Here is a 50696-nt window from a genome sequence, read left to right as displayed (position 1 = left end):
TATAAATGTTGGAGGAAAGTGGTGCAACAAAAAACACAAACATGCATGCACAGACAAAAGTGCTCAGTGCCAACCACTGTAGCTCAGTGTGGTGGAGAACATGATGCACTTTGTAAAACAGTATGTGAATGTAAGGTGGTTTATCTGCAATGAAAGGAGGAAAAGACATTATTTCTTGGTTTCTGACCATAACTGTAAACCCCAAGGCTTGTCAACACCCACAAAAGGATATCCTATTTGTTGCATCTTTACTATTCATTGTTGTGGGCGGTGTGTCTGGGAAAATGTATGTTCTTTTATTCTTAATTCTTCCAGGAAGTAAATAGTAAATTCCCAATTGAATATCTTTGGGGGAGGAAGGAAGGGCACATGATTTTTGAGAAGATAGGGAATCAGTCAAGCGAGTCAGTTATTCCACCCAGGGTGTATTTGATCTTAAATGTCTGTAATGTGTGTTGTCTGCTGACGTGAGAAGAAAAGACCACAATCAAATCTTAACACGTCAACCCTTCATTTGAAATCTGATCAACATGGAAACTCTATCTACGCCACTGCGGCAGGTGAGTGGGAATGTTTGCCTATTGTTCAGTGCATCGCCACACAAAAACTCACCAAAATAGATTTTTGAAAACTCTTACGTCATTTGTCTGCCTTGTTTTCGGGTAAAACGAGGACATGGCGGCACAGTCTTCTCAGAAGTGACTCATAACAGCAGCCTTTGCAATTATCATTAAACAGAGACATTTTTATTGCAAGTGTTTTCCTCATCGAAAAGCTTTCTGTTTGTCTTTCTGAAAGACAAACAGAAAGTTGTCTATTTACAGAAAATGTTGAAGTGAGGTACACTGATAATTTCTCCTTGCCTTTTCCCCAATTATTACCTTGTCAAATACGTAACTAGTATCACCCAGACTGAAAGACCATTGTATTGTCTGTGACATTTTATTGTGGGCTTTTTATTAAAGAGACAGCACTTTGTGTAACACTACATAACTGGACCCACTAACACTATCTTAATATTAATAAAATGTTAATCAAATTAACTTCCATGTAATCCATGTCGCACAACATTTTGTTTCATTTTCAACTTGGATGCATCATAAAAGTACTTTTTTTTTATATCTTATAGTTCTCAAAAATCTCATTAATGATTTATGATTAAATATATCCACATTGAGCAGAATTAAATAATAAAATCTTGAGTTTGACCTTTAAAATACATTACAAAATGTGATCTCCTCTGGCAAAATTTAAGTTAGAGTATAGTGTCAGCTAATTTAAAATAGTAAAATCAGGAAGTGGCTAATCAGGTTTTGATTAGTGAGACAAGAATTGAAATCATTAAGTTACAAAAAAGTGAGCTTTAAAAAACAACAACAAAGAAATATAAAAGAAGAAAATCAGCAATAAAGATAAATCACTCAAAACAGCTGTAGATGCTGAAAAAGCTCAAGTGCAATAGAATGTACAGTATATTAATTGCATTTAAGATGCCATATAAATCCAGAAATGTGTATATAAATGATGTATTATTCATATAAAACCACACACACAACAAAGAGTTTTCATTCCCACATACAGTAGCCCGACTTTGGTTTCATCTGGTCATTGAAGATTATCGCTGAAAGACTGTGACTCATCTCTTGCAAACACTGGTCTCACTGCTTCAATCTATTATTCCTATGAATATGTCCTTAGGGTCTTCCATATCTGGATATAGATTATTATTATTATCATTATTATTAAACTTAATGGAACAAAATTCAAAGATGACAATAATTATGACTGGACTGTAAAGAAAACAGCACTGCTCTATTATATAGGAAATAGCCTCCCCACACCATGTTCCATCATATATGTTATTACTTTAATTTTCCATATATTTTGTGTTGGATTGATATTTATTTGGCTCAAACATACAGTTCAAAGTTTCACATCACACTAGATTATAATAATGATATAATGAATAAAAGCCCACTTCACAGTAAAAAATCTTAAGCACGTTATTGGTGTGTGATCCTGATACCATCAATATTTCAACCAATAAGGAAAGCAATTGGTCATATTTGTTTTTAACTGTGTTTACAAGTTCAAATGTAAACATATTTACCTGAGAATGTCACAGTCATTGTTTTAAGTAAGTGATGAATGAATTGATGTCCACAAACATTTAAAAATTAGTTTTATTAGAATTAAAAGACACAAACAGATATGAGCTAATATGTGAAATATAATATTTCATTAAAAAAATATGATTATACACAGACAATTTATGTGTACGATGTTAAATTTAATATCAACAACATAATAAAACATTGTGTGGATATTTAATATACAGCATGCGTAAGAATGAAATCTGAAAGTATTTAGTAGAAAAAGTTAAAAAGTTTTTCTTGCCAGCTAACAAAATCACATTCTTCATCTAAAAATATTTTCTTCTTTGAACAACTGATAATCACAACAATAAAAAAAACATATTGTAGATTAAGCAAGTGTGACTTATTTTCCATGCACCACCTCCCAGCTTTTAAAACCGTTTTGAGTTTCGGTGTTTTGAACAGGTGATGTATATAATGTATATTTCTGTTGGGTTGTCATTGTGCATGTGCACATTTCTTTATTGCAGCTGTGAGAGGAGAGCTCTGCAGTCTCCGGCTCTGTCCAGATGCTCCACCTCACCAATCAGCACTTCAACCTGCTCCGGGGGAAGCACCGTCCCTGCGTTGTTCCTGAATTTTCTCCTCAGGCTCTCATTGGTCAGCGGGTCGCGCCAGTGACCGTAGAAGGTGTCGCAGCGTCCCTTCACAATGTGCCCCCCATCAAGCGTCACCTGGATCTCGCCGTACATGAGGTTGAAATTAGCAGGGTTGTCATGGGGATGCTCCACACGCACACGGCTCAGCAGAGCGAGCAGGTCGGGCCGGCTCATGGCGGCGCGAGTGAAGGACTCCACGGTCACTTCACCATCCAGGAGGGCACTGCAGGCATTAAACTGGAAGGAGTGGCGTGCCTCGTGCTCAGACTGAGGGAAAGGCCTGTTGATGTACTTTGATTTGGGCACTTTGAGCAGGATGTCCTTGACGTCACCTGGGGAGACTTTTCCCGGACCGACTCCCACCAGAAGCTTACGTACTGAGGCTGCAGCGTCTGCCACCCAGTGCATCCCCAGATGGGCAGGGAAGCGCTTAAAGGCCATGTCTTGCTTCTCCAGCAGGAACATATGGCCGTCATCACTGGGGGATTGTAAAAGCTGCGGCAAGTAGTCCTCATAAAAAGCGCTGAAGCCTGCCACCCCTGTGACAGCATCCAAAACCAGATGACTTGCTTGCAGGCCTCGGGAGGCCAGCAGAGCGGCCTCGAGCCCCAGACGTGAAGCGTTGCCGATGTGGAGGGGTTTTGACTGAGTGGCAGCATTAGCCATTGGGGCTCCGGCGAGGGAAGCAGCGATAGCCAAGGCGTGACTGCACTGGGAGGGATCCAGGGACAGGAGGCGAGCACAAGCAGCTGCACTTCCCAGAGTCCCGACCACACTGGGAGGATGAAACCTGATGAGAAAGTCACAGAGAAAAACACATTGATTCAATCTATATTCCTGTATAAGTGTATTGTTATATTCGGATCATTTGTCCACAGAGGCAACAAGGTTATTTGAATTTTTGTTCATATCAGTATTTGATAAACAATAAAATAAAGTGCTGGGCAATTCAGTTCAGTGTAAACACGAGCCAAATGGAGTCCTCTGTGATAGCTTCCACTACATGGCTAATTGTGCTACTGCTACCCACAGAGCATCTGCTATCGATGAGCCTGATAACCCGCCTTTCACGGCTCACTGACAATATATAGATTGCACGCTACACCTTGAGCAGCCGCCTTGTAAACCGCAGTGCAAGAGACCAGCAGAGTGAAATGCAGATCTTTCTTATACTCATGAGGCTCCTTGTGTTCTGGGCAGAATACTGATGCAAAAGGATTTACAATCCATGATATAATCGACCTGATACAAAACATCATGTCCAGCTTGACTTTGTGCTTTGAAGCAGTCACCTCTTGGGGATGTTGTGGGCCTTATTAGAGAAGCTCATTAGCTGGCCTTGAATTTCGATGCCGATGTTGAAGGCCAACAAGAAGTCCAGGCCGCTGAGTTTCCTGTGAGGTGACATCATGTCTGTGAGCGCCAGCACAGCAGGAAGCACAGCTCCAGAGGGATGAGTGGCAGGATGCCACGTATCATCAAAGTCCATCGAGTGAGTCTGCAAAAACACATTTTCTTGGTCACATCATTGTACGTCTCAGCACAGCAGGTGTGTTTGAAATTGAAAGAACTTCCGTGGCGAGTAACAAGTTAACATTGCACGTCGCTTTGCTTCCTGACACAGTAGCAAAGGCGTCATTTATGTGTCTGTGTGTATATGGTGCCATTTCGCTCTGCTCCCACACGCTTGCTGCAACCTGTGGCCAGTGTCATTTAATTGAAAAGAATTCTTCCGATTATCGTAATGAGCTTCAACCGTCGGCGGCAGATACAGGGAGCAGGAGAAATGAGCCCGATGGCTTCTTTGGGAAAAGACGCCAAGCAATTTATGCACATCTAATGATGGAGATTTCTGGGCATAATTCATTTTGAGCTATTTATTTGTTTTTAACCAAGACTACAGCAGCGAATAGCTTTGTGGGTATGCCTCGTGGTAACGACTTTACGGATTGGTGCTCCTGAAATTGCCTGGTGAGCAGGAGACGACACATCTGCTCCACCTATTGATACTCACAGCCACACCGTTGACAAAGGCTGCCAGTGTTGGCGAGAGCCTTGTGCCCTTGCGACCGTAGACGCAGCTGATATCATCAGGGGCGTACATGTGCTGAGGAGAAACAATGGAGGCTGGTCAGCACAGGTATGAACAGTTTCACCCTGAAATAGCTCTGGCAAATCCATCCACAGATGATGACGTTTGGATAGTTTTCTTTGAAAGTCAAATGCGAAAATAAAAGGTCACCAAACATGTGACTTTTCTATCTACAGACTATTCTGTGGATTCTTTCCCCCTTCGTCTCATCTGTCCACACACAGAATTTGCTCTCAGGACCTCAGTTTACTCGGTGTAAGGTCAAACATTCGTCCACTTCTATCAGATAAGATGTTAATAAAAGTTATTTTTATCCCTGTACACCCTCACGTCGTCTCACCTGGCAGTGCTGCAAAGCCAGCTCAAAGACACCTGTTGTACTTCCAATTAGACCAACGCCAATGCTATCCAGCACCATCCTTTTACTGCGATGGAGCGTGACAGGAGACAAATGCTGAGGCTTCATTTCACTGATGAACCGCCCAAAGCTGGCCGTGACCGTGTCCTCGGGACACTTCAGGACTGCGGGAGAAACAGAGTGAAGAGTGAGGAGAAACAAAGTCCGGGGTAATTAAAGATGAAAAGATCACATGTGTGAATCAATAAAAGTCCTCCCAACAACTGAACCGAGAGGAAAGTTCAGTTTAAGAAATGGTTAAAGTTTACCTTCCACTGCAGACTGATGCAGTCCTCGGGAAGTCCACACTGGCCTCATGGCTTTCTGAAGGACAAACAATACATCATTTCTTTCAAACAACTCATGTGTATTGCATCTTTTTTAAAAGCCTGATCTCGTGTTATCATATATTATTACTTGCCTGTTGAGCCACTGTGAGTTTCTAGTTTATCATATTCAGAGTGAACATTTAGTTTTTCTCTATTGAACATAACTCAGCCTGTTTGCCTTTTTTATAATGAGCAGTTGTGCTGGTGAGATGAGCACCATTGAATCATCCTTTAACATCCTCACTCAGAAAAGACATGTACATGTTATTAAATGGATAAAGAACTTATAACTTTTGAGTTTAATTCAATGAGGCAGATTTATGTCCTGTTAGCCAGTCGTGGATACAGACATCAGAAAACTTGAAATTAGTTTATTTTTTATTTAAAACTTTTTTTTACCTGTAATATGGAGATCATGGCTTCAGTCTGATGTTTCTGTTTCTCCTTCTTTCTCTCTGATGCAAAAGGTTTACTCTCAGCTTTTTGGAAAGTTAAAGGCTGCCCTTCCTTATATAGTCCATTACTTCCAGTGCAAACAAATCCTGGCCTGGGCGGACCAAAAAGGGCAACAATATCCATAAGCAAATTGTAAGAAAAAAAAGGAATTTCCATTTGTGGTCATCACCATCATTGTCATTACCTGCACCACCATTCTCAAGCGGTGAGGAGGAAGGAGCAGCACTTTGTTGTTCAAGGCTCAGGGAAATGACCTCACCTCTCAGGTTGCAAAGTGTAGAATTGAGTTGGGAATTTTTTTTTTTTTTATCAACTCCTCCTACACATCAGCAAAGCTTATTTATAAGAAAGGTTATTCCTTTTCCAGCACAACTCAGCGCTTCGTCGGTCTAAGACTCTTCATCAGGTACGACTTTGTTTAATCTACTGTATTTTATTCCTGACTAGCACTTTACTCATTTTATTAGTTTGTGAGACATACCTAATTGGTTGGGAGGGAAATGTTTTACTTCACTAACTCTTCTTTGCTATAATTAATCTTTTCTGCATACACTTTGTATACTGTATTAAAAACCAAATTAGCTGAGCAATTAACTGAGAAAATAGGAAAGGTTCAGCTTTTAAAATAGTATCTTGAGAAATATATTACCATAAATTACACTCACAACAGTTTGAATAGTATTGTATAGTATAGTATAGTACAGAATACAATAGTTTGAATGGTGTTGGGTCACATTGTGTGAAGTAGCTAGCTCTATCATCTCACATCTCAAAGTTTATGTAGATGTGTTGATTCCTCTCGGGAACAGCAAATAAAGTACGTAGGTGGGTTAGTTCCAATGTCCACAATCCAATGTCATGGTCGTTCCCTCATAATTTGTCCAATAGGTTCAATGAGAATGTAACCCTTTCATAGTGTGTCTTTTCATGCCTGCTATAGATTCCTGCCTTTACAATACAAATATGGTTAAATGGAGGGATGTCATATCGAATTAAAATATAATAAGTCTGTCTTTTGTTTTGTTGTTGCACATCTTTAGATTGACAACAAAATCCATTCCATGGCTGCATCAGAAGGATTTCCTGCCAGTTTCTATGGGGAACCTGGGGTATTGGGCTTGCTGTCCAATGGGATCAGTGCATTCCTTATCCTTCTGCAGAATTTCAACACAGCTCACACTGGAACAAAACCGGCAGGAGTGGAGAACATTCTTGCAGGTAACGCTGCTTGAAACATTGCTACAATGATATGATAACAGAAAAATCTGCAGAATTGGTTGAGTAATTTCTATGTTATTTTGCAGGTGTTCACCTCATCCTGATTGGTGGTGTATGCCAGTTAGTAGCTGGACTGCTTTCCTTCAGAAAATACGATCACCTGAGTGGCACTGCCTTTATTGGCTATGCTGCTCTTTGGGGTAGTTATGGTGCCACCAGAATCTATTTCGGGGCCCTACCTGAAAATCAAACAACATCCAGCAATATGTCTCAGGAGGATTCCATCGAAGTTACAGAGAACCATTTATTCTCTTCAGTGATTGCTGGTCTAGTCCCCTATATTATGCTGTCCTTTCTCTTAGCATTTTGCTCTGCCACGGTCAACTACATCATGCCTTTTGTTTTTGGGGCCATCACAGCCACCTTAGTTTTTGAAGCTGTGGCACTAAGAGCAGGTTCCTGGGCTCTTGTGGTCTCTGGTGTTCTCGAGCTTCTGATCTTAATCTGTGCCATCTATGGATCAGCTGCATTGCTCATCAAAGGTCTGACTCAGCGTCTCCTCCTCAAAGGGTTTGGGACCCCTCTTTTTAATGTCCTCCTACTTGGGACGGCCAATTCTTCAAGTGCCCAAAGCGTTGGCCAAGAGAAGAAAAAAAACACCAAATATGCCGAGCCCATGGCTTTAGGCTTCTTTTGCGACTCAGTTGCTCCCTTCATCTTTGCTTTTTACAGCTTCGGTTTTATACAATCCTTTGGTCTCGGAGCTGTGTGGATCTCAATTATCTCAGCGGCCCAGCTGTTCTCCAGCTACTACGCCCATCTACGTCAAGATTGCTACCACACCACAAAGTTTGGATTTCATGCAACGTATTGGCTGACCAAGGCCTGGGATGAGTTTGTGTTGTCTGCCATGTTTGTGAAGGACAGTAAAGTTATCTCTGGAAGAGAGGTGATGGTTGGCAACTGGTTCTTTGTGGTGGCAGGTGTGGTGGTCTGCATGGGAAGCCTCAGTATGGATGCTCTGGAGCTCGTCCACAACCTCCTCTTTGTTCTGCTCACAGTCTCAACGATCCCACAGATCCCTCTACAAGGCATCTTCTTTGGTGTGGCTTGCTCCCTGTTTACTGTAGCTTCAATTTACGGCACCTTCTCCCGTCTCATCAATACTATCGCGGAAAAATCCCTAATCCCCGTTGGACCACAGCCTGTCTCCTCAGGCCAACTGATGAAAGCTTTGAAATGCAGAAAGGCAAAACGGGCAGGCGAAGAGGAGATGCACCAAACTGACCAACCGTCAGATGCTCTGTTCTACCTGGTCAATGGGATTGCATCTTTATCAGCTCTTCATTCAAAATCATCCAGTGCAAATTTTGCCCTCCTTCACATGACAGTGCCTTGGGTCCTTATCTCGGGGGCAATTATACAAGCCTTCGTCAGCAGGCTGCAAGTCGCCGCTGGTGGCCGTTTTGGATCAGTCATCTCATCTGTCTATGTGGTCGTATGGGCAGTTTGGGCCTGGTTCAGATTTGCAGGTATGCCAATATAGACGAGTGCTTAAACAAAACATCTTTTTTCTTGGATTTACCCAAAGATTTGACCACAAGTTTTTTTTTTTTTTTTTTTTTTTAGGTAACCTGCTCCACCTCTCAGAGGAGAATACATCTGGTTTTGCAGCAGGAGCCATTGCTCTCCTAATTATCAATGCTTTCCTCATGCTGATTGGTAACATTAAGTTCATTTCTCTATAACCACATATCTTAAAACGTCATCTGCAATAATTATTATTTGTTTTTGCTCCAGCTGCCCATAGGAATCTGGTTTTGCTGTTTCTGACAGCTACTATGGAAGTTGTTCTGGTCTGCTTCCTGCTCTCCACCTTGCAGCGGCTGCCATACGAACTAGAGAGTAATTATATTAAAGCCATACCAACTTATAATAGAACCAAGCAAAATATTTGCATGAATTGTTCATCTTGTTAAAACAGGATTCTATTTTAATTCCTTTTCAGTGGCCATGCTTACACTGGTTTCAATCATTTGCATTTATGGAGTGCTAGCATCACTTGTCAACTGCACCTTTTCACAAAGATTACTACCTGTGGGCCCTCCCTTGATAAAGGTAACCATCCTTTTTCCATTTCAGCTGCAGTATATCTTGTACATTTGACTAAAATGTCCCCCTGTCTTTTTTTTATCAGGCTGGGAAGCAGGAAACTCCTCCAGGACTTTCCTGTCCTGTTGCAAACTCAAAACTCACCAGCGGTCTCTTGAAGATCGTTGGTCTTCTGGTGGATGGGGGCGTCTGTGGCATTCCCACAGACACAGTATATGCCCTGGCTGCCTCCTGCAAAAATCCTCAAGCAATAGAAAAAATCTACAACATTAAAGTAAGAATGAACAGTAATATGTGAATATGCTAATTTTATTGTAGCAGAGGATGAATAATTTATTGTCTTATTTATATCTGATCTGTGACTGATGATCTGTGGCAGGACCGACCAGCAGAGAAGCCCATATGCATTTGCATCTCCAGTGTGGAGCAGCTCGTGGCAGCCAGTCCTCCTTTCAGTCCTCTCCTCTGGGACTTTATGAGAAACGTGTATCCCGGAGGAATCAGCTGCATCGTCAGCAAAGGAGAGTGGCTTTTCAAACTAGGTAAAGAAAATAAAGCGAATCAAGAGATGATATCTGATCTAAAAATCAAGTTAAACATTAATACTTAGCCTTCAGCTAAACTCTCCCTTTGTTTTCACTGGTGCAGGAGTCGGGCCAGCATATGACCGTGTTGGAACCAAGGACAGCATCATGATCCGAGTGCCTGACCACACAGTGACAAGTCACTTATGTGACATAACGGGACCCCTTGCCATTACCTCAGCCAATCCCAGTGGGGAACCAGACAGCACCCATCATAGCATGGTTATCAAGTGAGGATCCAGTACAAACTCTTTAGAATTTGATCTGGGATAATATTGAATGTCTTTTTACAGTCTAGTGTAGAAAATACATGATTCACTGTATATTTATGTATGTTGCACAGCTGTCTGCACAGACAATGACTTTTGCTCTATTTTGTTGTTGTTGTTGTTGTTGTCACAGTCGACTGGGGCACAAAATCCAAGGAGTTCTCTGTGATGGGAGCTCGAATGAAGTTATTGCTTCCACTGTGGTCAACTGCCTGAAGATTGATGAAGGTAAAAAGAGCCAAAATTACCACACCACCTCTGTTAACGGTCATGTTGTAACTGAAGCCTGTTTTACTGTCTTTTCAGGAACTATCACCATTGTGAGAGAGGGATGTGTCCCTGCAGTTAAAGTCCAGCAGATCTTCAACAGAGTGAAAAACTCCGTGGCCTGACCGTTTCATACCTCATTTCTTTCCTTTCAAAGACACTCTTCATGCTTGGCTGCTTTTGAGTCCCGCTTCCATTCATTTTCACCTCCCCAAAATTTTATGGGACACCTTAGGTACCAAACGAGACGAACTGAGAAGAAACTGGAGTAGTTTTGTCTGCTACCTTTAAAACTGCCAGAATGTAGGTTTTATACACAAAGAATGATGAGTTATGTATATATATATATAAACATTTGTGTTAATTGTTGTGTAAGTATTTGCATTTTATTTTAAAATGACATTGCAGTTTTGTTTGTGTTGGAATACAATGTTGTTGTTCTTCTGTTCATTCACAGAACTTTCTGTTGAAATAAAAGAATAATATGACCCGCAAATAATGTTTGTGCATTAAAAGTATACAGTATGAATATTGAGAGTTCAGGTTTTGACTAAACTGCCATAAGTGATGCACCAATCACAATTCACAAAGTTGTCCTACTTTTGAAGATAAAGGTCATTGTTGCACTATTAAAGATTTATTTCTTCCACTGCTGTCCTCTCACCTGGATTTGTACCAGTTTCTCCCTTTGTAGTGTCAAGGTTTGTTTGTTTGTTTGTTTGTTTATAAACTGAAGTGTAATTGGGCTTTCATTTCCTAAAATGTCTTTAACTTTCCATGATACTTGTGTAAGCAGTTTGACATATTACCCAAATGTAAAAGAGGTCATTATTTTAATGCTGAACCTTGCCCTCTGTATTGAAATCTAATTTCTATAAATAAATCCAAGATTACAAAAAAAATAACTGATGACATTTGTTTTATTCTTGTTCCAACATTTCAACTGTATGCTCAGGTTCTGATGAACTGGAGGAGAAAGGAAGGATAGATAACTATAAACACATAAGGCTGCACATGTTTTCCTCACACCGAGTGGTCATCTGTGGTCATTTGTTATTTTCATAATTAGAACATATAAGCTGACCCGTGAGCAATAAAAAACATGAAGCTTGAAAGCTTTATGTTTCAATGAAATTAAGATGACTTCACTTGCTCTTATATCCAAGTTGTCACTTTCCCACTGTCACGCTCACCAGTCCCAGACTATATGTGTCCTTAAACACAAAAGGTCTACATAACTGTTGATGATGATCAAATTTGATCAAAATGATCAAATTATTTGATCAAAATGATCAAATTATCTACTTTATTTCTGTCAACAACAGTAATGCATCACGACCGCAGGACTGACACTGTAAAGACACGTATTATTTAAAAAAGTCTGGCAGTTCTTTCAAGCTGAATTATATGGTAAAAGGAACCTTTAATAGTATTGACTCACAAAGCCAAACAAACAATGCGTCAGCCAGCAGTCACATATGAAGTTTCTCTAAAATTCTCTTTGTTCACAAGCTTATGACAAAATCTGATGTTAAATAAAGTGCAACGCTATTCTACATGTCAGTCCAGACCAAATGTGGCAGTTGATTCTACTTTGAGGTACATACTTTTTAAAAGTGTTTCATGGAAACAGTGTTTTCTTTCAAGCTCAAGTTGATCTTGTATCGCCACAGTGCACTGAATTACATTCATCACATTTCCTCTTTCGTGTGCAACTTGAGCTGCTGGAGTTTCCACAAGGCTTCTTTTAAGAACAAAGGATAAATATTAAGTTATTGGAACAAAAGAAGTATTTTAATCAAGTTTGTTATTAAGTCTTTGACATTTATTATACAAGTGCTTTGAGTTTCAATTTCTCTCTGTAGTTTCGGGTTATGTGACAAAGTCAATATGAAGAAGTTAAATATCAACCATGAGAAAATTGTGAGATCCAGGAAATATTTTCAATCAAAAGCATTTGCTGGCCACCAGGAAACGAATCAAGTTCTTATCAGGAGGGGGTTTTGGCTGGTTTGAAGAAAGAATCCAAAAGCATTTTGTAACTGGACTTACAGACATTCAACATGTTTTAAAGATACACATTTTTGCCACGTTGTCTGTAACAGGGGTCACATACAGTCATATTTGATCAGAGGCATTATTCAAAGGTTATACCACTGTCACTCTCGTAGGCAAAAAAATCCTTTATGTTAATGTCTTAGTGTATTAAAAAGACGTTATTACTATCATACTCAAGCCCCTGATACATTATTTTTACACATTTATGCACACTAACTACACTTATGTTTCTCAATCCCACCTTTGGGAAATCATACATAACTACCTCACATTTTATTGTTGTAAAAATAAAATGTTCAATGACTTTTTCCACCTATATGTGAGACTGTCGTGGTGACATAATCATTAAAAGGTCAAATTATAGAGATATAAAGGGTAGATGTTGCAGAACTGGTTGTGGTTGGATCCATATTCATGTGCAACCATGACAACATCTCTGTTTCTGATGAAGATACAATGAATGAATTACTTTTTGTATTCTAGATTCAGTGTTAGTTATTACACAATTAAATGCTTCCTAGTTTTTTTTCACTTGTTTTTTTTAATCATGGTCATTGATTTGTAAATACAGTGCAACTTAACAGCTTTATAGTCTGAAGACTTCATTCATTGTTGACAACAATAGTGCAGAAGAAAAGACATAGTGCTTTGTGACACTGTTATCCCAGTGATTGGGAAAACATTACCAATGAATTTTCCCCAAATTATTCTCTTTTCTTGAATTCTTCACATATTGGAAAAACTCCAGTCTATGATTGACACACACCTCTTATTAGAGAAATGGTCCTCACTGTAATACACAAATGAAAGCAGTTTCACTTGGAAATAATTTATTGCCAACAAATTATCTCAGTAGATATTTACAGTGCATTTATGTGTGACAGCTGAACAATTTAAAAAAACATTCAACATAAACATAATAGCATATAAAAGAAGCGCTGGGGGATGAGGGTCCTTACACATTAATGTCACCAATTTATTTATTTATTTATCTGTTTATTTGAGCAGTATACATTCTGCTCAAAAGTAGTCGGTTGAAGCAAGAAGCATGTGAGTGCCTACCCCCAAATTCAGTGCAATAAAAAGTAAATTTTACACTGGTATAGAAAGAACAAAACATCAACAAAACATCAACAAAAAAGAACTTGTTACATTTCAAATGACGATATCAACACGAATCAAACGTACAACACACACACACACACACACCCACACCCACACCCACACACACACACACACACACACACACACACACACACACACACACACACACACACACACACACACACACACACACACACACACACACACACACACACACACACACACACACACACGCACATATACGGTAAGTTGATCCTACTTCTCCCTCTAATGGCAATGCATTTCTTCCTCTCTGTATATTTCAAAAAGTCTTTTGTTTGTATGTAAATAATAAATAGTGTTCCTTGTGATCACACTTTCTGTTTCAGCAACCTTTTTATGCAGTCCACAAAAACTACGAGTCATTTCAGGGAACCGGACTTGCCCAGGTTAAACAATGACAGTATTTAGTTTTCACTTCCTCTTTCAGGTGTTGCTGTGTTGTCCTCTTCTGACGTTTTGTTATTTCTCGTGTCTGGTTGAAAAGAATCAGGTTCAAATCCATGGTTGACTTGCCCCAGACTGTGTCGTTTCTGAACCTCCTCAAAGATCTGAAGAACCTTGAAAGAAGACAAATGAGATCAACAGATATGAGTGATTCTACTCTATTGAACTGGGATAGAACAGTCTTTACTGTTAAAACTTGGCTTAAAGCTTCTAATTCAGGCTGGCCCGTGTCACTGGACACTAGTTAAGCTGCTATAGGTTTAAATTGGTGACAGACCCCCCTGTTCATGATCTGTTCCTTCTGCCACCATTAAGTCTACAAAAAGTGGATCTGCTTGCTGTGTGACAATGAATTATTTGTTGTTCCAGTCCAATTCAATTCTTCCAAATGACTGTTCCTTTAATCTCTCATTCACCCATACCTTGGATTTCGGAATGAGGCCCACTCTGAAGAAACCAATATGTCCACTTTCTATCTTGGTACAGTCAACCACAGTTGAAGCAATGTTCTCTGGGGAGGGTCCATCACATAACACTCCATCCACCTAAGCAGCAAAATACATGTGTATCAGTAAAAGCAAAATCATTTCCATTATTACTTGTATTGAGTGTTATTGCCATTACCTTGTCTCCTAGTTTGGCATAAACCTGGTTATGGTGAGTTGTGTCAGCTTCGCCTGTAGGGTTGGCTGACGTTACCGCAATTGGCCCAACCTGAAAGGATTTTTTAAATCATTTGATTTACTCCAGGGTCCACCAGCTGATTTTCATTATCTCCATGACGGGATCAGTATTCATGGCCCTTACTAGATTAATGAGATGTGTGGCCACAGAACAGTCTGGGTTTCTGATTGCAATGCTCTGTGGGGTCCCTATGTGTTTGGCAGCATCTCCCAAACCAAAAGTGTCCATCCAGGGTCCTGCGTGAGACGAGAACTCAATGAGATCCTCATAAAAATCCCACAATGTAAAAACCACCAATACACTGTCACATGCAAACACAGTCTAATGCATGCACATAGGCTATAGAAGCACCAACCTCTGGGTACAACCATGCTAATAGAAGACGGCCATGCAGCCTCCATGAAGTCCATGAGAAGAGGGCTCAGCAGGTGTCTCACTGGCTCCAGCTGCTTGATGGAGGAGATCCACAGGGACATAGGTCGGTCCTCAGCCTGCTTTTTCACCCTGAGACCAAACACAGCCGTTAGAAAGTAAGAGACATTGAAGTATATTAAATACCTACAGACAAAAGAAAAACTCACTTGTACGCTCTGATAACGGCATCTGGCCTGTTGCAGGCTGCCACCAGCACATAGACGGTGTCAGTAGGCATTCCACATATGCCGCCATTTTTCATAATTTCTGCATGATGAATAGAGAGAAAAACAATAATTCCACTCAGGGTGAGCATTAAAAAAACCCCAACTCATGTTCATTTCAGAAGTGGGCATGAATGTCTTTGATAGCTATTACCAGAAATTTGTTGGACCGATGTTGCCTTGCGAGCTGGCACATGTGGACAGATATCTGCCCCTCCCCCAACTCCATTCAGCTTGATGAGAGGTTTTCCCAGGGGGATGTGGGGTGACTGGAATGTGCCGTTGAATATATTTGCCAGGAAACAATAAAAACTGACAAGGCCAAAGATGATGGTGGCTCCTATGTCATAACCGTAAGGCAGCGCACCAACTGCATCCAGCATGAAGCTAATGAGTATGAGCTGGAAGGTGAGCGAGTAGGTGAACCAGGCAACATTCACAAACAGCGCTGCAGCTGTCACTAAACAGTTAAACAGCATGAAGCTAATGATCCCGACAGCTACATGAAAGCCTCTGGTTTCACCGTACAGGCCGCCGTATCGTGTCAACCCCCACACCGTCCACATGATCCCGTAAAGGACAAAAACTGTACTCTCAAAGGTTTTACCCCTTGCAAAAGCTACTAATCCACAAAGCAGCTGCAGCGCCCCGCCAGCCATCACCACCCATGGCAGGACCAGCACAGTCAAAGGTTCCCTGTCACCAACTGTGGCCGTGATAGCGAAAGCTGCCAGCACACTGCAAGCATGGCCTAACACCTCTGCATCTGCATATTTAGAGTAGCCCAGATGAGGTGCATCCAGCACAGTGTCATTTGCTCTAAGAGAAAGGCACCGCAACCTGGCTACCAAAGCTTTAAAATAATTCCTCCCTGTGGGAATCCTCCTATTGGAGACCATGTTAAATGTGGTAATTAAAAGTATACCAGCTGAAACCACAAATATAACGGCCTGTACACCCTGAGTGCCTCCTTGGATGAAACCTTGAGGCTGAGCTGCAATTGAAATACAATAGGCTGCAAAGAAAAATTGGTAGAGCCCTTCCAGCAAGCTTTTTTGACAGCTGAACAAAGCCAGGATGAAGAAAAGCACAGAGAAGACGGCAGGGAAGGGAACAGGGGAGACAGGCTGAATGGCGAAAACTGACAATAAAGCACAGTAACCTTCTGCAAATTTCAGCAGAGCTGTGAAACCACAGAAAGTAGCTGCTAGGGTGTCCATCGCACGAAAAAAGAGGATACATATGCCAAACTGGAAGAATCCAGCTGTCCACAGCCAGGGCACATGTCCGACAGACAGATGAGGGACCACACCTAAAAGGGGACAAGCCAATACAGATGCAGACAATAAGTTCATCACTATCCCTACGGACATGGCATAGTCACACCCCCAGCTCTGCTCTGGTTTCACCACAGATTTTGTCTTCATGCTTGTTCCTGGAGGCTCCACTCTGCCAAGAGTGATCATAGAAATCAGGCGTCCTGCGCCAAAATAAACACACACCAGAGAGACAAGAAGGTAGTTGGCAGCTGCTGCAGACTGGCCAAAACCCCGAGCTGACAGACCAGCGATTTGATGGGCGCAGGCGAAGGACATCCCCACAGATATAAGACACAAAACAGCCTCCTTTGCTATGATGGCAACACTGCCTATGATGAGCAAGGCTAAGACAAAAGCTGTGAGTCCAGGAACCAGAGAAGATCTAATCTCCGTCAGCTGCAGAACCTCCTGCCCAACCAGGATGTACACCAGACCGGAGCCACACCACAGAGCAGAAACAGTCAGGCAGAGAGTGGAAAACAGCGGGGCATGGGCCTGAACGTGGCTGACACCTACAGGAGAGAAAGACAAATTAAGATTAAGCTGAGAAAAATAAGGATGTTAAGATGCACAACTGCAGTGATGGGATTAAAGCGAATCACACCTGCATAAGCTAAGATCGCTGCAATGAAAAGGAGCAAAATCCCAAGTGCAGTGTGGGGGATGAAGTCATTTTCAGGGGCGCCAGCGTAGTTATTCACCAAAAGCAGAAGGGAACCTGCAGATTAAAACAAAAGAATGATACTGGGCTGCTGCTGGTAATAAACCAAAACAGTGAAGCTGTTTTAAAGGAGGAAAGGCAGAGAATATTCCCATTTTTAATTCACTGACACATGTAGTGGTTTATTTATTTATTTATTTATGTATGTATGTATGTATGTATGTATGTATGTATGTATGTATGTATGTATGTATGTATGTATGTATGTATGTATGTATGTATGTATGTATGTATGTATGTATGTATTTATTTATTTATTTATTTATTTATTTATTTATTTATTTATTTACTGTTCCAGACACAACACAGTATACACAAAATACAAACACATTCAAACAGTCATGCTTGAATTGTTGAAAAACTGTTGAAATTGTTACTAATTAATCACAGACAGTCAAGTCAAGTGGTTGGGGGAAAAAAAAAAACATGAGAAGGAAATAAACACTTTTAAATTGATGACACCTACCTCCGGAGATTCCCTGGATACCCAGAGACATATACACGGATCCCGGCTCAGCCATGACAGGAGCGAGTCTAAAGTGGAGGCCAGAAGACGCATAATATATATTGCTGCGTGTGACGTCAGCAGGCAGGTGACACCTGAGTGAACCTGACGTAGCTCACCAGGAAAACACACCACATAACACACTGGTTCTTTTCTCAATACCCATTGTGCTTTCATTCATAGAATAATTACAATTAAAAAAATGCAATACATATTAAAATAACCAATCACCTTTAATAATGCCTGTAAAGCAATAACAACTATAAATAATAAACAGGGCAAACAGCACAATACTATATTGTTTGATATACAAGTTTAGTTTGTTCAAGTTAGGAATGTGCATTTATAAATACAATAAGGCTAAATATATAGGTCTTAGCATTAAAGAAGAATTGCAAATGAACCATAATCAGTTGTTTTACTGAAGGTGAGGCTGTAAGGTGATTTTCTTGTGGGTCAAATGGCCTTTATGCCTCAGCCCGTTTCTAAAAAAGGCTCTATTGTCTGCATACTGCGGTAGAGGGAGTGATCAGAGTAACTCTACACAAATGTAGTTTTTTCCTCAATGAACAAATGTGTGTATTACGGAAAGTTTAATTGTATTGGACCAGACTAGTTTGTGACTTATCATTGTGATGGTTTTCTATATTCAGAGTGGAATGAGTCAGCAGTTCATATCCTGGGTTCTTGGTTACCTTCAGTGTGCAAAACAACATGTGGGAGGAGACTGGAGACTATAAAGAGCCAGCTTCACATTTCAGTCTCCACACTTTTTCCTGCAGAGCTCGATTACAAGGTGAGAAAACTGGTTTCCATTGTCTCTGCCTTATTGACTCAAATGCATGCCTTTCCATAAACGATATTTCAAGAACAAACACTTTATTTCTTTTTTGATTCTGTTTTCAAATATACACTACCTGATTACACATAAGCAGTAAAAAAAAACAGTTGATGTATTTCTGTTAAATAATTGTGCAGCATAATTTTAAGTTCTGGTGTTTATCCTTGCTGTATTACAGCGCTGAGTCTTAAAAACCAGCTGGAGCTTCTTGTGTTTACTGGTGTCAACATTGCTGTCTGGCTCCAGCAGCTCCACTGGGACTCACTTGGCTTTGTCAATTTTTAATGTTAACCAACAGGCGGCAGCAGTGCTCAGCCATGATTATTAGTTTTTATATTCAAGAAAAAAACCAAAACAACGATACTCTCTTAATTTAAGATGTACAATTAAGTAAAAGGTTTCGAGTTAGCAGTGTTTTTAAATAATCATGTGCATTTGGTTTTAAGAGAGGCATGGCAAAGCGAGTTGCAGTCATTCTGTCAGGCTGCGGTGTCTATGACGGCACCGAGGTCAACGAGGCCTCGGCCATCCTCGTCCATCTGAGTCGTGCTGGAGCTAAAGTAAGGAAGAGAAAAGATGTAAACATCCATCCATCCATCCATCCATCATCCATCCATCAACACACTGACACTGAGAAATCAGCATTGACTAACATAAAATATACACAATATGGTAATGTTTGATTTCAGGTGCAGATGTTTGCTCCAGATGCAGATCAGATGCATGTGGTAAATCACTGCGACGGGAAGCCGACAGAGGAGAAGAGAAACATCCTACAGGAAAGCGCTCGTATCGCCCGGGGCGAGGTCACTGATGTGGCCAAGCTGGACGACACCCAGTTTGACGCCGTCATCCTTCCATGTGAAACCATCAAATATCTGTTGGTTTTAACACCTAGGCTTTTGTGACATTAAAATACATAAATCCAGTCGTGTTCCTTCAGGAGGATTCGGCGTGGGCAAAAATCTGAGTGACTGGGCCGTGAAGAATAAAGACTTCGCCATCCATCCACAAGTAGAGAAGCTCATCAAGGCCTTCCACCGCGCTGGGAAGCCGCTGGGGATGTGCTGCATCGCTCCCATCCTGGCTGCTAAACTCGTGCCTGGCTGTGAGGTCACCATGGGGCACGACAAACAGTGTGAAATGTGTGTGACCCATTTGATCAGTTGTTTGAATGTACAAAACCATTCGATCGGTTCAATAGTATTGTTTTTCCGTCCCCAGGTGGCCGTATGCGGAGTCAACAGGGATCATCAAGGAGATGGGCTGCAGGCATGTGAACAAAGAAGTAGAGGAGGCTCACACTGATGTCAAAAATTAAATCGTCACCACCTGTGCCTTCATGTGCAACGCGCCAATTCATAAAGTTTTTGATGGGATAGGCGTCATGGTTCAAGAGACACTAAAACTGGCTTGAGTTGAATTTCATATTGAGTGTTAGTATTTGTTCACTTACACAAAATATGTACATGTCTTGCTTTTTTTTCTGAACTTAAGCTTCATGTGATTCATGTACTCAATAAACATACCCTCTACGTTACAATTCTCTCTCTCTCTCTCTTTTTTTTTAAAAACCACAAAATATGATGATCAACATGGAGGAGATTGTTTCAGTGATGAACATGGAGAAATTCTCTCCAACTGGGGAAAATATTGAAACACGTAATAATTTTATTCTGAAATACATAATTGTTTCATGAAGGAAACTCGACTTCCATACATTTTGGAGCCATTTCACCAGTCAATGAAGAAGCTTTCACAAATCTGAGGAACTGTTATCTTTGTGAAACAGTTATATGAAACATAAATTGGGTGACTGAGACTAAGCAAAAGCAAAAGCTTCACATTTTCAACCAGCATAGAAGCAGTCAGACCGCTCATTTAACAATCCAGCAAACAGTTTATGTTAGAATTTACAGGTTGTGCGGACCAATGTATGGTTTAATAACCTTTTAATTGTGTTTTTAGGCAGGGGCCATGAATTCCACAATTATGGAACATTTTCTACAATCCACGTAAACTCTGACTGAAACATTTGGAAAAACAAAGTGTACCTCATAAAACAATTATAATGGAGCAGTAATAATTATAATTTCACTTGTTCCACCAGTAAAGTTTGAACTACATCAGCTAAGGTTCAACGACTGTGTGCCTGCAAAGACACTCTGCTAGGGGGACTATTTCAACTTTTACTCCCTGTTTTGTTGCGAGAAAATAGAACGAACAGTTCCTAGCCGCCGCCCCCCCCCCCCAAAAAAAAAGATTTTTTGAGAGAGAACATCAAGTGTCTCTACAGCCCTGAGGAAAGCACTTTTAAGTATCAGGGAAAAGATGGAAATGGTGCAGCGCTCAGGGTAAGAAGCGACACTTTCATAAAGTGAGGCTTTGTGGGGATTTACGACAGTCTGGTGTGTTTTGTGTTTCTCCTGAACATCACATTATCTGCAATGTTGGATTCGGTTTATGGAACCTCAACAATTGGGGTATAGCTGATTTATTTGTATTAAAGATAATGCATTTTACTTAATCTCGATTGCAGGAATTCTTTTTGTGTTATTTTTATGTTCAAACGTTCAATATTATATGAAGACAAATATGCCAAAACACTAAAAAGGCAGTTAGAAAAAATGGTATTGAGACTTGGTATTGAGAAAGAGCAAAGAAGGACATGAATCAATACACAAATATGATCTAATAGCTGTATTTATTTATAGTTCAGTGAGCCAGTCCATCTAAATGTTTACAGTTTGTTGCAACATTTCAATGATTCACAATCATTTAACAGCTGAGTTATTTTCCAAACATAACATATTTTTGAGATACATTTTATTGAGTATAATTACAAAAAACAGTCCAAAACATCCCCAGAATGATAAAAAGAACCGTTTCTGTAAGCTAGAAGCTCTAATAAAGATTGACAAGTTTGTCAGAGAAGTGATTGAAGTGGTCCGTTCCACATGCCAGCAGTGTTGCAGTAAACTTCCGGGGCCGATCAGGATCCTAAACAAACGAAAGAAGTTTAATCCAAGTGCAGGTCTGAGCTCAAACATGAGAAGTCACACATGGAAAAGATCTGCCTTACCTGTGTGGGGTAAGCACAGGTGGGAACGTAGCGGATCACGAAGCCACAACGCCTCTTCTGTGATGTGTTGGCGTCACTTGCGTGCACAAGGAGTCCATCATGAATCTATCAAAGCAATTTGAAGTTTGTTCTTCTTCAACTGACCACAGTCCCCCTTATGACAACACATTAAACTGAGAGGACAAGCTCACCGACATCTGTCCAGCTAACAGAGTGCAAAACTCAGATTTTCCCACCGGCACCAGCTCCTCTGGGATCTCTTGGTTGACTGACAGCATGTTTCCAGAGCGAACGGCCGGTCGATGGGGAAGCATGCCAGAACAGTGGCTACCTGTGGGGTTAATTTCATTAAGTGCACATAAAATGCATTACATGGGGCTTCATTCAACAAATCACGAGTCAAATGATTTACTCAGTGAAGGAAGGTTGCAGAGTGTAGCATTAAGATTGAACTAGATAGAACCCTCTTGGTTACCTGGGATGACCTGAAGGGCTCCATTGTCTGGGAGGGAGTCATCCAGAGCCAGCCACACAGACAGAACTGGCCCACCAGAAATTCCCCAATACCTATGAGTAAAAAAACAATCAAGTCAAACAAGATAAATCAAAACAAAACAACCCTGTGTCTCTCAGAAAGTAAGATTTACCTCATATCCTGGTGCCAGGCGACATATGGAAGACTGTCTCCTCCATCTGGTTTGAGCTGGTCTCTGTTTTCCTGGACGTTCCCTGGCTGCAGTATCGGGTATTTACAGATGAAGCGGGAGTCCAGCAGGACAACATCAGGGCCCAGGATGGCTTTGACCGCCTGCAGGATGTGTGGGTGTTTGGTCAGGTCCAGCACCCATGGATACTGAAGGTGAACATTATGAAGGCTGTACTGACAGTAGGCTTCACCTGGAAATGCCGAAAAAATAAATAAAAAAATGCACACAATTATGCAGTCATTCTCTGACTGGGAGTGCAAGACTATTGTACCTTATCATATCTTTTCAGAAATAAAAAGAGGACCTGGAATAAAACAAGTGTTTATGAACAAATCCATGTCACAAGACGTACAGGTTCTGAAACTCTTAACAGTTCTCCACCGTCGCTCCCTCCGATGACAGGTTTTTCACTTCATTTTCCTCGTCATGTCCAAACCCCTGCCAGCGACTTACCAAATTCCTCCTCCAGTGCAGAAAAGGCATGCCTGACCTCCCTCAGCTCCATCTCATTCAGCACAGGAAGGCCTGAGAGGAAACCCTGCTGCTTGTAGCTCTCCTGCAGTGCAGCCATGGATGCAGTCATCATCTGTTAGACTGTTTCTCTTCTGACGCCTCCGGCTTTCTGAATCCAAAATATACACAGCAGAGATTGTTTGATGGGGTGATGGATGTGGTGGGACATCTTCCAACAGACAGAGACGACTGAGTTTGCATGTGGTGAAATATTTAATACAAGGATCTGTCATGTTTTATATCTCGGTTTCAGGACAATTTGAGGCTGTATAAGAGGCATAAAAGTAAATACTGCACACCTATTGTGAATAGAAAAAGGCTTAAAATCAGTGTCAGCATTGACTAAACACATCTCACTTTCCATACCTGGAGTTCAGTCTTCTGATGGCCTCTGTGAGTCCAAACCTAAGATATGTCTCAAGCCCTCTGGGGGAGAAATTTTATACACTGAGCAGAGCACCGTCTGGAAACTCCTCCTATGTCAGCATCTTAGAATTTGCAATGTAACTGCGTCACAGACGAGGTAATGCGATGAAAGAATCTGAGAGAGGAAAACCCACACGAGTCCAGTATGCATGCATTGTTCTTCAATGCAGGTGTGGCGCCGTTCAAAAGACTTCATACACTCTGGTAACACAAGAACTCACAGGTGCTATTTTCAGTCTCAATAGCAATGGCGTCACACTTGACCCTTTACATGATGGACTTTCCCAGTTATCAACCTCGTATTGAACTTTCCGGTTCCTTGTCAGGATTTCAGAGTCGCGACCTGATGATTGATGACAAGACAAAGATTTTTTTATGGCCGGTGTAATGGGAGCGAGAGGAGCTGGGTGAAGGTTGAGTGAGGACCATGAGTTTTCTTATTATTACAGCGACAGTTTGGGGTATTTTAAAAACATTGTTACTTGTGTTCTTCAAGAATTGTGTTTCAATTATTCTGATTTAATTTTTCTATTTGTATGTTTATCATTAAAGAGATTAGTTTGTCATGCAAATTACTTTTGTGGAATCTGACTAAAAATTGAGGACTGTTGTCACTGCAGTCAAAAAATAGCATAAACATTTTAACCTTATTGATTGTGAACCGAAATGTGTGGTGACTCTCCTATATTTATTTTGTCACTTTACGTTAATGTGATTTAAAGAAAATAATGAATCACTTGCCAGTGGGTGTTTTAGCAAAAAAAGAAAGTTTCAGCCTGTAAGTTAATGTAAAAAAAAAAAAAAAAAAAAAGATTTACAGAGTAAAATCCCTGAACAACCATAGGCATATTTGTTTTGTGATTATGCATGTCACTAATTTAACTTTATCTGAAAGCCAGATATGAGGAAATGAAAAGAGTAAATCTTGTTAAGTTAGACTTTTGTATCAGAGAAAACATCTCCTTATCAGAAATTTGCAACTTTACTTTGGGAGGACATCCTGGTCCAGAGGCTTTATCTGACTTTCTGTCATTCCAAGCTCAACCACACTTGTAATAGAGCAAACATAGATTACACTGTTCCTTTTTGCTCCACAACAACTTCATCCTCACTGCCAATAAGGAAATTGCGACTGAAGATCTTTACCAGTATATTTGAGAAAATACGGCTTTGAATGTAATGAATAACTTTAGAACAAACTTAATAAGTCAACACGGGTCGAAAATAATTCACTCTGAAAGACATTTAGTAATAGCAGGTATGTGAACTGTTTCACTTCCTCCACTCGGTGCCTCGGTTCGTCTGATCAGCGGCTCCTGAAGGCCTGGACGTCGAAGTGAAAGCATAGAGATGACAAAGCCTTTTCTGTTGCTGCTCCTAAAACAGTTGAGTTGAAATATTCTCTGTGAAATCCTTCAAAATACTTGGGTATCAAGAAATAACTGCACAATGTATTTAACTAAACTGACATCGGCTGTGGGTGCTGTTTGATGGTTCATTCATGAAATCTGGATTAAAAAAAAAAAAAATATATAAAAAGGATGGCCCGGATGCAACATGAAATAAATGTGAGACTGATAATGATTTGTCGTAGGAACATATTTATTTACAAAAAGTGCTACTTAATATAAACCGAGTAAATGATCAGAGGAGGTCACAACAAATATGTAAGACCATACGTACTGAAGTAACTGGATAAATTGAAAAGTCTTCATTAAATAATTAACCGTGGTAGCCAACCACTTTTGTACAAAATGAAGAACTTCTGCTATTTTATCAAGCGTGCCCCTCCATCCCATCCAAGAACTAATCATCCAGCAGTAACATACATCTCACCGGTGTTACATCCTTCAAAATAAAACACAAATATTGAAATTCATAAATATATATCAAATGCGGGCCCCTGTTTTTTTTTTTTTACTGTTTGAAGATTTGGAAATATGTAATGATTCACATTGACTGAGATTTGCGGGGAAAAAGGAGGATCAACCCTACTTCAGGTCTTATAAATTCTCAGTAAAGCAGGTTTGCCAATTCTCTGTTGTTCAACATGTAACCAACATGATTCATTTTGAACTTACAGGCCTCCTGTACTACATATATCATTGTGAATTAAAAAAAAAAACAACAAACTGTCAATATACACGTTCAGTTCTAAAGACGTTTGTTTTGAAGGACGACACTCAGTGGCTCAGTGTGACTCGTTGTCCCTGTTGGTGTGTTTGGGGCAGAGTGGATGGTGTTGTTTCCTTTGCTCTGCACCCGGTGTCCTGCTGTCTCCCTCTAGCAGCTGCTGTTCGTTATTGCAGCGGTGGATGAGCACCGGGTCCTTGTTCTGAGGCGTTTTCTGCAGCAGCAGTCTCTGCAGCATCTGTTTGTCAGACCGCTCCCGTCTGAAGTCGTCCTCATAAATCTTTAGCTGCAGCGACACCAGAACAACACACAGTGGGATCAGAATAATGCATGAAGACCCAACACATTCTTTAATAATCAGGGAACAACAAATGTGTTACACCAGAAGCTGTTTAATCCTTAATAAGTATTCTTTTATTCAGGCTTCAGGGCTCATTTGAATTCAGTGTACTGCTAATAAAAAAACATGTAAGGGTTCACTTGTTTTAGTCGAAACACTTGAGTTGAGATCAGAGTGTGATTTGTGCCAAAGCCAAGGTCAGGTTGGGTTAGGAATTCTCAATATTTGTGAGAACAAATCATGATAAGAAGGGAGGGATTGGAGAGTTCTGAACATTGTTTGACGTAAATGTGAATTAAATATAGATAGTTAAGTTGTACATGGAGCAGTGGTGGCAGTGCTTTATATAAAGATGCATCTTGATTATTATAATAAATACCACTTGTACGCTTCCTACAAACCTTCTTAAGCCGTATGACTACTTAACATGACACATGTGAGTCTGTGACCTTGCTTAAAGTTACTCGGGTGATGGATTCACTATGGATGCTTGAGAATAGACAGTCCAGCTTTTGGTCAATTTCAAAAGACATATATTGGATTTTTTTTTATTCCACTGGCGCTAATCCCAGTTCACTATGGATGAGGGCAAGTCACCAATTCATAACAGAGAGTTAATGCCAGTTTATCTATAGGCAAATTCAAATAACGAAATCTTATGTTTGGATTCGAAGAAATTCGAGGTGACAATTTGTGACAATTCACAAAGTAAAGGCCCGCAAACCTGAACTCAATTGGATAATTGTCTTGATATGAGCTAGATGTGCTCGCCACTACACCACAGTGCAGCCCACCTGTGGAGGTATGTTGAAAAGCACTACCTGTTCGTGCAGTAGGGCCACCTGTTGGCGCATCTCCTCCCTCTTCTTCCTCAGCCGTCGGTTCTCCTGCTGTGTGTGCTTGTGGTCGCTGTGCTCCGTCTGATATTCAGCCTCATAAATCTCTGTCTGCTCACACAGGACATCAACATGGCAGTGAGCCAATAGCAAAACCATGTACCGTTATCTGCAAATACTGCATATTTGTATGGGTTTTCAGAGCAGCACTGCTACCACTTGGTGGCGCAGTTCACCATATCATTGAAGTCTAAGCACCAAGGAAATCTTTCCCTGGCAACAGTGGGTTGACATCAGTTCTGTAATCATCAAATTACAGACAGGAACATGTTTCTCTCTCCCTTTTTTTTTTCCCCCTTTTGATGCTATTCTGAAGACAGGAGCCCACCTGACATCTCAGAGCCCCCAGCTGCTCTTTCAAAGCCTGAACTTCTCGCTGGGAGTCTCCCGGTGCTCTCGCTGGGGTACTGCTGCTCTGGCCTTTTCCCTGCCACCCTGCCTCTGGGCAGGAAGAAGCTGAGAGAAATGGGGTTGGAGGGATGTATCCAGACACGTTGCTGTGTGACAGGTTGGGACCTCCGGCAGTCGTGCTGCTGGGACACGGTGTAGGACTGCGTGCCACAGCACTATGCTTGTCCTGTGGAGAAAGTAATGACTGATAATTCAATCATAAAGCAGAGAGCCTTGCAATGTAGGTGAAGCGTTTTCACACTGACAGCTTGCAGGAGTACCTGTTTGGCAGGTGTGCAGTCTCTCTCCGGTTGATGCATCCTGTTTTCAAGCAACCTAATATACTCTTGTAGCTCCTGGTTCTTCTTCAACTCTTGCATCAGCGCCTGTTCATAATAATCCTTTGCACTCTGCGGTCACAAAAACACCAGTAAACATCTCACAAGCCTAAACAGCTATTTATGTAAACCAGTTAGATTAAAAAAAACAAAACAAAACAAAACACATCGTGTTTGAAACTCGTCATTGTGTATGTGTTCGAAAGATGAAGGTGTCTGTGTTTACCTGTTGATGTTTCACTTTGAGGAGCAGTCTGCTGTTTAGCAGTTTGATGGCATTGTTCTCCAGCTCGACAGCCTCCAGCCGCTGCTGCAAACCCAACGTGGCGCTGCGGTACACCTGGTCCCAGTCCTCATTCAGCTTCATCAGCTATGACACATCATCATCATCACCATCATCATCATCATCATCATCATCATCATCATCATCATCATCATCATCATCATCATCATCATCATCACTGCAAAGGCCTCCTCCGCAGTAAAAGTGGCATCATTCTCAGTCAGTCCCAACAACAATCTTGGCACCTGTGAGGTAAAAATATTTCACTTTTCTTTCCATGTCATTGAATCTCCATCAGTTTCAGGAAACGATCCTCACTCCCCCCTTCTTGTTCATTAAGCAGCATCTAATTGAAATTGGACTGCAAAGGTTGTGAAAACGTGTCTTAAATAATCATCTTTCACAGCTTTGCAGTAGCTTTCGCACAACGCCCACAGTTCTCCCCTGGTTTTCAGAGAGAACAAACTGTAATTGCCAACATCAGCAATAAAATGTGGACCTGTGGCGATTCTGCACCGATTCAATGTGATGTTTCACCTCTTTGTTGACTCGACGGAGCTCCGTGTTTTTATTGAGCAGCAGCAGTTTCTCCTGATCATCGGAGGTGACTGTCAGACTCTCAGTGATCAGGGTGACCTGCTCCTCTGTGGACAGCAGCCTGTCGCCCACCGGGCCCACATTCTCCGTCCTGCACAAATAAAACCAACACAGATGCAGTTTTCACATACCGAGAGGACCTGTGCCATAAATAAACTCATAATGAAGGACATTACAGGAAGATTTCCATCAATAATCAAATACATGTAAATGAAAAATACTGTCAGAGCACTTTTGAACACCCACTCGCAGAGAGTGCACTTACAGAGAATCGAATACGAGCTATTATGGCCACCCACACACACACACACACACACACACACACACACACACACACACACACACACACACACACACACACACACACACACACACACACACACACACACACACACACACACACAGAGTCACATTATGCACTCCAGATAGGCAGACGCAGCCACACTCATTGTAATGCATTTCTCTACACAGGCCAGTCAAAGTCTGTTTACCATCTGATGCATCTGAGTATTGTGAGCCTGTGGTCAGATCGCTTCAAAAAAAAAAAATTCAAATATTGAACTCCTTGAAGGAAGGGAAACATTTGCAGGATTAATTAGTCAAACTAGTTTCCATTCCACTAGCTGTGTTGTTAGGTCTGAAAGAATCCGCTGACAGGGAGGCAGGAGAGAGACAGAGAGAGACCCAGGGGGATTCTGCTCACACAGCTCTGCCTGTAGCCCCCAGGGCTTCTTCACACAAACACAGTGCTGGACTGCAGTAACCTCGCCAGGCTGAGTACAAGAAAGAATCACAAACCGCGATCACCTCTCATCCCCCTTAAGGCTGAACTCCTCCGCAAACACATTCTTTCATCCACTTATGTACAATGTCCTCCTGCTGTGTGAAAATACGAGTTACACAATTCAAGTGAGCAGCATTGACGGGTCATGGCAATGCAAAAAAAAAAAAGGAATACGTAAGTCTAGTTAATGCCACATTAACACAGAATTTGTTTTCCATTTTAAAAAAATTCAATTCTGAAAAGATGTCAAGTCTAATAGATTTTGAATTATAAACAGGAGAAAAGACATTGTCTCCTCAAGGTTGTGGAAATGGTTTAACATTGTAAGACATGCTCAGTCACCTTCATGTGAAAATGAGAGGATTGATGTCACCCTGAAAGATGAGTGACATCAATCTTTTCAGCTCATTCCAACTAATCGTCAATCTGATCAGATAATAGTTTCAGCACCAGAGGTAGTTAGTGGAATTCCCAGAATGTCTAACTATTGTATATTTTCAGGAAAACCTTTTCAGACTCCTGTGAATTAAACACTGTTGATAAAGCTCCAACAAGGGCTGTTTCCCTTTTTCTGAAAAGGTGACATTTTCATAAAATATAATATCCCAGAGCAACTCTCCATAGTAAAAATATTTTTATTTTACCAAAAACACACACTGTAATTTGTGTGTAACCCACATAGCCATATCAGATCCTCCAAAACGATTTGTCTAAATCTTTACTCCGGGCCATGTCTCATCCCTCTGGGTTCAACTAGGAATGAAAAAGCTTTAGTGCAGGCTGTTTATGGCCACTAATAGGTGAATCATCCATAAATAACAATCCGCTCTGCAGTTTGGGGACAAGGGGAAAAGCTGAAATGAAGCTAAATTAAACAAGAGCCTAATTTTAGTGGCCAATAAGGACCCAAATCCAATGCCCCATCTTGGCACGTCAGCACTGTGTATTCAGGCATCATGTCGGGACCATGCTCCATGTCTCCCTCCGCAGCTTTTTCTCTTTCAGTTTTAACAGTTGATATACATTCTGTGACCCAGTTTCACAAAGTTTTCATTTGAACGCCGCCTTGGAAGGACAGCGAAATGCCACAGCTTTCTCCAGCAGTATGGTAATTTACTGTCATGGCGTGTGACGAAGAAGCAGATAATATCTTTTCTTCTTGCCGCTGGAAACCCTGACAAATATCATTCCAGAAATGTCTGTCTGTGTAGGTGATCGATGGCCACAGTTGAATCCCCTGATGGAAAAGGCTGTGGGATTTCACAATTGCAATCTGGGCATTTTAAGAAATGTCCCCATATTAGGAATTATAAGTCACTCAAATATCACAGCGCAAACTATTGCAAGCAAATGTTCCTTTCGTAACCTGACATCATGATGACATTTTATTAGCATGTATTTCTTCTTTTTTTTCTTTTTACAAAACCACCACTGTTGTGAAACAATAGACTGAAGCCCACAGATGTATGACCTCACTGGAAACTCCACAGTCAGTCTTTATTCCTCTTATCACTGACATGAAGCTCTTCTACATGAGCAGAATAAATTATCAGAATAAAGGCTTAATCTAGATCAATGCAAAATATTATCAACAACCATTGATGACCAATCGGCTATGAACATCCATTTTTGATGTCAGTTTTTCAAACTGTAAGTCACTGAGCAAAGAAAGTGTACACCCTTGACATACACACACACACACACACACACACTCACTCACATTCAGTCATAGGTAATTCAGAGTTAAGAGTTAACCTCAGATATGTAATCTTGGATAGTAGGAGACAACAGGAAGGTTCCAAAACACAAGTCTCAAACCAGAGACCTTTGGCCATGAGGTAAGAATACTAATCACGACACTATAGTGTGGACGCCGGGTATAAACATTGAACCAGATCATCTTTCACCTGGATATGATGTGTGGCTGATTTACTGTACTAGTGTAAGAATGTAACGCACACCTACCATAATCCTTCAGATGATTTGGGCTCCTCGTGGTTGGCAGGGAGGCTGCTTTCACTTTGTGGTGTTGAATTTTCTGCTTTTCCTGCTGAAAATTCTGCTGCTGATGAGGATGATAAAGAAGAGGACAGAGAAACCAGATCGCCGTCCATTGCCGACCAAATTCTTAAATCTTCATCAAATCTCTCAGAAAACTACAGAAAGAGCTTCTTTATGAAGTCGTGGCCGTGCAGGCGAGAGAAAATAAACAGAGCTGTCAGTATTGATACGTAACAAAAGAGGAAGCCGCTGAAACCAAGAGGCACATGACGTGAAGAATAGGAAGTGACACTGATGAGCTGTTGCTGCTTTATGTTAAAGAGGGCCTGTCCCACTGCAGTTAGTCGAATAATGTGTTCTTCCTCAAACTGTGTGATCACACGATGTTCAGTCAAAATGCTGTGTTGCTTCGACATCATCTCGACATCATGAACTCTATGCTGATGCATAATGTGTTTGTGGGAAGTGTTTCCTGTTAGCTGAGCTGTTGTCTTGTACTTTTAAATGAGCAATTCCAAAATAGGCCAATACATGGAGAGCTGAATAGATATGCATAATTTCTGCATGATTATACAGTATATTGCGGGACATGTAATTGATAATAATGGCAATGCATACATTTATTCATGACTCATAATAATAGGGTCAGGCTGATTGCGTTCACCAGTCTGCTCATTACTGGGACTGAATGAAGTGGGTTGCAACAGGTTAATTAGTAAATCACATGTTCATCCAAGGGACAATCAAGTAAATTAAAGGATTTTTGTTAATTATGTTCCTCTTAGTCAGGCTAAGCTGTCTTTTATTAACACTGAGGAAATTAATTTGCCATTCTCATTTGGGGCACGCTTTCCTCCATCGACTGCGTCCAAGAAATTCAAGACCACTTGTGCCGAAGAGCGTCTGAGAAGCAGGAACCAAACTGCAAAGACACAGCGGCAGCACAGCAGTGGCTCACATGAGATAAACGCAGGAGACGCAACACAATGTGTCGGCACTGCCCAGTGGCTCCGACTTGCTCCAGTGATTCCATTCACATGTCTGTGCCATCTATCATGGACGCCAGTCAGAGTATTGCTGTGCCAAGCAGAGGCTTTGCTGGGAGGCCCAACCAGGGAAAAGTGATGCAGTGCCTTTATTGACCCGAGCCTCTGACAAAGCCATGGACAAATGGGCTGATACTCCAAGACGGGATTGATTTTTAGTCTAACAAGAGGTCGTGGAGAGGAATAGAGAGTGTCTCCAAAGAGCGAGGAGGACTAAGAAGTGGACAGTTCTGAGACAGTTTACAGCCCCTGCAATGCGTCTGAAGTGAGTTCTTCATTACCTGAGAGGAAAATGTCCTCGTTTTAAAAGAAGAAAAAAAAATGGATTGGGACAAATTAGACTCGCTACCTCTGCGAGTCTCACCAGATCAACTCTGTAACTGAAGCTTCAGCATGTTTAGTTTTCAGCAGCAGTAGCTTGACCAAGTCAAGCAGGGTCAATGAGTGAATCTGAGCGAGTGCTGCAGGTTCAATGACATGTGCACCACCACATTTCAGCAGATAAATGGGCCCTGGAATATATTTGTGCATCACTTTCATATCAGTGCAAATCCTTCCCTTATGCATTATCCTGCCCCCGGTTTTACAATGAAAGTTGGTGACACACAGGGCACTCAACATGCAAGCTATAGCATTAACTCACTCACTCTCACACACACACACACACACACACACACACACACACACACACACACACACACACACACACACACACACACACACACACACACACACACACACACACACACACACACACACAACATGCATAAGTGCCGCTGCTGCTATGGGACCGGCACAAATCCTCCGACGAACAAATCAATGAAATATTGAGAGCAAATCCTCAAAGGGCGATTCTATATTGCAAAACAGTTTTGTATGCATGACATATTGCCAACTAAAATATAATTTAAACATTAACCATCAAGTTCATACTCATCACGTGAGAAAGAATGAATTCACAAGAGAGAGTTGAGGGATAAATCATTTGTATTCTCCAAAGAATGAAATTGTGTTAGCATGCAGACTGAAGCAGTTATAGAGCAGGAGCTGTCAGGAATATAAAAGGCTCTTTAATTAAATATCAGCTGGCATACTTAATATTTTGCATTTGATGACATTAATATAGAAAGAAAGGTTTACACATGTAAAAGAGCTGTAGTTTAAAGTCCATGCTTTCTCGTGCTTGCGTAGGGCCGGGGCGTCTCAGCCGCCCGCAGCACTTCATCACAAATACTCTGTAGTGGAGGACATCACCAAAATGAAAGCAAACAGGGGAATTTATTAAGAGGCCAGTGCCATTGTACATCGGTACTGATCACACAAAATCATGCAACCACACAAGACAAAATCAAGCAGCAACAGTCGAAGAGTTAGAAACCAAATTCCTTTTCCTGTGAGTGCGTGGTCTGTAGAAGAATGAACACCTGGCTTATGAATGTACAAGTTTGATGAATTCACAACTAAAGGACCTTAAAAGAGAAGTCTAAAGCATCAAAGTGTTTGCTTCCTCGAGAGCACTGCTGCATATGTAATGTGCATAAAGCTTTTTATGGCTTCAGAAAGAGCTTGGGCAGTATATTGGCATGAATAGAAATATGATATCCAACATAGTTCAGAAGTTAGTTTTTTTTCTGATCACCATTCATTGTATATACAGCACAAATACACAAGGCACAGGGTTTATTCAACAGAATCACATGAAGAACCCGAAGCTAAACAAACATCTGAACTGTTGATGACACATGAGCTCCATGAAATGGAGTATTGAACCTGCAACCTTGCAATTGAAAGATACCCTGCTCATCCCAATTGAGTCTTAGGTGCTATCATCTTACCTGTCCATCCCAATTGAGATGGATTTTTTTTCTGTATATTCAAACTAAAAATGATATTTATTGAAGTTTAAGATGGCTGACAAAAGGTACACACAGCGACTACGCCAGAGATAAGGACGGTGCACATAGTTGTTGGGACCATTATGTCCTCATATGGATCACTATTTATGTTTTGGTTGGCTATCAATAATGATTAATAATTATCAAAGATAGTTATTAATAATGTTGAAATTTAATCTGATCTGTATCAGATACCTCGGAGCACCACCTGTCGTAACAGGAAATGATAGCCAATTCAGTTATATCAGTCTCATAAGATATACTAAACAGTTAATCAGGAATTTGAATTAATAGTTAAATTAATTACAATTACCAGAATTAACAGTAAAGGTTGAAGGATTTTGGAGTTCTTAACACAGAAGAGGTCGACATTTCATTCACCTTTGTGCTCATTAATAAAACAGCAAGTATGATTCCAAAAATATATTTATTAACAATGAAAACAAATAAAACACAGATTCTAACTACCTATATACAGCTGGGTGTGTGTAGGTGCATGTGTGTGTGTGTGTGGAGAGAGAAAGAGAGAGAGAGAGTTGGAGGGAGTGTGTGTGTGTGACGTGTGATGGAACTACAAAACAAGATGGCGGATCACAAGAAACTACATTCCAAATGGAGGTTGTCAGAGAACAGGAGGTCTGTCCTTTACAGCTCGGCCATGTGCTGATAGCAAAAGAACAATAGAAGCTAGCCACAGCATCTGCTTCTGTGTGTCTCTGCTAAGGGACCATTTCTAGAATGAGTTGATGTGAATGCGATTTGTCTTGTAAAACGTCAGGAGTCGTCAGATGGTGTTCAGTTACTGTGTGATGTTGTCTTTGATGTGATATGTGTAGGATTGCGAGTTAACAAGTTAGTAAAGCGGATTAGCATGCAGACCCTGTGTCTGTGGCAGAGCTAACAGTGGTTTACAAGTTGATAACGGTGCCTAATATCAACATCAACAGAACGCGATCACTGTAACAGAATCAACACATCTTCATGAAAGTTAAACAGTTCTATGCATAGCATCAAGTTTAACTAATCTCAGGTAATGTCCAGTTGTTACCACTTCCTTGGAAGAGTTCAGTTGTCGTGCTGGAGGGAAGCTGGTGCCTTCTCCTGTAGTTAGCACCTCCTGCTAACTGTGGTTGCTGGTTCTGCAGGCTGAGAAGAAGAAGGTGGAGTTGGTGTTTCAGGAGCTGTCCTTCTTTGCAGCGCCTGGCTGTCCCTTTGTTCAGACTGAGGAGCTGATCGCTCAGACCTGTGATGGCTTTCCTGCTTGTTCAGGAAAAACACAAAGAAGTTCTGTGAGGGTCCCTGGTCCCGTCCTGGAGGAACCGGTTGGTTTCCCTGGAGAGCAGACTCTGGGTGCTGGTCTCTGGATCAGGGGAAGGTCTGACCCTCGTGGTGGGTCAGCAGATGAGTTGAGGAGTGGAGGCCTCTGGTTGCCGGCCTCTCGTGTTAGCTGTGTGCTAACACTGGATGAGCTGCTCTCCAGCAACCCACCTCCTTGGAGTTTGCTTTTGCAAGAGTGTCTTTTTTTTTTTGCAAGAGTCTCCTCTAAGAAAGAATGGAGGCTGGGTGAAAGCCTTTTGTCCACGTGTGACTTCAGAGGTGTCGAAGCCTGAGAGCTTCAACCAATCAGTGACTGGCTGAATGCATGGGGGAAGAGTCTTGAGCAGAAAGGGGGGGGGGGGAGGCCCTGGAGAATGTCCCCCCTTCCCCACTCTAGATGTGAAAGGCCATCACATTCCTGGGTCAGAATTCATGTCATGACTGCGTCTCATGACAAATGAATATTGTCTCTCCCCAGAAATGAAGCAACTTTCTGTGGTCCTGCAGATCCCAACATCCCCCCTGTGTCTTCAGAAGCAGACTCGATGTATGATTCTGAGGACACACATGTTCAGTCCACAGAAAAGAAAGTTCATTCATCATTTCATCAGTTCATCCATGTGGTAACATCTGGACATTTGGTAACCAACTGGGCATTGTTGGTACTATCTATCTCTGCTATGCAATAGTAGTACAAAACAATCCTTCAGGTTATGGCACAAAATTCAGATAAACCACAATGACACTGGCATGATGTGAAATAACTAACTTGTTTCCCACTAGGTGTTAGTGAGACACAGGGTTGTTAGTTAGAATGGGTTAAGGTGAGAAGGAGAAGAGGTGTCACCTTGATGAGAGCTGCATGGAAATGCATGTACAGTATATGACTCTGTGTAAGTCATAATGAGTCCTAACTAGTGTTTCAAACTAGATATGTGTCTGACAAGGTTGTGCACAAAATATAATCCAGTGTACTTGTTAAGTGGACAGTGGTGTTTTGAGTCCACTCAGGAGTTAGGCTTACCAAGTTAATAGCAGGGTGTCTTGCTATTACTGTTTAGGGACGGAGTTTCTGCTGCTGCTGACAACTCAAGTCTGCCTAACTGCAGGAAGCAAGGTGGCTACATTGGATTAGCATTTGTGTTGATGTCGGTGCAGGGATGGACTATGAGGAGCCCTGGAGCGTCTGTGGTTTGCTCGGGGCTCCGGGCGGTAACGCTCCTGGTTGCGGGAGACAGAGAGACGGTCGGAGGCGTTGTCCCTGTCTGAGAAGTCCTGACTGTGCCTGGAACTGTCAGAACTGTCAGAGTGGGCGTCGCTGTCAGACCGGTCACTGTGCACGTCTTGGTTTTGAGTCAGAATCTCCCAGTATGGTCTTCTGCAGCTTCTGTTCTGAGCATGGCCATCTCTAGGCAGCTGTGGGATGCAGCGGTTACGCTTCTGGGTTCCCTGCTGTCTTTTCACACCCCCCCTCGACCTGTTGTGAGAGGGGTGTGGGGGAGAAAATCTGTTTGACACTGTAGGATTGGAACTGGCAGGTTCAGATGGTTTTGCGATGATTTTGGAAGTGACAGCAGTTTCCCAGACTGCTTGTGTGATCTTCCTGAGTTCATGCATGGATGGAATACCTTTAAGTGTCATGAGTGCAACGTGAACACGTATGGAAGGGTGCAGGTTACGCAAGAACATGGATTTGAACTTTGGGTTCTCTTCCAAGCCCGGTGTGTTTCTACCCTGAAAGTACGTGTGTCTCAAACGTTGATAAAAATCCCTGGGATTTTCAAGACGTGAATGTTTAATTTGGAGAGCTCCAACTATACAGTCAGTTTCATCAACGGCAGAAGAAAATTCTTCCGTCATCGCTTGGCGAAGCTGAGTGTAGTTGTCTTGCACACTGGGAGGTTGTGTTTGGATAAACTTATGGACCGCTCGTGAGCTGGTTTTCCGCAAAAAGAGAATCCTTTCCCTGTCGGTGGCGTGTGGAAGATCAACTAGATGAGTGTCTAACTCTCTCAAATAATCCTCAATATGTTGATCAGAGTTGTCTGGATCAAATATTGGCATGTCTTCTGCTAAAAATGTCAGCTCTTTAAAGCGAGGGAACTTGGATTTCCTCTCTGATAAAGACAGGACCAAATTAGCATTTGAAAAGGTATGGCTTGGCTCACATACCTCAGGTCTGGGAGGTGTGTCGGGGGGAGCTGTGAAGCAGCTGACCCCCCTTCTCCTGTTGACCTGGGAGTCACAAGATGGATGAGAGGGACTTTGATCAGAGAATCTGGAAGATAATCTTACTGTCTCCTCAAAATCTGAGTCGGAAAACTGGGAAGTCAAGTCATTGTTGTCTCTGTCTGTTGACAGACAGGTTGCAAATGACTGGAGTCCCAAAGACATTGACTCGGTTGGGACAGATTGCACCGTCTGTGGGGATCCCTGCTCCTCTTCCGCAGAGGATGAATCTGAAAAACCAGAGTCACATTGGCTGGAAGATCTGACTGGGGTTAGATTCTCTGATCTAAGCCTGAACAGTTCTTCTCTTTGTGAGCAGAGTTCTGACTCTGCTGCATGTAGATCTTTTAAGTAGTGTAATGCTTTTCTACTCGCCGTTCCAGCTTCATGGAGGAGAGAAGCATTTTGCACTTTTAAAAGTTCTACTTCCTTTTCCAAGTCTGCTTTAACTTTACAGGCGAGGGTGGTTTGCCTATGAAAGATTAGAAGCAAACATCTCAACAATGAACCATGGGATGCAGTCTGTGCATTACCAGAACCATTAATTAGAGAGATTATCTCTTCATTGCATTCAGCCAGACTCAATCTGCCAATGAGTTCCGTGAAACCAGGTTTCAAGCTTTTTGCAATTGAAGCGATCAACTCATCCAAATTATGGATTTCCATTGTTTCAAAAGGGATGCTGATGATGAGGCTAAGATTAAGTTATCGTTTGAAAACTTAAATGTGTGTTTATGGAGTTGTCTAGCAGACACCATAAAATGTTCCTGTGGTTAGCCTGATCAAAGGATTGTTCTTCTCTGTGTGGTGAGGGGGACTCCCTGTGGAGAGAGGGCTTCACACACACAGATAAGATCAGGTAGGAATTTACGATTGTAAATGCGTACCAGGGTTAAAACATACACTAACTAAAATGCATGGCAGTATCAGTCAGGAAAAGTTTTAACTTTAACTCAAGCTGGAATTTGGGAATAACAGCGAGGTAAAAACTTCACAGTGCTTTTGGTCACTGTGGCTAAAATGCTCTTATGCTGATATGCGTTGGCAGTATCAGCTGATTCTCACTCACTCTTCAAGTATCACACGGCCGGTGGCACTGATGTGATAAGTTTCAGGACAATGGAATCACCAACTTTGCTTCTAGTTGCATTGAATGGGTGTCATTCGAATGCTAATGTTTCACTGCAGGGCAGTAACTTGGAGACATCAGCTGGAGCAGCAACTCCAGTGTAACTCAAAGGGCTTATTTACTCACACACTGTCTCTCAATTTTGATTCAGCTGTGAATAAAACAATTTTCACCACGTCGTACTTTTGTGAGTACGGCTGGATGTCTACTGCGGTAGCAGGAAGACAATGGTGGATGTGAAAGCTTTGGGAGATTTCACACCGGAATCAGAGATTTTTTGGTTTGTACCAAAGTGTATGCTGATATTAATATTGCACAAATATGAATGAAAGTCGACTTTGCTATGCCTCACACGGGGCACCATTATGTTGGGACCATTATGTCCTCATATGGATCACTATTTATGTTTTGGTTGGCTATCAATAATGATTAATAATTATCAAAGATAGTTATTAATAATGTTGAAATTTAATCTGATCTGTATCAGATACCTCGGAGCACCACCTGTCGTAACAGGAAATGATAGCCAATTCAGTTATATCAGTCTCATAAGATATACTAAACAGTTAATCAGGAATTTGAATTAATAGTTAAATTAATTACAATTACCAGAATTAACAGTAAAGGTTGAAGGATTTTGGAGTTCTTAACACAGAAGAGGTCGACATTTCATTCACCTTTGTGCTCATTAATAAAACAGCAAGTATGATTCCAAAAATATATTTATTAACAATGAAAACAAATAAAACACAGATTCTAACTACCTATATACAGCTGGGTGTGTGTAGGTGCATGTGTGTGTGTGTGTGGAGAGAGAAAGAGAGAGAGAGAGTTGGAGGGAGTGTGTGTGTGTGACGTGTGATGGAACTACAAAACAAGATGGCGGATCACAAGAAACTACATTCCAAATGGAGGTTGTCAGAGAACAGGAGGTCTGTCCTTTACAGCTCGGCCATGTGCTGATAGCAAAAGAACAATAGAAGCTAGCCACAGCATCTGCTTCTGTGTGTCTCTGCTAAGGGACCATTTCTAGAATGAGTTGATGTGAATGCGATTTGTCTTGTAAAACGTCAGGAGTCGTCAGATGGTGTTCAGTTACTGTGTGATGTTGTCTTTGATGTGATATGTGTAGGATTGCGAGTTAACAAGTTAGTAAAGCGGATTAGCATGCAGACCCTGTGTCTGTGGCAGAGCTAACAGTGGTTTACAAGTTGATAACGGTGCCTAATATCAACATCAACAGAACGCGATCACTGTAACAGAATCAACACATCTTCATGAAAGTTAAACAGTTCTATGCATAGCATCAAGTTTAACTAATCTCAGGTAATGTCCAGTTGTTACCACTTCCTTGGAAGAGTTCAGTTGTCGTGCTGGAGGGAAGCTGGTGCCTTCTCCTGTAGTTAGCACCTCCTGCTAACTGTGGTTGCTGGTTCTGCAGGCTGAGAAGAAGAAGGTGGAGTTGGTGTTTCAGGAGCTGTCCTTCTTTGCAGCGCCTGGCTGTCCCTTTGTTCAGACTGAGGAGCTGATCGCTCAGACCTGTGATGGCTTTCCTGCTTGTTCAGGAAAAACACAAAGAAGTTCTGTGAGGGTCCCTGGTCCCGTCCTGGAGGAACCGGTTGGTTTCCCTGGAGAGCAGACTCTGGGTGCTGGTCTCTGGATCAGGGGAAGGTCTGACCCTCGTGGTGGGTCAGCAGATGAGTTGAGGAGTGGAGGCCTCTGGTTGCCGGCCTCTCGTGTTAGCTGTGTGCTAACACTGGATGAGCTGCTCTCCAGCAACCCACCTCCTTGGAGTTTGCTTTTGCAAGAGTGTCTTTTTTTTTTTGCAAGAGTCTCCTCTAAGAAAGAATGGAGGCTGGGTGAAAGCCTTTTGTCCACGTGTGACTTCAGAGGTGTCGAAGCCTGAGAGCTTCAACCAATCAGTGACTGGCTGAATGCATGGGGGAAGAGTCTTGAGCAGAAAGGGGGGGGGGGGGGAGGCCCTGGAGAATGTCCCCCCTTCCCCACTCTAGATGTGAAAGGCCATCACATTCCTGGGTCAGAATTCATGTCATGACTGCGTCTCATGACAAATGAATATTGTCTCTCCCCAGAAATGAAGCAACTTTCTGTGGTCCTGCAGATCCCAACATAGTGATTGCCTCCACTGATGTCATCGCAGGTGGCATCAGATTACAATGAAGAGGAGAAATTCCAGTTATTTTAAATATCAGTAATATAACAGAGTTTAATCTTTTAGACTTTTAAAAAGAACCTGGAATTTATGAAAAGACTCACAAGTTACAATTTGTTATAGAATACCAATTCAGCTCTTATAATGGACTAGAATTGTGTTTCTTCAGTCAACCGCAACTGCATTGTGGTTGGTGGGGTGAAATGCATGGACACGTTGTCATGAAGTTGTACATATTCACTAGAACAATGTGGAATAATCCATAGAGGGCCTAACAAATTGTCATGAAACATAAAAAGCAGATATGAGTTCCTTTTATTAACAGACTATTTGGTTCGGAGCTGAGTCACAATCGCCACAGAGAAACTGGAAAGTCCAGAGAAGTAGACTTTGAGCAGTTGCAGTCTATCGAGTTTCAGATTCAGAATCTTTCTCACTGCATCAGTTCTGCCAAGCAGAATTACAGACATCCCAAGTTCAGCAAGTCTTTATGTGACATTTGCTATTAATTTGGACAGTTAATCACAAACGCTCACTATTCTCCATTAACTAAGCTTTTAATGCTCCGATTAAGAATTAATGTCATCCTACTTTACTCTTCAACATGGGTGAGCTCATTAGAGACAAGGCTCCACTCTGCCGGCCGTGACACAATATATCAAAGCCCTGCTTCACTTGTCGAGATTATATTGTTGGGGAGTGAATCTAATCTAGTCCATTTAAGTCTGCAGTCCGGCCAGCTCCATCTTTATCTTCTCATGTAATCTGCAGTAGATCTCCATCCCAGTTTCAAATGTTTTTTTCCCTTCTACTTTTTCTTTGTGAATTTCATTCTGCTCTCGTCACATTAGTTTGTCCTTACTCTGTCCTTTTTGTTTACTCTTGTAACAGAACAGAAGGACAAGAGCCGAACAATCTGCATATTTGGCCTAGACCTCCGCCGGGCGGCTATGACCCCTATTTATCAGCTGCTGAAATTATGACAGGTGACAAAAAGATAGGGCAGCAGAGTGTTCTCTGGCTGCTTACCCTGTGAATCACAATGGCAAAGTGTGATGTGGCGAATAATAGTGAAACACTGCCTGGATCTTTTCTCTTTTAATTAGAAATGGTGGTGAAGGGGTTCTGCCGAACACTCTGATTCACAGGAGAAGAGGCAGAAGGGCCCACAGGCGCACTAAAACCTGTGTGTGTGTGTGTGTGTGTGTGTGTGTGTGTGTGTGTGTGTGTGTGTGTGTGTGTGTGTGTGTGTGTGTGTGTGTGTGTGTGTGTGTGTGTGTGTGTGTGTGTGTGTGTGTGTGTGCACACATAGGTGTGAGTGCTGCAGGAGTATGAAATATCACAGCCGGCTGCATTCAAAAGATTTCATTTTCTGCGTCTTCCTGCAGCCTAATCTGCGTGCTGACAGATCTAGAGAGAGGAATTGAGGAGAGACGAGAGGCTTGTGTGGAGCACGTAAAGTATCAGGATACCCGGAAGGATGCTAGCAGAAAAAAAAAAGAGAAGAAAAATCAACCAAAATAGATTTTTTGGGTAATGTAGAATTACTGCACCAGAGGCTGCATTTTTACCTCATAAACTCTTCAGGTGCTATACTATTCTACTATATAGTTTACCTATATAGTTTATCTATGCTTCATAGACACACAAAAGGCTTCATGCAGATTCTATTATCTGTGTAATTGTAAAGTTTGTCCCAAACTCAAAGAGCAGATCTAATCAGAGACACATTGATCATGCGGGCCTTTATTGTGACCTTATTAGCCAAGTATTGATTTTCACCTGCAGACATCATATGGGGCCTGACAATACGCTACCTCATAACTCTGTGGCTCTGCTGCAGCTGCTTCCGCAGGAGTCTCAGTTTAACACATGTGATGTGCCATATTTCCTGGCCGGCCTGTTATTGCCTTACATTTGCTCAGTCGTATGAATGAGCACACAGCATGCAAAAGTTGCTGAAGCAGCAGAACCTCCTATTTTTATTTATTTTCATACAGTATGAGGTCATTATGTGGCTGAAGTAAAGTAAATAGGAGTTCCATCACCTGTGAAATAGGTATTTGTATTCTGCCTTTTTCTTTTTGTGAAATTCTATTTATTCGTGACTGTTGGTGCCAGCAATATGAACTGAGGCGGAAATATGAGCTGGAGGGGGCGGAGTGGCACTGAGTCCATAGGCTCTGGATCAGCCTGACAGAATCAATGGGGTCAATTAACATTGGACCCAAATGAAAGCAAACACTATATCAAATCCATCTGTAATCTACTGTGTGTTTGTGGGTGCTTAATCATGTACATGTGAATGCTGTGAGCGTCAACCTTGGATATGCAATGAGAGAGAAAGTGAAAAAAAAAAAAAAAAAAAGGTAATGGCAATCAGAGAAAATACTGAAAACATGGCTAAAATAAATAAAGAATATAATTAATATATTTCATGGATCTGGGGGGACATACTTATACTCAAGGGTGTGACCCCACTGGTCTACAATGATTTATTTAAATTTTTTTAAATCTCAGGGGGATATACAATCTACATTTCTCTCACAGTGATTAAATGTACGTCACCCACACCAAACAAAACACACCAAATTAATGGATTTGAAAAACCACAGCAAGCAAAGCTGCATGCTCTAAAGCATTGAGAGTGAAATTCACACTATTGACTCTAAGATTACATGCAGCATGTATTTAGTCTCACGCTGAGCCGAAACATTTGCTTGATGCCAGACGTCCTAATGAATACCTCAGTAAGAGATTTAGTTGTTAGGATAAAAATCATTAATAAAGGTGTGCTAATGGGAGCCTTTTAATAATATATAAGTATGAACAATTATTTATACATTTGCAGAACATTTTTCCATCAATTAATTTTACTTCATAAGATTTACATTCTCAATATTTCTATTTGAATAAAACAAATGTTGGTTTTAACTTCACTTTTTCCTTCTAGAATGTGATTTATTGTCAAGCTCTAATAAAAAAATTGAACACGTCGAAGAGTAAAACATGATGTATGGGAGTACAAATCTAGGCAATATAGCTGTCAAAGGTGTCATTTAAAAAAGGAAGTTTTAATTTATAGGTCACTATAAATTGGCAGATCTATTTGTGACAACCGACAGATGTGAGAAGTACTTTTTGTATTCTTTACCTTTGTTAATATTTACTTTGCCGAACAAACAAACAATTGCAAAGCCTAAAAGAAATGTTGACCAAGCTGTATAATGGTGGTGTTTAAGTAATTACTATTGACAATTGAAAACAGGATTTATTATAAAAAAAAGGATGTAAATTACTGAATATTTCTTTTAGAAATACAATAAAAATGTTCTGACAGTGTTATGTACACACTATCCTAATATATTTCATTCCATGAAGTATGCAAACAATTGATGGATGGATTAAAGTCTCAATTGGTCAATGAAAATCTATGTACTATGTATTTCATAAACACACGTTTCTTTTCCCACATTGGATGGCAGGACACAAGACATTGCTAAAAGTTGGTTGTAAGTACATTTGAGCTGGATACCAGACACACTTCAATTTTTCACAGTACTTCAGAAAATTGAAAATTGGACCGAGGTCACTTTCAAACTACACATGATGCCAAAAAACGTTATTTATTTGTCCATTTCTTCAAATGAAACTTTCTTCCTTGAGGATATGACAGCAGAAAGTGCTCTTTAAACTCTCCACGTAGATCATTCTGCTCACGGAGGATCAACAATTTGTACAAAAAGAAGAACAATTAATGCTAGAAATAAATGTTGGGGGCTGCAGGGGGTTTATTGTTGTTTCGGTTATCAACTATGAGTGGAAACTTGTAGGAGAAAACAAACCATTAAAACTGAGCCTTCACATCTATACAGCTGCCACAGCCACAGAGACGAGTTTCATAGCGGTGCAATGCAACGCTCGTTTGTTCAGGCTCTCATAATGGTTCACTTCATTTGGGTTGAGCTGCGAAAACACTGAATCCACCACTTTGTTCATCCTGACCAGGCACTTGAGACTCGTTGCAACATTTATGTGTTTTTTTTTTTTTTTTTCTCTCCACAGGGCTTGAGTTTATCTTTCTTTCTTTTTGCACATCACAATGCACTTTTGGGGTTTATTAATCTTTGAAAAACTGGTATCACATAAACACACATAACATTTGGCTACGTGGCTTGAATAGTGTTTGTGTTGCCATGGGTTTTAATTGTTAAATTTCTTTTGCATCTTTTACAATTTATAAGCTTCTTTTCTGCTTTGCTCTGTCAGTCAAAATACATTTTATTTATTTATTTGTTTATTTAAGTGCATGGCATAAGTCTTCCTGAGGGCATACAATGGCTGCTTCCTCATGGGGATCAGGGGTCTGTGTGATGATTTCATTTCCTTTAAAATTGCCAGAGTGCCTCTTTAAAATACAAAAACAAACCACTAACAACCCTGAGGTTGACTTGCACTTAACCTATCCGATGGGCCCAGATGAGCTCAATCAATAACACCCTCCAGCGAGTCATGTGCAAGAAAATACATAAAACAGCCATTTAGTGTAAATCCATCTTCATTGCAAGGACAGTTTTGAAGAAAACTCACTTTAGTTTCCCAGAAGAATCACAGCCTTGTTGTATCTGGTGTGGGTATTAACCCTCTCGGGTTCCAGTTAGTTCTGTCGTCGCCTTTTTCTCATTTACTCAAAGCCAATATGACTATTTATGTGGGAGCGGGGAAATGATGAATTATAGTATGCAGCCTAATAAATATGAAATCCCCGGATCATTAGCTGGATTAGACTTGTGGGGAAAAGTGCAAAATCAGCCAATAGATGCGGCGGAGGCAGCCAGTCTTCGATACCATCGCATGAGCTCACCCTCGAAAAGACTGAACGAGCTAGAGAGAGCGAGAGAGAGAGTGTGGGAATGAAGAGGGAGAAAGAGAGGCTGAGGTCTGAAAGGATTTATCCAGTAATAGACAAAGAGAAGGCTGAAGCAATTATGGAATACGACTAGCTATTGAGCATTCAAATTCGGACTGCTGCAGCCACGGATCGTGCATTTTTACTTAGGCCTTGCAGAAGACTGTGAAGTGAGGAAGAACTGAAAGCCCAAAGAAAAAAGTTTCCCTTCAGTAATATTGCACCACACCGACATGAAGGACAAAAGACGGGATGAAGACCTGCTTCTTTACGTGAGCAAATGTATGGTGCTGACATCACCTTACATCAAGGTGTGTGTTTACGTTTTCGCCCCCAGCTTCAGAGCTCTCAGAGTCGGTGGAGAAGCCGTGGCGGACAGTGCTGCAGTGGGCCATCCCTCCAGCCTGCTGACAGGCCAGTCGATGTGTTTAATCAACCAAAGACGCCCTATAGGGAAACAGGCCCTGCATCAAAGAAGTGCTGACACATTGATTCACCTCATCTCCAGCCATAACAACCTGCCTGCTTAGCCTGTGCGGCCATGTGCACTCTGACCCAGGCCGTCATGATAGAGACACAGACAACGCGATGAAACAGTTATTCAGGAGGAAGTGTGGTGCAAGAAGATCAATACACTTCCCAAGCTGTGTCCTAACATCAGAGCAGGATCTAATTAATCCCGACTTTCTGTTCAATCCGATGTCTCCGACTTTTAAATGACATCTCTTCTGAAATATGAGTCGCCATATCGAATATACATTCATTTTAGATGCGTACAACTTTTTAGCCAGGCAGCAATGCTGACTCTGCTGACTGCTCAAGCCCATCTCGGTTTGAAAGCGCCTCACACAATCATAAAGATGAGGTAATATCTCTTCAATGGGTGAACTCTGTCTCACTTCCACTGTATCCCCGTAGCTCATAAAAAATGAGCGATAGAAAATGTCAGTGTCTTTCATGGAACAGTAACTTTTCCCAAGCAGCTTTCTTTGAGCAGGGAAAGTATTGAAAAGTTTGAAGTATGAGGCTACACAACACACACACACACACACACACACACACACACACACACACACACACACACACACACACACACACACACACACACACACACACACACACACACACACACACACACACACACACACACACACACACACACACACACCCCCTCTGGTTAACACATCCTATATTCAGCTGAATTATATTTATTGCAGGAGATAAAAAAAAGAAAAAAAAGAAAAAAGAAAATCATACTTTTACAGTTATTACAGACCGGACAAAAACTTCCAGTTGTATTTTAAAATCCAAGTGAAACAATAATGCTATAAACTTCAGAGATCACATACTTTGTATCTCGCTAAGTAGAAAGTTTTGGTTTAAGCCAGACAATTTCATAATAAAAGAAATTTTTAAAGATCATTGGTATCCATAGGCAATCAAAAGCATGATCTTGAAAGCAAGTGAGGTGGATCGTTGCTTATAGGTGTGCAAATGTCATACTTGTTATCTGTAGGGTTGGACACTATTGAGTACTTTATGATTTTAATTCAATTTACATTACATTCATCTCGAGAACTGTATACATTTTGACAATATATCTAGAAGGATTTATATCTCGTGAAAAATGTCTCTTTTAGTGTCTCTTCTTTTAGGATATGGCCTGAATATCTACATTTCCTCTTACACCATGCACCTCTTCCATGTTATCTGAGCCTCCCACTCCCACTCAAAAAAAAGGGGGGGGGGGGGGGGGGCTGTTGGAAGCAGCACTGCTGCAGCCCTGTAGATTTCCTTTTTCATCCCTCTGCTCCTCACCCTGGCCCAGCATCGTTAGCTCGCTGCAGGCCTAATTGGACTGTGTCTAATAACAGCAGTCCCCAGGGTGTGCTCTAATGAATAGAGAATATAATTAATGCCACGGTGACGGATATTGGCCCACGGCCCTCCGGCAGGACCCGCTCAGTATTCGACTTCTTCACCAACTTATCTCCCTCTGTCTTTCCATCCACGACACTGAGCGACCGGAGCTTTATCACATGCCCACCCATGTGTCACCCAACGGGCTCCGCTCCAGAGCGATGGCTGCTTTGAAGATGCCACAGATCAGTTTATGTCTTTTCAAGATGGTCGATTGAGCATAGGCCTCAGACTGCCCAGAATTATATTGACGTTAATCATATCGTAAACATTGCCGTGGTTCTTTGCCCCGCTGATTTGTATCCTCCCTTCTTTCATTTTGGAGGACTCGGGGATGGTGGCCCTCTTGAATGTGTGTGTGTGTGTGGTGTCAATGGGGCTTCCAGGTAAATCTGACAAAAGACGAAGGAGTGAAGAGCCAGCTGCTCCGCCACTCCGTGAGCTCACCCACAGGCATCCATCTAGCTGTCCGGGCGCTCTGTCACGCCTCACAGGAAGATGCTGATGGATTCACCCTCAGCTCTGCCCTTTCTCCTCTCTTGCAAAGCCTCTCCTCTTTGCACCCGCATCTCCATCTGTCTACCATCTGCTCCATCGCTGCACCTCCTCTGCTCCCATGTTGCCTCCTGTACAGTTTGATTTCACTCCACTCACATGGCCACTTCACTCTCTCAGTCATGCCTGTTGGTGTTGTCTTGTATTACTTGGCGGGCATTTTGAGAAAGAAAGTTCATAGTATAGGAAGAGAAAGACTCGTGCATTATGGCACACCACCTCCCCTCAGTGGGGGCTCACTGTTACTGCAGCCTCACTGGACAGGCACGCATCCAGGGTGAGCTCCTAATGAGACCCAAGGAGGAAGAGAATGATGAAACAGAGGTGTAGAGCACAGAAATGAGCTGGAAGGAGGGAGGGAAGCCATAAAAAAAAGAGAGAAAAGTTGGCGGGATGGTAAGCCGCTGTGATTGAGGGTCGGAGAAGAAAGTTATAACAAGGCGCCGCTTCAGTAGGCTACAAGTTAAGCTATGCTTGTTTTTAAGCTTTTGACAGGATTAATGAAACCAAATCTGCAGACTGAGGTGCATCATGCTGATGTAGGGGGAACATGCTTTGATTTCCTGAAACAAGAGTGTATATACTGAATTGATACTCAACGTTTACTCAAAGGTGCTTTATAATTTTTATAATATCATTTCTGTAATATAGGGGAAAACAACTTGAATAATATCTCTCAGTAGCACAAATCTCTATTCAAGAATCGATGGGAGAAAAATTACTTTAGTTGGCTTGATACAAAATCGAAATTTAACAATCAAAAATAATAGCTCTATGTTTTGAAGACTTACTGTAAAATTAATCAACAAAATATATCATTCTAAATCACACTTCTGTTTTCAAAAAACCTTATGAAATATCTATTTTACATTTTTCTCAATCTAATAATGTAAACAATAACAGTCGCTTCTCAGAGACACAAATTTAACATCCTGTGAGCAGATTGGAACCAATGCTGCTCCAATATCTGCTCCATCTCGGCGTAGTAGAGAAGTCCGCAACTCAAACTGTGTATGTGTGTGTAGATTCGTATTCTGTGCACAGCACCATCCATTATACATACATGTTTAATAGTTCATTGATCAACAATGGAAATCATACATTTTCTTAAAGTTCTAATGCTACATGCTGGTGACCATGGTGAAATATCCTTGTTTGCTTCTATCTTGTAAGCATGGGTGCGTCGGACTAGAGAGTACTGCATCGCTTTGTTTGCGGTTCCTGTTACGCTGCTTCCCTTCGACTGACAGGTCATTAATGCACTGGGTAGCTCACACATTTGTCAGTTTTGACAGTGTAAATCCAAACAATTATGCTAAAACTATTAAAGGGAGGCAGCAGCCATGATATTTATGGTTTCCAAGCACGCTGACTGAAATTGCTATGGATAGATTAATTGGAATACACACACACATGCTGACAGACAGAGAGGAAATGCTGCACTGCATCTATGATTTCAGCAAAGGTTCAGGCCTCAGCCACATAATGCTGTGGGTTATTATATAAAGAGGGAGACTGCCTCAAACGTGTGTGCATGCGCAAACAGAATAATGATGCCATAAAAGCATCCATTCAACATCTTAACATTACAGCACACTACACTCCGTTGCATTGACCTTGGCTGTAATTGCAGCAGGACCTTTTCTTTTATGCATTGGTCACCAGGATAGAGAAATTAAATGTCAACCAAGCCTGAGGGGAAAGCAGCAAAGGTATTGCACTGTGTCGGATTGGAAGCTATCCAAAAAGGCCCAACATTCACTTCCACTCCGCTCTCTGCTACACACACACACACACGCACACATGCGTGCCAACGACTTGGAAAGACATTTGAAATAGTCAAATACTCAACTGAGAAGGATACTAATGGAGTTCTGCATGAGTTTTTCCTCATTGCAGAAAATGTTTACCGACAAGATTACATATGAAAATACACACTCGCATGCACAAACCCACAACCACTTACTTGTCACTAAGTGATACGGGAGACAGAGGGATTGAGAGTATTCACATTTGGAGGGGAAATAGAGCATGTGGTGACAGCAGAGTGGTGGGAGCATCCAGAGGGAGACTGTGATGTGCAGCGGAGAGAAACAACTTTGAGTCAAGGTTTCCAAGAGTCACAGGGGGTTGAACACGACACCAGGGTTTCTAAAATGTTTTTCTTTTCCTGATCCAAAAAGTATACATATACAAGC

General features: G+C 41.5%; 5 protein-coding genes across 5 annotated transcripts; 1 reads left to right on the top strand and 4 right to left on the bottom strand.

Moving 5' to 3' along the window:
* Positions 1-2617: 2617 nt before the first annotated feature.
* Positions 2618-5568, bottom strand: irg1l (immunoresponsive gene 1, like; the record flags this gene model as incomplete). Its single annotated transcript, XM_080502673.1, has 5 exons — positions 5514-5568; positions 5188-5369; positions 4770-4862; positions 4048-4253; positions 2618-3545 (listed from the first exon to the last, which is right to left on the bottom strand). Exons 1-5 carry the CDS (start codon positions 5560-5562, stop codon positions 2618-2620), a joined length of 1458 nt encoding a protein of 485 aa, XP_080358799.1. The 5' UTR covers positions 5563-5568.
* Positions 5569-14087: 8519 nt separating this feature from the next.
* On the bottom strand, positions 14088-18010 carry LOC308134114 (uncharacterized protein; the record flags this gene model as incomplete). Its single annotated transcript, XM_080501744.1, has 9 exons — positions 14088-14240; positions 14550-14672; positions 14752-14841; positions 14935-15047; positions 15167-15315; positions 15393-15492; positions 15604-17280; positions 17373-17486; positions 17956-18010. The coding sequence occupies 9 exons, from the start codon at positions 18008-18010 to the stop codon at positions 14088-14090; spliced, it is 2574 nt and encodes an 857-aa protein (XP_080357870.1).
* Positions 18011-19284: 1274 nt separating this feature from the next.
* LOC308134912 (glutamine amidotransferase-like class 1 domain-containing protein 3, mitochondrial) lies at positions 19285-20365 on the top strand. Its single transcript, XM_080502760.1, has 4 exons — positions 19285-19395; positions 19525-19696; positions 19779-19980; positions 20060-20365. Coding segments are annotated over exons 1-3 (282 nt in total). The 5' UTR covers positions 19285-19287; the 3' UTR covers positions 19781-19980; positions 20060-20365.
* A 1374-nt stretch (positions 20366-21739) lies between these two features.
* Positions 21740-23195, bottom strand: LOC308134113 (putative alpha-ketoglutarate-dependent hypophosphite dioxygenase; the record flags this gene model as incomplete). The annotated part of the gene is made up of 6 exons (XM_080501743.1): positions 21740-21835; positions 21918-22022; positions 22109-22248; positions 22393-22484; positions 22565-22814; positions 23078-23195. The coding sequence occupies 6 exons, from the start codon at positions 23193-23195 to the stop codon at positions 21740-21742; spliced, it is 801 nt and encodes a 266-aa protein (XP_080357869.1).
* A 2559-nt stretch (positions 23196-25754) lies between these two features.
* LOC308134112 (uncharacterized protein) lies at positions 25755-31438 on the bottom strand (the record flags this gene model as incomplete). The annotated part of the gene is made up of 7 exons (XM_080501742.1): positions 25755-25982; positions 26858-26983; positions 27261-27509; positions 27604-27732; positions 27887-28030; positions 28481-28631; positions 31290-31438. The coding sequence occupies 7 exons, from the start codon at positions 31436-31438 to the stop codon at positions 25755-25757; spliced, it is 1176 nt and encodes a 391-aa protein (XP_080357868.1).
* Between the last annotated feature and the right edge of the window lie 19258 nt (positions 31439-50696).

Source organism: Blennius ocellaris (assembly GCF_963422515.1).
Source record: "Blennius ocellaris genome assembly, chromosome: 9".
NCBI lineage: Eukaryota > Metazoa > Chordata > Actinopteri > Blenniiformes > Blenniidae > Blennius > Blennius ocellaris.
Note: the sequence above shows the minus strand (reverse complement) of the source record. Positions and strands in the feature narration are given on the sequence as shown.

Excerpts from the sequence above, each read along its gene's own strand:
- LOC308134912 (XM_080502760.1), top strand. The coding sequence starts at position 19,288 with ATGGCAAAGCGAGTTGCAGTCATTCTGTCAGGCTGCGGTGTCTATGAC. Across the intron at positions 19,396-19,524 it reads TGAGTCGTGCTGGAGCTAAA|GTGCAGATGTTTGCTCCAGA; the intron begins GTAAGGAAGAGA and ends GTTTGATTTCAG.